Below are 72089 nucleotides of genomic sequence, written 5' to 3'. Positions count from 1 at the left end.
ACGAAGTGAATGAGCTATATGTATACATATATCCCCTCCCTCTTGGGTCTCCCTCCCAGTCCTTCCCCATCCCACCCATCTAGGTCATCACAGAGCACCGAGCTGAGCTCCCTGTGCTATACAGCAGGTTCCCACCAGCTATCTATTTTACAGATGGTGGTGCACATACCACATTTTGACCCCTTCCAATACATTCCCAATCCACAGACTCATCTTTTGCAAATACAGCTCCCATTATGTCGGCCTTCTATTAAACCATCAATCTTCCCTTAGACATTGGGGCCAAGTCCTTCAAGCGGTCTCCAAGTACCTCTTTCTCTACACACATCTTTATCTTCCTGTCTCTCCTAAGCTCCAGCTGTACTGGATTCCTCTAGGATCTTAAAACAGGCTCTCCCACTCCCGGGCTTCCGAACATTATTTTCTTTGGCTGGGACGTTTCTTCCTTTGACCTCCCCTTATTTGTCCTTCAGGTCTCAATTTCCTCTAGGTATCTCTGGCCAAATGCCTCACCCAATAGAACCGTATGCTCTTCCATAGCATTTATTACACATCCATAAGCATTTATTTAATCGTGTGGAAAGGGAGGTATCCATCCTTTCCATGGATGGGTCTCCAGCAACTCACAGAATGCCTGGAAGGTAATAAGCCACTTAAAATTGTATTTGGTGTGTTACGATTGTCTGAAATTGTCACCATTTTCCTCGGGTTTCATTATAAGTATCTCTTTTCAGGAAGGCTTTGTAAAAATATGATTAGATGAGGGTATGGCAAGGGTGGGAAGGAAAAGTAGAGGGCCAGGGGATTTGTGGTAATAAGGGTCTAGAGAAAGAACATGACAAAGTCCAGTGAAAGATGCACTCAGGATAAGTAAACCTCAAAGAAAGAGGAGAAAATGCAAGAAAGGGATATTGACCCAGCAAGAGGGGGGTGACAGGAGGAATCTAAAGAACAAGATAAACCCTTGACAGACAGAGTTAATTGATTTGAGTGGCTGTTGCTTTCTCTAAGAAATCTGACCAATATTCAGAAATGAGTCTACAATGAAATTCAGTGTTTCAGGCCACTCAGTAGAGTTTCCAGGGGTTTATGTGTCTGTTACTTCCCCACATCCCAGGCTGGGAAAACACAGTCAGAGAAGTACAGGCTGCTCTACAGTTCACCGGGCACAAAATGCCTGACAGCTCTTTCGGGAGCTCCATATCGACAAGGAAAGCAAGCCAGCTTGTCAGATATGATCATCTCTCGCTCGTTCGGCACCGTGGCTATCTGGCCCTGGGATATCCCATGGGGTACCACACATCTAGACCGAGGATTTAAGTCTCCACCATGTTGTGACATGATTCCCATGTTTTAACTTTGTGATCTCAAATCTTTCATTAGAGGGGATGTCTCTAGACCGCATTGGAAGATAGAAAATCCTGCTATCTGTAATCTGTACACAGAAAATGTCTAAGAGCTGCCAAAATCTATCTTAGGCTATAGAATATTATCTTGTGTGTGAAAAGAAAGTATACTTAAATGGGAATGCACATTTATTATACACATGTTATATAATTGGTCCTGTGCTGAGCACTTTCCTATTTACAGGGAAAGTACCAAACACTACTTTTGTCCAATGCCAAGGACATACCTTTGACTAGATTCTGATTCCATTTTTAACTCAATACTGGATATTTAAAACAATCTTGAAAAAGAACAAAATGGGTAGACTCACACTCCCGATTTCAAAACTTACTACAAAGCAACAGCAATCAAGATGGTGTAGCACTGACATAAAGTTAGACATGTAGATCGATGGAAGTTACAAGGCCATCCCAGATTCACATGGCTTTTGGTGGGAGTTACTGCAAAATTGCATTGCAGAGGGCCTGAATAGAGGGCAGGGTGAAGAAATGTGGACATTTCATCACCAATATGCAGTAGTCTATATCTTCTGCCATAGCCATTCATATTCCTTCCACCTGCAAAATTTCTTCACCTCCTTACATATCCTCAAAGTGTTATCCAATTACAGCCCGAGGATCAAAATTCAGTATCTTGGGTTCTACATCAGGTCCTGATGTGGCTCCTCTCGATTCAGAGATTTAAGGACCAAAAAGACAAGATATCTGTTTCACATCCCCCAAACATACAAGGGTGGAAAAGGAGTATGGTTCGCTTAATAATCATTCTCATTTGAAAAGGTGAGAAATGAGACATAGCAGTCATTGTTCCATAGCATTTCAAAATCCTGTTGAACAAATATTCCCAGATTCCCTGCTCTGGCAGTGGGGAGTATTTCCACTGGAAAATATGGCCTTCGAGGAACTTTCCCAGTTCTTTATTGCCTTTTTGATTTTCGAATAATTTCATTTTTAGTCTTGCAGCACTTTTGCTTACATAACTCCTTTAAGAACTTTTTAGGTTTTCTGTGAATCTGATTCTATTCAGTTCTAACGGTGAAGACTATACCTACAATTCAAGAGACAAGCCTTTCTCTAGATTTAATTGCAACTATTTAGGGCATATCAAGTTCTTGTGGGATTTCTAGAATCCCTTAAGATTTCGAGAAGTTCTTTTTTTCTAGCGGTTAGAAGGCCCTCTGTGAACGGGAATGCATCGTAGCACAGAGCATAGAAGCATCATAAAAGATTGTATAAGCACCCACTTTACTGGATCTCCTCCTCGAGCTGTATTTTACGAATGTTTTGCTGGCTAGAGAGGCTAGGGATAAAAAAATAGTTTTATTTTCTAACCCAACAAGGTTTTTCTCTTTGCTATTTCCTCTAAATTCTTCTTACAAATTGCTCAGTTCTTTCTTTAGCCCATCTATTTCTATATCTTATCACGCACAGCTAGAAGCAACTTGCTGACACTTTCAGTATCCTCACTGAAGGTCTTCTTAACCAAATCCAAAAGTTCACTAGTCCTTCGTTTTCAATTTCCAAGTGAACACAGTATTTTTCTCCTACTACGTAGCCTGAGTCTCCTCTTTTCCAACCTTAATACTTTTTTTTAAAATCATTTTTTTCAGCCTTTGCTAACAATTTTCTTGCCATTCTGTCAGCTTCCTCCTGCCACCTGGTTCTAAAGCCAACGCCATATGTTTTAAGGTTTTTTTATGATATTATTCTTTCTAGGTATCAATTTCTGTATAAATTATTTATTGACACAATAAGCTACAATAATATCCCAAGCTTAATGGCTTAAGTAGCAAGCACGTATTTAATTCAGAAGTCATTTCTCTGGGCTGGTCTTGTCTGATAACCCACTCATAGGTCTACAGTCAACGGGCTGGTCACCACCTCCCCAGAGGTGGTGTTTATGCCAGATGCACGGATGCCATTCTGCTCCTGTCCCTTCCACATCCAACCTCTAAATCCTCTAACCTGTCAACCTCTCTTGCTCTCTAGAGCCTTAATCCCACCTTTCACCTTTTCTTTTATATTCTCTATATTCTGTGTTATGTTTCCATAAAAGATTACGTATCATAGATGTGATATAATTTTGTAACTTTCTCCTCTTTATAAAATATTTTAAAAAGCAAAGCACACATTATGCTTTTAATTCATCCTTGCAAGATATACACAGGCTCCTGTACATGACCTCTAGCACGGATTATAGTAATACCTACCCGTTAACAGTTCTCATACTGAGTTTTGATTTCTACAAATTCATTCTCCCTTAGGTCGTCGTTTTTGGTTGTTTGTTTAAATGCAAATCTCATTTCACCACTTCTCTATATAATAGCTTCTGATTGCTTCTGGGATAAAACCTAAAATGTTCTCACTCCCCAACTCTGCTCCGCATGTTTTCAGGGATCACCTCTCAAACACTGCCCACATTCAAATCCTTGCTTTAGGGACTTTCTCTGGGCAAACTTAACTGTGACATGTTCTGAATAGGCTTTGAAAGCAGATGATGAATGGATAAGTGTGAAAATGAATCATTAACCACAGCTGAGTACAGTAAATATCAGCTTATGAGAGAGTCAAAAAATAAATACAGATTTTTATCCAAAAAATAATATTTTATTAAGAAATTTAAGGATTCAGTTTTTGAAGTTTGATATTATTGGGGAAGATAATTTCTCAACAATATGCTAATAGATTGTTCCTCTTGTTCGTGAAACTAAAAAGATGCTCATTTCAACTGAACTTGGTAAAAGAGCAACATATTGGGAAGTACCTAATTTATCTTTAATGCTTTTACTATTACTTCATATTCTCTATATCCTGTATTACATTTCAGTAAAGATTATTTATCATAGATGTTATGTCATTTTGGAAATTTTTTTTCTCCTTATGAAGTTTTGTAATAGCAAAACATGCATTCTGCTTTTACTTCATCCTTATGAGATGTATACATTTCCCAAATAGTATTTTCTTTCTTTAAAAGAGTCAGGGCCTGAATTGATTTTTTAAAAAATTAGACAGGGTTCTTGACAGCTTTTTGCTTTATTTTGCTTTATATTGTGAATGCTATTACACCTAGCAATTCTACCATATTTAGAATCGAGTATAATCTGCTTTCTATAATTCTGCTTTGCATCATTATTTTTAAATTTTTACATTTTTGGCTTAAAGGATATAATTCTTTTTTAAAAGTTACTTACTATCAAATGTCCTAAGATTTGTATTAACTGTCTCTATTTATTAAATCGACCCAAAGTTCTTAAATGCTTTTGTACATAAAATTAATAAGTTTAACCATCATTATTAATGTTTAGATCATTTTACTAATCATAATAAGTACATATTTACAGTTTTATTGATCAATAGAATTTCAATATATAAAATGCATAAAAATATTTTTTCATTCAAAATTCTTTATAGGTCTATATTTGAAGGAGAGTATCTGGGTATTAATAACACATCTTAAGGCGTGCCTCGCGGTGTGACTAAGGTGGAGATGCCTGTCAGGTGTGGGGCAGCCTCTGTGTTCTCACGACCCCTGACCACAGGCAAGCACAGCCCTGCCTCAAATAACAGTCCTCTGATTAAGTCCTTCAAAAGCCCAGGCTGAAGCTGAATGGGAGGTTTGAACCCAAATCTCTCTTTTTAACATGTTTTCTAATTTTGCCTCACAGCAACCCTTGAGAACTATTATCTGTCATCTGTCTATCTCTATCATCTATCATTTATTATCTATCTATCTATCTATCATCTGTCTATCATCTATCATTTATTATCTATCTATCTCTCTATCATCTGTCATTTATCATCCATCTATTTATCTATCTCTGTCATTTTTCATCTATCTATTTATCTATTATCTATCATTTATCACCTATCATTTATCTATCATTTATTTATCACCTATCATTTATCTATCTATCTCTATCCTCTGTTATCTATCTCTATCATCTATCATTCATCATCTATCGATCGATCTATCATCTATGTATCCACATCATACACTGACTTAATTCAGTGCCTACTCCAGCTGTTCCCGTACATGAAAACCACACAGAAAGCTCTTCTATGTCAAATCCAAGCACATCTCTGCTCTTTTCAGGTCTAGGTATCCTCTAAGTGGAGGACTGAACCAAGCCTGGTCCTGCTGCCTGGGGGAATGTTTGTTTATCTTAACACATCTAATAGGAGTCTAATAGGAGTATAGAAAGTAGGGCAACCAGCTGATTAATACTCCTAGAACATTTGAAATTAATCCAGAGACCAGAAAGATGGTCTCCACATGTTTTCAATTTCAATTTTCTGTTCTGCCTAATCATTTTATCATGAGGTTAAAATCATCATAATAAGTCTTAATTCATTTTATTATAGTTCTGGCATTATGCCTATGCAAAATGGTGACTTCTTTCAGTAAATAACATATGTTGAGAGGATTAACTTTATTAATGGTTCACAGAGATCTGTAGTAGAAAAATATGTATTTTTTCAGATATATTAAACACTGTTTCCACTGATACCTTCTTTATAAGTCTGATAGGCATGTCAGAACTAATAAATTGCTTCTCTTCACTTCCATTAAGAGTGAAAAGAAAGGTTAATGAGTTAAATAGACAAGAGAGAAGGTTGGAATATTTAGATAATATGTTACATTTGATAAGTAATTTTCAAAATGCTGGTAAAGGATTCACCCAGATTGTCACAAATACATTGACACATGGGCTGAGTCCTGAGAGGAGACTTGAACATGTGTCTACTCTAATGCCAGAACATTTTGGGAAATCAGCAAAAGGCTGAAAATAAGGATTTGGGCTTCAGGTGAAGAAAAACAAAACGTGGGTAAGATATTTGGAAATTCCTTTTTTTTAACAAAGAATGACTAAAAGGCATGTGTTAGTGTCTCGTGTTCTTGTGAATTTCTTCAACAAAAGGGAACCTGTTGAAGATTCAAACTCTCTTATGTGGTGAGAATAAATGACTTCCGGTTATTATGCATAGGGGTTATTATGCATAAAACAGAAAGCTTTCCTGGGGAGGTTTGGGGTGGTGGTGGGTGTTGTCTAATCAGCACTTAAAAACTTGTCAAAATGATGTCTTGCTTATTTATTTTTTTCTTTATAATTGACCTCACGTTATTTGAGAAGGCCCCATATTTTAGTTGTTTATTTATTTTGCCTTTTTAAAAATTGAAGTATAGTTGATTTACAATGTTGTGTTAGTTTCAGGTGTACAGCAAAGTGATATATATGTACATATATTTTCAGATTCTTTTCCCTTATAGGTTATCACAAAATATTGAGTAGAGTTCCCTGTGCTATACAGTAGGCCCTTGTTGGTTATCTATTTTATATATAGTAGTGTGTTTGTGTTCATCCCAAGCTCCTAATTTATCTCTCCCCCCTAATTTATACATATTAGTGTAAAAATGGAGAGAATTAACCTCCTATGCAAGTCAAAAATTTGAAAGTTTAAGATAAATAGAAAATTAAAATTTCGCCTGCAGATGTTCATGAATACTAATCACAAATAGTACAGTTTTCCAGAACCATAGTAGTTAATGGCACTTTTAGGACCGATTTTGCAAAGTGAAGTCTCCAGTTTATGGAATATTTTACTGTGGGTCCTCTTTGGAAGAGGGGAGTGGGGTGCGACCCCTTGGACCAGAGTTGTTCCTCTGATCCTGCTGGGTCTTCTCAGTTGCTATAGATGCAAATCAGAACTAGAAGTTATCCTTTGGTGCTTAACCATCACCCTTTTCCATCAAGGTGTTCCTGAACAGATTGCCCACATTATATACTCTTCCCATTAGGTATTACGTTCCTTGGTTTTTCACTGGTATCATTGCTTTTCAATCCCACTCTGCTTCTTGTGAGGGCAATTTTTTAAATCTTCCCAAATGCAAATCCAATTAAGTCATTCCCCATGGTTCCTTATTGTTCAAATTCCTTAAAAAGGCAGATAAATTTATTTGGGGATATGGGCACCTGTATCACCTAACCTCCCCTCCTGCACACATGCATCTCTTTCTCACATGTATCTTCATTTCATCCAGGTCAACTCATCATTCTCCTTCCAGCCTTCATGCTTTAGTGTTTATTGTTCCCTTAAATGGGAATACATATCCTCCCCGATCTTTCCACTGAACTCAAAATTCAAATCAAACATAAACCCTATATTACTGAAAAGTTTCCTACTGTTGTAACAAATTTCTCCCAAAACTATATCATAAAACAACACAAATGTATTACTTTACGATTCTGGAGGTCAGAAGGTCACAGTACATCTTACTGGGCTAAAATCAAGGTGTCAACAGGCTCCACTTCTTCTGAAGGCCCCAGGGACAATCTGTTTCCTTGATTTTCCCAGCTTCTAGAGGTCACCTGCATTCTTTGGCTCATTGAATGGATGAATTCCTTTCTCCATGTTCAAAGTCAGTAGCAAGGCATCTTCAGTGCTGATGACCTCCTTCTTCTTATAGGGACCCATGAGATTCCATTGGGCCTACCTGGATAATCGTCTCATGTTAACATCCTTAATATAATCACATCTGCAGAGACTCTTTTGCCATGTAAAGTAAGGTATTCATGGGCTGCAGGAATTAAGATGTAGACATCTTTGGGAAGGGACATTATTCTGTTTACCTTAACCCCTCAAGCAAGTCCTCCTCTACCTCTCACACTTCTGACTCCATTTACTTTAATTAGAAAGTTAGCATATTGCACTGGGTATAGAGGCAAAACAAAAATACCTGCTGCAATTCCATGAAGGTGACAATCAATAATGATGAACAGTGTTTTCCACTTCATCGTATTTGTGTTCCCAGTTTTCATGATCAAATACCCCCCAGAAGAAACCTCTAGTTTTATAATTTGATGCATCTTGAGGTATGTCCCACATCCATTGTATATGCAAAATAGGTCTTTTGTAAGATCATTTTAATTGAAATGATGACAAGAGACTCAATCTGTTGTCATTTGTCATAGTGTTCTATGATTTATCCATGATAAAGTTTAGTATTATTTCAAAACTTTGAGGGTAAGAGCTATTTGTTACTAAGGTGAGATTTCAAAAGAGACGGGAAAATATTTACGGCTTACCATGATAAAATTAAGGCATCCTTTGAAGTTTTTCTGTCTCTTAGGGAAGTGAGGTGTACCTCCGATTAAAGGATGGGTTCTGCATTAGCACATTGAACAAGGGCTGAACTGAGGGATGGCAGAGTTCAGAGGGATGGCTGGGTCCCCCAACAAAGTCTCCACTGCCAAAGGCCCAGCCAGCCTTTGCTCTTACCAAACATCGGATGTGAATCCAGGCTCCTGGACTGACTTTCTCAAATAAATTCTCTTCATTTCACTTCAATATAATAAAAAGGACTTTTTTTTTTTAACCATTTCTCTACCTTATCCTATTTAAAATCAATAAAAACAAATATAAATTGCTATGCTTTAATCCAAATAGCCATTATAGAGATACTTTTGTGTGTGTGTGTTTTTAAGAATAGAAGGCATTTTCAAAAGGTATTTCTTTTGTAATGGGAAACCACATTTGTGAATGTCTTTGGGAATTGCTCACAGATGACAGGGCTTACTTTGTGTTGTGTTTTTGCACAGATGGTGGGTCTGTGCATGGGGGAAAGACTCACTTACTGTTAGGGTTCACTTTTGTCTACGGATGTTATTTCACCGAAAAATTGGGTATGGCCTTATATAACAGAAATCCAAATATTGAATTTAATAAAAATTGAAATTCATTCATTTCCTTACTTATATATTAATTATTTCACTTATTTATTCATTCATTTTGTGATAAGAAGAAATTGAAAGGTAGGCGATTCAAGGCTGGTGCAGGGGCTCAACTGTATCCTGGCTGAAGACCCCTGGATTTTCTGAACTGTTCCCTCATTTCTGTTACACCTCGTCATCCTGTCAGCATTTCAGACAGACAGAAGGAGAAAGCACAGGTGCAAGTTGGTTCTCTTTTAAAAGGTTTCTTGATAAATTCCACCCCAATTCTTCTGCTTACATCTTATTGGGGAGAATACAATGGTTTCCAAGCTCAAAGGGAAGTGAGGACAGTTGAACAGTTGTGGGTTTTTTGTTTTTGTTATTGTTTGTGGTTGGTCGTGTGTTTGTATACATATATAAATATTTTTTTAAAGCTAAGTATATTGACCTACAACATCTAGGCTCTACAGGAGAATGTAGCAGTCTCTCAAACTAGCCATCTGCCAAAATTGTTCTCCTCTCAAGTATTTTAACTTTTAATTTTGACACTGAATCTTAATGCAAAGGTAAAATATGCAATTGAAGATAACTCTGGAATGATATTGCTTGTGAAGATTCGTTCTAGGCTTCCTTGGTAGGCTTGGTTTCTCCTATGATCTTTAGTCAGTGAGAGAAGGAATTATGAATGATGATTTTGAGGAGAAAAGAACTCTTCTGTAGTTAGTAAATTGGGGTCTTGCTTTTATAATCTACTCTGTGTTTGCTTGAGAGGCTTCTAGAAGCCTTTAACAACAAAGAGAAAAGTTCCAGCACTTTTTTTTTTCCTGGTACTGTTTTAAAGGTGACTCAGTCCTTTCTTCCTCTGTGCTCTTGTCCTCATTAGGGACAACGTTTCACTGGGATGGGTGAAGAGGCGAAAATCCAGTTTTCTGGCAAACAGAACGTTGTTACCTTTCCTCTCTTCTCAGACTGGTCCAGAAAAAGACACAAGAGGCTAAGAATTAGAAGATAGAGCCTCTATACTTCCTTCTGTCCAAACTTCACTTTTAAACTCACTTTCTGCTTTTGTAAATAACGGTGGTAATATTTCCCTTCCAACATTACTGGGTTGTTGTAAATATAAGGTCAGCTATGTAAAAACACATCAAGAAATTTAAAAGTGCTGTATGAATTATAGGAAATGATAGACTTCTCAGAAGAGTTTACAAAATACTCCTTAGAGATAAGCAGAGTGCTCTACATTAACTTACCCATAAATGTTTTATTGTGAGAAATACAAAGTGAGGAGTAATTCTATCTCCTAGGCGAAGTAAATTGCAGGGGAAAAGTAGTGGATTGCTCAGTTCCAATCACGTGTCTTGAAATATAATAATAACTATTAGAAAAGCTTTTTCATCTAATTCATAGTTTCAAGGTTTTAAGGAAATGCTAATAACAATCAAAATAATAACTCTCAAGGAGGATTCAGTTAATCATTATACTGTTCTATGGTGTAAATGCTGTTATTAGCTCCATAGTACACAAGAGGAAATTGAGACACAGAGTTGTTAAGAAACTTGAATAAAGTCACAAAGCTAAAAAGTATTAAAGGCAGGATGACCTGCTAAACTTCTGGCTCTGGAGTTTGAGCTATTGATCAGCGAGAGCTACACAGTTAAAAGTTTTCAGGAATAAAGACGCAGACCTACTAGAGAATGGACTTGAGGACACGGGGAGGGGGAAGGGTAAGCTGGGACGAAGTGAGAGAGTGGCATGGACATATATATGCTACCAAATGTAAAACCGATAGCTAGTGGGAAGCAGCCACATAGCACAGGGAGATCAGCTCGGTGCTGATCACAAAGGTGGTCTTTGTGACCACCTAGAGGTGTGGGATAGGGAGGGTGTGAGGGAGGGAGACGCAAGAGGGAAGAGATATGGGGATATATGTATATGTATAGCTGATTCACTTTGTTATAAAGCAGAAACTAACACACCATTGTAAAGCAATCATACTCCAATAAAGATGTTAAAAAAAAAAGATCTGAAATTAAACAAAAAAAAAGTTTTCCTTCACATCATCGGAAAATAAGGTTTAGTGTTCATCATTGCTTGAGGAAGCATATTATACATGTTCTGTGTCTCTTTGAAGTTTTCTGAATCAGTACTCACAATGTTAGGCTCACTCAAATCTCAGGTCTATTTAGCTGGCTAGGGATCTGGCTTAATTGAATTCCCAAAGTGTCCTGGATATCATGGTCTTTATACTTCAGAGACCACAAGGAACTGCTAACATAGATATGTAAGGACAAATAGGCTTTGAGACTTGGGGAAACAATCTGTACAATTCTATTGAGTTCTCAAGAGCCCAGGGTAGAATCCATTTGTTACTAAATGCCTGACCTTCTGGGTCTCAGCTTCCTTATCCATCAAATAGAGATAATGGTACCCAACTCACAGGATTATTGGCAGTCAGATAAGTTAAAAACATATAGCACAGGTCATGATATATGGACAACTCTTAACAGGTGTTGGATGAATTATAGCAAACTTTTCTGTGGAAATGGGGTAATTCTTATAACTTGTGTTGTCAAATTGATTGGGTTGGAATTGTTTCTTGTTAGCCAACGAAGTAGAAGAAGAACCACTAATGCACAACAGGAGGCTGTCTATAAAATGAAACTCTATTTTCACAATAAATCCCAACAGAGCAAATGTAAGTCAGCCATTAACACTTTTCCAAAACATGTGATACAAAGTAACGTAATCAAATCCTCTTCAGGCATATGTCATTCATGAGTGTTTATGAGTTGATTCTGAAAGGAATTCCCAGCCTGAGTAAGAATCTTAACTTGTCACTCAACATTTACACGTCTGACTAGATACAAGGAAGCTATTTTAAATAATCTGGAATATAATCATGTAATCAACGTTAGGTACCAGTTTAATAGATTATGTCAAGTGTAGAAAGGATATACAGCATTCTCAAAATGCAATAAACAAATTGCACTAGGTTATAGCTATCCTCATATAGTACTGAGTTTTCTCTGTCAGGGGACTTTTCAGTTAAATCAGTTGAAGGCGTCCAAACGTTGGGTCTCTAAACATTAAAACACACACACACACTTATGCACATCCAAACTAAAAATAGCAGCTCTACAATCAGAAAGTAATTTTACATGCAGGTATGTAAGTATGTAGTAGGAGTCTACCGCTGCACTCTCTTTTATTGTTCATTCAAATGTAATTCTCATAATGAAAAATGAGCTCTGATACTGAACCTGAATGAATCTATGGACAGATTGGGAAACTGGGCAAAAGGTTAAGGCAGGCAAAGCTTCTCATCAAAACTTCCCTAATTTGGGGCTTCCCTGGTGGTTCAGTGGTTAAGAATCTGCCTGCCAGTGCAGGGGACACGGGTTCGAGCCCTGGTCTGGGAAGAACCCACATGCCGCAGAGCAACTAAGCCCCGTGCACCACAACCATTGAGTCTGTGCTCTAGAGCCCACGAGCCACAACTACTGAGCCCACGAGCCACAACTACTGAGCCCGCGTGCCACAACTACTGAAGTCTGCGTGACTAGAGCCTGTGTTCCACAACAAGAGAAGCCACGGCCATGAGAAGCCTGTGCACCGCAACGAAGAGTAATCCCCGCTCGCCACAACTAGAGAAAGCCTGTGTGCAGCAACGAAGACCCAACGCAACCAAAAATAAAATAAATAAATTTTTTTTAAAAAACTTCCCTAATTTTTGTTTACAGCACTTCTTCATTTTATAGCACTTGTCTCTAGGTATATAAAGGTTCTGGAGTCAGATGGATCTAGGCACTTACATAACCTCTTTGAGTCTCTATTCAGTATCCTGGAAATTATGACTAGTAATAGCTGCCTCTAAAGGTTGTGAGACTGATCTTACAAAATGTGTCTCAATTACCTGGCTCAATGTAGGCATTCAAAGAATAGTACTTATTATCATTCATGCTGTCACCTGGCTTGCAGGGACTCACAACTTGGTCCTATTCTCATGACACTGGATTTTATTGAATGACACACATGCACATACATGCATATCCACAAAAATACACAGAAACACAAACATATATGTTACTGAAAGTGGGGTCTGCCTTCTTGCCACTTGAAAGCCAATACTTGAGAGGCAAGGTTGGTGGAAAGGAAAGTTTGCTTTGTTTTGGATGCCAGCAGCTGTGGGGAGGGCAGACTCCTGTCCAAAGGCCGACTCCCTCCCTCCCACCCCCATGACAACCGGTGGGCAAGAGCTTTTATAGGCTGAGGAAGGGGGCTACATGCAGAAACAGTACAGTCAGCTCTGACACTCATCTTGAAGTTGGTCATGCAGTGGTCCGACCAGCATCATCTTGATTGTTTTTTAAGAACAGTTAATCTTCAGTTCCAGGGTCTGTTTGTTCCCATTTCTTTGAGGCCAGTTCCTTGGAATTGTGGCAGCTTATGACATGGCTATGGTCTGGTCATCATGTAGTTAATGTCTTCCATCTGGCGGGGGTTTCAGTATCTATAAAACAGTTCACAGGACATGACTCTGAATATTATCTATAGCCCTTGAGGAGGAACTAAAGGTCTTTGTTTAATGACTAAACTATTATTACTTGGTCTTATTTGACTGTTTTCCTTTGCTTCTGCATTTTCTCACTTCTCTGATGAAATTTATTCTTTTACTAAAGTTTTTCTACAGACAAAAGGCAGGCTGAGGACATGGGGGGTGGGTCTATCCTGGGAAGGCCCCAAGAGGGTCCTGCTTCACTTCATACATTTCATGTATACATTTCATACATTTCATACTTCATTTCATACCCCATACCCAGATGCTGGGCAGTGGGTTTCATCAGACATTGCAGAGCCATGACTAAAACATGGTTTCTATCACTGAACCAATTCACAACTAATAGAGAAGATGGCAGATAAACAAATTAATTAATCTGGACATAAGTAACTCCATGAGTAGATTAATGCATTTCTACATGAGCAACGATTAGTCCTGAACCAAGGCGTATGGTCAGAGAGGGGCTAGGAAAGGAGGGGTGGGATGTCAGAACCAGTGACCAAATGCCCGTGAGGAGTGAAATGAGGGAGGGGGAGTCAGAGACCACTGAGAGGTTTCTGTCCTAGGTTCCTGGTGGTGGGGTGCAGCCAGCAGGGTCTAAGTAAGGCAATCGGATTTGGTCGGGGTGTGTTGAGTGTAAGGTGTGTTGAGTGTAAGATGCTCTTGAACCTGAGGATGTACCAAGGAGGTTGCTTAAAGTTTCAGTATTGTTCCCAATTATTTCTGTCTATCACACAGTCTGTAAACAATGGAACATCTCTAAGTCCCATTAAAACAAACATCCTAACCAGCATGATTGTGACAGATAAAGCTTACGATGTCACCTCTTCTATATAATGATTTTATTTCAGCAAGACCCTCAACACCAAAATATAATGTTTAACGATACCCACCATAAAAACATAAATACACACACACATATGCACATACTAACACTGTAAAGTATGCAAAGTGGATAACATAAGAAATTTTCATGTTACACTGGGTCCAAAAGGGACACATTTTGCAACAAGGTGTGACATAGGCTGCCCTTCAAATGACAAGACTGCCTTCTCTACATTAGTGGCACTGGGTTATTCTAAACATGCTCTTCAAGGATGCCACCTGCTATTCAGTAGTTCTTCTCTGTTAGATAGTTATTGCCATCTTGGAAGGTATTTGGATGAAACATTAGCTAGATGTTTCCCAGCCCTGTCGTGTTGAGCCTCTGATGTGACATGATGTAGAGTATTCACTGCCTCAAGAGATAATGGTGCATGTCAACACGTGTCAGACATGAAATAAATGATTGGTTAGTCAGTCCTGTGTGACTCACAGTCTATTGGCTCCTTGGCAGTGCCACATGACTTTGTGCATGTTTTGGAAGCCCAACGAGACCAAGTGGAGAGAAAAATGTGGATAAGTCAGTGCATGTGTAACTCACCCCCTACCAAGTTGGCAAGTCAGCAACAGCAGTAGCTGTATGATAGTTGGACTCACCTACAATAAGCTGTGGGAGGGAGATCTCTCACTATTCCTTTAGAAATGAAGTCTTTTTTTTTTTGGACTTAAAAAAAACATTTATTATCTCACTCAGTTTCTGAAGGTCAGGAAGCAGCTTAGCTTGATGGTGATGACTTGGGATCTAATGAAGTTGGCCATCAAGATGTCAGCTGGAGCTGCTTTCATTTGAGGCTGGAGTGTCCTCTTCCACACCCGCCCACATGACTGTTGACTGGACATCTCACCCCCACACTACGCGGGTCTTTCCACAAGGCTGACCAAGTGCCCAAGTGTTAACTTCAGATTGGCCCCAAATCTATTTTTTATTCTGTATATGAATCAAATAAAAGATCACCTAGAACCATGTTTATGCTACAAAGCTTATCCTAATCTCAGAACTGCATGATGTCTCCATCATTGATTGAAAGTTCCAATTGCCACTGATTGGTAGTGGTTTGTTAGCACTCTATTTTAAGAAAGATCCTTACTGCTCTTTTGAGGTCACCCAAGATCAAGTGTTAGGTTCAATTACCAGGCTTCCTACAGTTGTTAGAGGGAGAAACACAGCTCAGAGATTCTCTGTAAAGAGAGTCTCTCCTTTGGGCTTAGATTTATGCCTATATAGACTCAGCTCAGATCAGAAGCAGCCTTGGGTGGGCTCCATCTAATCACCCCCCATAACCCCCTCCTGTGCATCATTTCCACACAAAATCTGTGAGCTCAACGATCTCCTCCCCATTTCCACTGATCTTTTTGAGGACTTGTTATTATATTACAATAGGCAGGTCCTTTTATGAGTATCAGAGCAGGGCATCCATCCACACGGACCACAACAGCAGAGACTTCCTGGAAAATTACAAAACTTCACAATCACCCTGAAAATTGTGTCCAACTGTGACAAAAGATCTGTCAACACCATGAACCACAGGTGAGTAGTTCCTGGAATTGTTCAAACAGTAAATAAAAACATTTAAAAATACCTGAAACTAACACAACATTGTTAGTCAACCATACTTCAATATAAAATAAAAATTAAAAAAATTAAAATCTCAAAACCTTCCAAAATACCTGAAGGAAGGGACAGAAACCTTTCTAATAACTCTATTACAAGACTGTAAAATGCAAACACATTCAGCTCAAAGTCGATGTGTTTTCATGCTGAGGAAAGAAGTGAAAGGAAAAAGGACTTAAACTTGACAGTTTCCTCTAGAAGAGGAACTACAGCACCTGCTCATTGCTACTGAATACACTGGCTTTTATGCACACACAACAGTGAACCTCATGAAACGATTTTCTCTGTTTTACAATTAAACAATTCTACCCCATGTCTAAGACTATAGAGGGATACTCTTCAGTTGAATTATCGCTCTTGGCTCACCGTAAAAATTGTTAAAATGTGTAGAACTTGCTTTACATTAGGGAACCCCCTTTAGCCTTCTGGTGGCTCTGAGTCATATAAATGTGATCAACTCTCAAATGTCCAGTGTTGATAATCAGTCTGTGAATTATACAGACTCTGGTGGTTTTTCCCCTTCATCTCATCCTTGTCTTTTAGTTTTTTTTTTTGTGATTTTGTTTCTGCTTCTGTTTGCTGGCCTGACTGTGCTTTGGTGTCTCTACGAGAGAATGGAAAATGGAGTGAAAGCAAACAAAACACAAAACAGTCATTTCTTTTAAAGCTTGGGTTAAAACAGTGTCTAGAGCATCTTGACATTTCAAAGGACGTCAGGTATGCAGGTTTTCCTGACTGCCTCCAACTTCCTGGCCTCCAAAACTGACCCCATTGCCAAGAATTAAGGGTTTCCTGAAGAACTGGATACATCAGAAAAACTAGCATTCCCTAAAACACTTGGACTAGAGACCCTTCATCCCATGTATACGGTTCCCCACACGTTTTCATGTGTATCCCCTCTCTTATGTTTCAAAGCGAGGTGCAGCGGTACTGAGCTCCAGAGGATAAGATGAGGGTAAGAGGCAGAGCCGAGGTTTGGACCCAGTTACAAAGGCAACGCTCTTTCCTCACCTCCAAGTCAACTCTTTTTAGTGGTAAATATGAAACCAGGTTTAACAATTTGTTTGAAAGTCTCTGTTTATGTAACATGTGGTTTGTTGATCTCGCAAACCCTGAAGGCTTAGCTTAGCCTCAGGATCAAAGTTTACTTTTCCCCATAGTTATGATGGTGTTTTCATACGTTATTTAAAATATATGATGGTGAAGGCACACTAGAAAACAATCTTGATCGTGAACTTTTGTTCTCCAGATACTGTACTTCCCCTCAGTGGGCTCAGTCAAGTAACGTGCAAAAGAGATTTTGCAAGATGAGGTGTCTTCCAGCTTGGGTTTAAGGGGTGCATCTGGGTCTCTCACAAAAGTGTGTTTTGAGTAGGTCTTTGACTGATTTATAATTCACTAGCTTTGCCAACTGAAGCATATGAAAATCCCCTATTTTGCCTACCATGAATAAAGCTGCTATGAACATTCTTCTAGAAATGTTTTCGTAAACATACATTTTCATTTCTCTTGGGTAAAAATACCTAGGAGTGGAATCTCTGGGTCATAGGTAGATTTACTTCTAAGTAAATAAAAAACTTGAAATCATAATTTAAAAACATCTTCTCGACATCAGTGTTATTTTCACTTCTCTTTCCTCAGGAAGAGGTCATTATAACAAAGTTCTGTGGGAATTCCTTCCCACGTGGCAACTTTTCTCCGTCTCCTGCCCTTTCCTTACTTCCAAGGTGAGATAATCACAACATACTTTACGTACCGGGAGTTTGGGTTGGACATGTACACACTGCTCTATGTAAAACAGATAACCAACAAGGACCTCCTGTATGGCACAGGGAACTCTGCTCGATATTCTGTAGTAACCTATATGTGAAAAGAATTTGAAGAATAGATACTTGTATATGTATAACTGAATCACTTTGCCATACAGCTGAAAGTAACACAACTTTGTTAATCAACTCTACTCCAATATAAAATAAAAATTTTAAAAATGACTTGGTAGACTTAATAAAGATTTAAATTTAAAAATAAAATAAGATAGTCAAACTCAAAAGCAGAGAGTAGAGTGGTGGTTATCAGAGGCTTGTGGGAGGGGGACTTGTTATCTGATGGTTATAAAGTTTCAGTTATACAGATGAGTACATTCTAGAGTTCTTCTGTACAATCTATGATTAACAATACTGTGTTGTACACTTAAACATTTTCCAAAGGGTAAATCTCATGTTAAGTGTTTTACCACAATAAAAAAAGTAAAATAAAAATTAAAAACAAATTAAAAACAAATAAAAACACACTTTACACACCTCCTTCTACTAACTGGCTGCTTCTCTCTTCTTCCTGGCTCATGCTGCCAAGTAGGAGACTCTGACCCTGCACACACCCCAATCGTGTCAGCAACCCCACCCTTGAACTATTGCTATAAAACTCCTCATCAAATCCTCCTGGGTTGGGACACACAATTTTGAGAGGCAGGAGTCAGCTGTGTCCCCCTTTGCCTGGCAAAGCAATAAAGCTATTCTTTTCTACTTCACCCAGATCTCTGAGATTTGCTTTGGCACCGGTGCACAGAGACTGAGATTTCAGCATCATTTCCATCCAACCAGACTAGAGGCTGAGGAAGACCAGGCAAAGGGTCAGTCAGTCACTCTCCCTCCCCTGGGATGTTGTCTTTTTTATCTATTTGGTGTCTAGACCAGAATTACAGCCAGCTGGACTCTAGGCAGGTGAGTCAGCACTCAGTCTCACTCTTTCTCTCTGACCCCTCTTCTGGCACTGGTGGGGATGCTTGATTCAACCTGTCCTCCCATTGTACTGGTAGGCTCTGCTGCTTATTAAAGAAATCAGCACTTTCTCAGCTCAGTCTTCCCAGGTGTGTGGTTTCTACTGTTGTGTAACAAATACCACAACCTTAGCCCCTTAAAGCAACACCCATTCATTATTGCATAGTTTTGTAGGTCAAGTTTACACTGAAAGGTTCCTCTGGTCTTTGGACATTCAGGTCAACATTGGCCCAAGTTAGATCCGGTAAAGGAGCACTTGATGAGCTAATTGATGAGTTTACAACAGCCCTGCCTTAGAACTCAGGACCCAAGCTCTAGTTAGCAACGTAGTATTACTTTGTGTAACTAGCATCGATCTTATACTCATATTGCAACCAGGGATTTCACAGGAGGAAATATAATTCTTCTGTGTTAGTCCAGGTCCTCCAAACGACAAATGCTAAGACAGGGTTAAGCTTTCAAGAATTGTCTTAGGGGAAAAGCCTGTGTGAAGGAAAATGGGGTTGGTTGGGAGGTGGGAAAGGCTGTGAGAGCAGTCAGACCCAGAGAAGAGAGAGGGAAGAAAAGTTAGATAGAAGTGCCTAGACTTTTGTATCATCTAAGGAAGGCTCAGCAAGGCTGTCAAGGACTTTTTAAATTTTTTTATTTTTATTTTTAAATTTTTATTGAAGTATAGTTGATTTACAACGTTTCAGGGGTACAGCAAAATGATTCCGTTATGTATATCGGGTTGGCCCAGAAGTTCATTCGAGTTTTTCCGTTTTCTTATGAAAAACCTGAATGAAATTTTTGGCTAACCCAATACGTATATCTATTCTTTTTCAGATACTTTTCCATTATAGGTTATTACAAGATATTGAATATAGTTCCCTGTGCTATACAGTAGATCCTTGTTGGTTGTCTATTTTATATATAGTAATGTGTATATGTTAATCCCAAACTCCTAATTTATCCCTCCCCTCCCCTTTCCCCTTTGGTAACCATAAATTTGTCTTCTATGTCTTTGAGTCTGTTTCTGTTTTGTAAATAAGTTCATTTGTGTCATTTTTTGTTTTTTAGATTCCACATAGAAGTGATATCATATAATATTTTTCTTTCTCTGATTTACTTCACTTAGTATGATAATCTACATGGATAGACCTAGAGACTGTCATACAGAGTGAAGTAAGTCAGAAAGAGAAAAACAAATATTGTATAATATGACTTATATGTAGAATCGAGAAAAATGATACAGATGAACTTATTTTCAAAGCAGAAATAGAGACACAGACTTAGAGAACTGACATATGGATATCAGTGGGGGGATGAATTGGGAGAATGGGACTGACATATATACACTACTGTGTATAAAATAGATAACTAATGAGAACCTACTGTACAGCAGAGGGAACTCTACTCAGTGCTCTGTGGTGACCTAAATGGGAAGGAAATCCAAAAAAGAGGGGATATATGTATACTTATAGCTGATTCACTTTGCTGTACAGCAGAAACTAACACAACATTGTAAAACAACTATACTCCAATAAAAATTAATTTAAAAGAAAAAAGTACTCTTCAAGCTAAAGTTTGGAGTCCCCTGTCACTCAGGAACTGGTTAATGTGTCTAAGGCAGGGCTTGGTCAACCTTAGGCCCCAGCCTGTACTCAAAGGTTGGCAAGGAGCAGTTCTGCAAAAGACGTAGCCTCAGGGAAAATGCAGCTGGGCCTTTGGTCAACTAAGCTCCCTCTAGTTGAAGGTTGAGAGGCGCACACCCATGACTACCAGACCAGCTGACATGGATTTTGGTATTCCTTGGTCACCTAATCAAAATACCTAATAAATGCTGACCTGAAAACACTCCAGTTTATTGCCTGACACCTGGATAGCCCTGCATCCTCCAGGCCTTAGGCTGCAGTCATGTGTCCATGCCCTTCATTAAAGGAAGCCAGCACTTTCTCACCCCAGTTGTGGCAAGTGTGTTAGTTTTCTACTGCTGTGTAACAAACACCACAACGTTAGCTCTTTAAAGCAACACCCATTGATCACCTCACCGTTACGTAGGTCAGAAGCCTAGGAGGCCTCAACTGGGCTCTCTTTTTGGGTCTCATAAGGCTGAAGTCAAAGTGTTGGCCAGATCAGACTCTTATTTGGAAGCTTTGGGGATGAATTCACTTCTAAGCTCTTTCAAGTTGTTGGTAGAATTTAGTTCCTTGTGGTTGTAGGACTGAGACTCTGGTCTTCTTTCCAACTGTCAGCCAAGGCCACTTTCAGCTCCTGGAAGTCTGCCTTCAGGTCCTTCCACCTGTCCCCTCCAGCTCTGCAAGGATCCTCATATCAAATTCCTGCCCAAACACTTTCTGCTTTTAAAAGGCTCATGTCACTAGATTGGGAACCTGGAGAATCATCTATCTCTAGGTCAACTATTAATAACCTTATATACATCTGCAAAACTACTTTGTCATGTGGTATAACGTAATCACACTAGTGGGATCTCATTACATCCATAGGAAGTGATCTTAAAATGCTGCCTACCATGCAAGATACTCCAAGGAGGCTTCTTCCAGCTCACGTTGCTTGTTTGTTTCTCCTGAGTCCCTCTCCTCCACCATCCTTTTCCTCACATGACTTTATCCTGTACTGAATGCAACACCTTTTCCATAATCCATCAATAGTATAGCAAATAAAAAACTAATATAATGAGCTTTTACTATCTGTTGGAGTACTAGTAGGAGATTATATCATAGCATAATAAATACAAAATATTGAAATAAACATGAGAAAATTTGAAACTTTCTTCCTGGCCAACTCCTAATACTTGTTCATGACTGTCTTGTCAGGGTCAATTTTTCTTTTTAAAGACCTCTTCCTCCTTCTCCTGTGTGCTAATCACCAATGACTTCTTTAGGAGACAATGTCACAGTTCACCACCTACCCCCACATTATCCAAAGCTACTCAAGCACACATTCTGGAGTTTTCTTGAGCAAAAGCATCATCAGCCAGGTCTTCATTCTCAGCCATAGTCTCCATCCATGCCCTCACCTCCACTGGGATATAGAAAGGGGTTTTAGAAAAGATTTATTCTATCCCTGTATACAGCAAATCACTAGGGGTATAGATTTTTTGTTTTGTTTTGTTCTGTTTTGCTTTCTTCCAGGTAAAGAAACTCACCATCAGCCCCACCAGCTCCCAAGGAGAGCAGCACAGCCTGAAGTCCTTGTGTGTTTGTTGGAGGCTAAAAGATTATTTTCTATATCCTAGTGCTCTAGTCATGCATTCCAAAGTAGCGTGGCCTTGTGTCCCACTTAGTATAAAATAGTCCTCTCATCTCTACTCGGAGGACTCTCTCTTCCTAGAACACGTGTGGGTCTTCCAGGCTTTACATGGAAGGAAACCAACAGACATGAGATGCCACCTTCTCCTTACAACAGAGGGACCCTTCCTTACCATGTCTTTCTACCCAATAACTTTCCCCCAGTCCCTCATGCAAACCAGGTCTTGATGAAGAGTCTGCCCATCATTCACCAACGTGTCTGAAACGCTACAAAGAATATGGACTCTACCGGTTCTGGAATCACCTACACAGAAGAATTTGCAAATTGTTCTTTTCCCCATGTACCTAGACAGAGAGTCTTCTAATCCCAGCATGGAAGTGCTTTACCAGTCTTATTGGTCAGATTTGCAATTGCCCCTTTCACTTCTGCTTTATATGGTTGAGGTCAGAGTGTTACGTTTTATGGGTTAAACAGAAAAGACTCACTGTTCCTTCTTGTTTTTCTTGTCATAAAGAGTACAGTACCAGAGTGGCAGAACTTAATGAATCAAGTCTTTAGACTGACACTCCAAGCAGCACCTGCTGGCAGCTGGAGGTGACCTTGCTATAAACCTTCTCCCCCAAGGTCAGGCCACATTCACACTAGGGCCTTGTGAACTCACTACCCTTTAAACTGATGATAAATGTTCTTGTTTAAAAATGAGGTCAAAATTTTGTTTTCCATGTGTTGATTCCTTCCGTGCTATCAGTGCTAAATATCTGTAAAAATAGAAAAGCGATGGTGAGTTGCATTTTTGTGTGTGTGTCTTTTTACTGTCGTTCCAAGATTGTACATCTTTTATATGCTCTGCCTACATTATGTTAATACCTAAAATAAACATGGGAATTCGATTCACGCTTAAAAGTCTTGCATATGCCAGGGATAGTAGCCATGTTTCCAGCTGGGAAACCAAAGTTCTGTAGTTATGATGGGCATGACAATTTCTGTGATCTTTTAAAATTTTTATTTATTTTATTTTTGGCTGTGTTGGGTCTTTGTTGCTGCGCGCGGGCTTTCTCGAGTTGTGGCTAGCGGGGCCTACTCTTCATTGTGGTGCACGGGTTTCTCATTGTGGTGGCTTCTCTTTGTTGCAGAACATGGGCTCTAGGCCCGCAAGCTTCAGTAGTTGTGGTTCGAGGGCTCTAGAGCACAGGCTCCGTAGTTGTGGCGCATCAGCTTAGTTGCTCTGCGGCACGTGGGATCTTCCCGGACCAGGGCTCGAACCCGTGTCCCCTGCATTGGCAGGTGGATTCTTAATCACTGTGCCACCAGGGAAGTCCCAATTTCTGTGATTTGACAAGCAAATCAAGGAAGGGGTACTTAAGGGGTAGTTATGATAATTCCTATGATTTGACAAGCATTGCCCATCACAAGCATTGAGGAACTGAATAGTCGGCTTGACTTTGAAAAGTCTTCTTTTAGCTGCAAAATGTAAAATTATTTTCTTTGTTAGTTCCCTAACGAAATACTGGTAAGAAATGTGTGACAGTTACTTTTTTAAATTTTTCAAAATAAACGTGGTGATTTTTCTAGAGACACTCTTTTAAATAAGTTCGGATAAAGACAGCCTGCAAGACAGCTAAGAAGATGCTCTACTTATCTCTGGGCAGAAAAATTACAGTACGACCAATCTTGCTTTGAGAAAATGCTCATGAAAAACATTTTACAACAAAAATTTTTATTGTCATGCAAACAAGCATGGGATTTGATAAACAAAAAAATGCCTCAAATTAAGTTTTCTTGCTGCTACCCAATCATTTTCAGGATTTGTATAGAACTTTACATAGGAAACTCCATCTGCATGCTAAAAAGAGTGGATTCAGTGATCCAATAACCTCAGAATTTACTCTGAGCAAATTGCCTAAGAACAGCAATATTTGGTTAACGTTTTCTCTGTGTCAGGCACTGTGAGATAGATTATTCTATTGAAGCCTTACAAAACCATTTCAAAATATGTATTTATTTATTCATTCATTTGTTCAGTTAGTCAATCAAAACTTTATTCATCTCCTGCTCTGTACTAAGCACTTTTCTGGGTAGTTAGTAGGTATCAGTGAAGAAGCAAACCCCTCTGCTGTCAAGGAGCTTACATTCCAGTGGCGGAAGAGAGAAAATAGGCAATAAATATATGTAAATTATGTCACCTATTAGAAGGGACTAATTTCATTTTACATTTCAAAAGGATGTCTCTCTTTGCCTTATGAAGGCTATAGGTAGGTAGCCAAAGGAAGCAGAGAGACAGGGAGATGAAGTAAGAGGCTTTCACAACAATTCACACAGAAATGAGGGTGTCCCTGACCCTCATTTCTGGTAGGCTTTTTTAAAAATTTATTTTACTAAAGTATAGTTGAATTAACATGAATGACATTAGCAATGTTGGGTTAATTTCTGCTGTACAGCACAGTGATTCAGATAGATATATATATGTATATATATATATATATATATACATATATATATACACACACATATATTCTTTTTCAGATTCTTTTCCATTATGGCTTATCACAGGATATTGAATATAGTTCCCTGTGCTCTACAGTAGGACCTTGTTGTTTATCCATTGTACATACGTAGTTTGCATCTGTTAATCCCAAACTCCCGATTCTTCCCCCCACCCACCCACCCTTCCCCTTTGGCAACCACAAGTCTGTTCTCTTTTTCTGTGACTCTGTTTCCGTTCAAAGAGTTTATTTCTGTTCATTTGTGTCATATTTTAGATTCCACATGTAAGTGATATCATATGGTATTTGTCTTTCTCTGACTTACTTCACTTAGTATGATAATCTCTAGGTCCATCCAAGTTGCTGCAAATGGTATTATTCCATTCTTTTCATGGCTGAGTAGTATTCCATTGCATATATGTACCACATCATCTTTATCCATTCATCTCCTGATGGACATTTAGGTTGTTTTCATGTCTTGGCTGTCGTAAGTAGTGCTGCTATGAACATTGGGGTGCATGTATCTTTTTGAATTATAGTTTTGTCCAGATATACGCCCAGGAGTGGGATTGCTGGATCATATGGTAGTTCTATTTTTAGTTTTTTTGAGGAACCTCTATACTCTTTTCCACAGTGGCTGCACCAATTTACGTTCCCACCAACAGTGTAGGAGGGTTCCCTTTTCTCCACACCCTCTTCAGCATTTGTTATTTGTAGACTTATTAATGGTGGCTATTCTGACCGGTGTGAGGTAATACCTCATTGCAGTTTTGATTTGCGTTTCTGTAATAATTAGCAATGTTGAGCATCTTTCCATGTGCCTATTGGCCCAGAGCGATACCCTTTATAAGGAACAGCCAATAGAGTGGCCTGACTGAGTTGATTTCAGGGCTGACTATAATGTTTTGGCCTAAACCACTATTAGGATGTAGTTGTATTAATTGAGATGGGAAGGGTTGCATGGGGAGCAGGTTTGGGGTGAAGATCAAGGATTTTGGTTTGGGACGTGTAGAAAGTATGATGTCTCTTGGACATTCCACTGGCAATGTCATGTATGCAGTTGGATATAGAAGTCTGCATTGAGGAATGAGGGCTGGGTTAGAGATTAACTTTCAGAATCACTAGGATACAGATATTATTCAAATACATTGGGCTGGTTGAGATCAACAAGACAATCCTATAAATAGATAAGATGACCAAGATCTGGGCCTGGTAGGGGAAGGTGTAAGGATAAGAGGTGAGGACGAAGAAGAAACACCATCAAAAAGGGCTGGAAGGAAGGACGAAGGAGGTAGAGGATAAACCAGAAGGATGATCAAGAAAGTATGGTGGTTGGAAAGTCAATTGAATACCATGAAGAATATTATTTATCTATACATGTAGCTCAAAAAGTTTAACAATTTGATTAAATTTCATAGAACTAGCAGGTGGTAGAAATTGGACTTAAAACCAGCTCTTTTGACCTCAAATCCAGGTTGTTTTCTCCAAACATTGAAAGCTTAGAATAAGAGATATAGTTGTCATAACTGTAATAAGAATGACAAACATGAATACAAGAGAGTAGCGCTTTCTTGTCTGCAACAAGAAATGTAGACCAAGTTTAACCCAGAAAAGTGAGTGCAATCCATTGATTTTTGAGTGACCCGTAGATGGTTGCTTGATATGAACATATTTGTGCTCTTATTTTACTTTAAAATGGTTTCTTGATAGTGGTTTACTGGAGATTCTATTCCCATTTAATTAAGATATTTTTAAGAGTATATTTTAAGAAGACTTAATGTAAAGAAGGCAAAACATACAGAAGAGAACAGAAGAGGCAAAAAGGTGTAGTAAACACTTTCTGTGGTACATTGATTGTGCTCAGCTCTGGGGAGGTAGGCACTCAGCTGAAATATGTGTCTAAAAACAGAAAGGGCCTAGAGAGTACTTCTGTCCAGAAGTTATGTAACTGCCCTGGGGAACCACTCAGCTACCAAAGAGAGGAGATCTGAATTTTCAGGATTCCACAGTCTTCTCTCCATTTTAATCAAAGAAGCATCCCTCATATCTGTTTCATACACAAGGCTTCCTAGTAAGATTTTCTTTGACTAAATGGTCTCACAAACAATTGATGCTAATCCAATTTTTATTTTATCTGTAAGAAAACTGAGGACCCAAGAGGTCTGTGACTGGTACAGGATCACAGCTATCAAGGCTTAAGCTAAACTCAGATCTTAAACTTACGACCCCAAATCTAATGTGTGTGCATGTGTGTATTTCTCTACACAATAGTCCCATCCTATGATGGAGGAGTGAGGGAATCCCACACTTTTTTTTTCTTTTAAAAGATGAATACGAAATTCTCACAGATTGGCTAAGTAACAGCTATGTTTAGAGTTTAGTTCAAAGTAGTTATTGAGTAAACTCAGGGGAGAAAGTATCCAAATGATGCAAGGCTGACTTCTGCTCTGTGCAGTCTAATAAGGCATCACACCTGTAGCAGGACAAAACCCTCAAAATTCCATCTCAAAATCTATATGTGAAGCTTTGGACATTGTAGGACCTAAACAAACCCCGTCACCAGGGTCGCCACAGTGATGGAATACCATGCTTAAACATGCCAATTGGTGTCTCTCAGACTCTTGAATGACCTCACCTCCCTTTACGTTTCTCTATTGCGTCTAGAAACTCAATGTTTCTGAGTGCCTAAGATTCCTGCTAATTGTAATCGCTAATACTTTTCAAGTCTTATATGCTCGGCACCGCTCTGTGTTTTATATAATTCTTTATTTAAATTCACCACAACTTCATGAGGTTTCTAAAACCACTTGTAGCTTAGAAGTGAAGAAAGTTGGAGCAGTGAAGTAACTTGCCCAAACTCACTAGAATTCAAATCTGATACTCTGACTTGAAAGCTTGACATTGAACCACCAGGTGTGTGTGGGAACATAAGCAGGTTTGTTCCTCCAGGGTCTTACCATATGCGTCATGTTTCCTGAGTCATTCTTTCTAAGGATAATGGTTTTATTTTTTCATAGGACTGTACACTTTATTTTGTATTTTCCCTAAGCATTGCATCATGAAAGTAGGCATCCAAAATCTCTTGCTGTATAACTCATTCCATCCAAGCCTTTCCTACACAGCAAATCTAAGAAACTAATATGAGGGACGTTATTAATAGTTCATGGTGGGATAACTTGAGTCCCCTACTTTGCACTCATCTTATATTACATTTGAAAAGAGACTTCTCTGAACCAAACACTAAATAGCTGTGGAAAGTTTAGGCTCCATTATAGGATTGAGAATGAATGCAGTTCTGACATTGCTGATCTCAAATTACGCCACCTGAACAAACATCACTGCCATCTATGAAGTTGGGCACATCCTAAAAGCACTCGATTTGTAAACCACTCAGCTTATATCCACTAAGAGTCTATTCCACGACCCTGCAACTGGGATGTTTTCTGTGCTTAGATGTTCTTCTGTGCTGAGTACTAACACCACACCTTCCCCCAACATTCTGGAAAATGATCCTTCCTACACTCCTTTTTGTTTGTTTGTTTGTTTTTTAAAATTTACTGAAGTATAGTTTATCCACAATGTTGTGTTTAATTTCTGCTGTACAGCAAAGTGACTCAGTGATATACTTTCTTTTTCATCCTTCCTACACTCCTAATTACAGGATTTCAGTTGGAGCAGTCATGGGTTTACAGCACTCAGCCTCCTTAGCCAATCAGATTGTGATTGTTGATTGGTCGACATTGCCTGAATCAACCAGAATCCTGTCCTAAGGTTTTGGAATGTGAGTATATTATGAATCCCTCTTGGTCCGCTTCTGTTTGCTGAGCTGGGGTGAGGGGGATGTGTTTTGGTAGCTGTGAGGTCATAATACCTACTGTACAGGAACTCGTGTCTCAAAATATAAAGCAAATCTGAAAAGAGAATCCAACACGAGGGAACTGGTAGATTCTGGCAGCTTTCGAATGCCTGGGTCCAGCCGTGCCCTTGTCACCCTGCAAATTGGAAGCAAGATGTAGGTCTGCCAGAGCAATGCCTGCTCAGAAGAGTTCCCTGCTAGACCCCTTAGATCTCTCCCTGAGCTTTGTAAGAGAAAAGGCAGCAGGCAGAAACTGAAGGCATTTTCTTTTTACAAGAAAACCTCTGAAACCTTGAGTTATGACTGTGACAGTGTGGGAAAGAGGAGCAGCCACCCCACTAACTCCTGAGAACCATGTGGCTTCCATTTAGCACCAATTCGTCAAGTCAGAGTCAAGTCATGTGTATTTGGCAATAGATCTATTGGAAAGGACACCAGAACTTCCATGGTGGTTATTGACACCAAGGGGCAGAGAAAATGTCATTGTCATTGGAATTGTGTAAAATACCTCAGAGACTCCCAGAAATCCTTTTGTGAACTTTTGGAATAAAGGGTAATTGGGGCTGGAAAAGCTGTTCTAGTTAATGTGAAAAATGTCATAAAAACATGAGTTATTAAAACTATTACACATTAGTTTCCATTGAGAATCAGTAAAATATAGAATATACTAGTGCCATTTTACTTTATATTTTTAAAATATTTCTTCTTAAAATTACATGAATCGTAGTTTTAAAAGATTGAATTATATAGTGGTGTTCATAAATAAAAGAGTAATCTCCTCCAGTTTTACTTAGAAATAATTACTTAAATTTTTTGTCTTATCTATATTCTTAAAAGTACATTTATGCAGCTACTTATTGATTTATCCACTTTGCATAATTTATTGATTTTTTCCTATGATTCTCCCTACCTCCTCTACACCCTTTTAGTATATGGCTCTTCTGTTGGTAATGTTTTAGCGTTAAATAATATATTGACTCTACTATTTCTTCTTCCATCATTATTGGCAGTTTATTATCACTCTCCACTTCTTCAAATGAGGGTACAAAAACCTCTAACCTTCTACTCTCTAACTTCTCTTCCACTTCCCATATGCTGGCAGATTTATTGCTGCTTTCAAATCAAGAATGGTAACATATACCTTTTGTCTGGAAGCCCAAGTGAATCTTACATGCATTGTCCAATAAGTGAAAATAATTTTGCATTACTATGACTCTATTACTGTTATTTGTGTCGTAACCCAACAGTGTAATATAATAGGTTGCAATGCTCCTGTGTCCTTCCTTCTTGCTCCAATGTGTTCTCTAAGGAAAACAATCATATAGATTCTCCTTTTTTACATTCTACCAGTTGCTCAAAATCATGACAAGTGTGTAACTTTTTAACATATCTCTCTTTTATGGGTCTTGTAATATCTACAAAATCTGATGACTATCCTTCTTCGTCCTTGTTCTTCTTTGTTCTTAGGCTGGAAGCCGTGTGTGTGTAAACATATACATTTAACCACATCCATATTATTTTCTAGTATCATTAATTCTGTCTACTTAATGGAGTGATTTCCATTTTTATTCTGAAGACTTCAGAATGCTTGTTTTATTCTAAACTGGTTAGATCACATTTTTTTTTCATGGAAATTTAGATTTTACTCTGTTTTTTATTAATTAATTTTTATTGGAGTATAATTGCTTTACAATGTTGTGTTAGCTTCTACTGCACAGCAAAATGAATCAGCCATACATAAACATATATCCCCTCCCTTGTGGATTTCCCTCCCTTTTAGGACACCACAGTGCATTAAGTAGAGTTCCCTGTGCAGAGCATTAAAAAAAAAAACTCACTAGAGTTTTTCCTTTATATTTTCTTTCTTTACTGTATTCTGTGCCTCTATAAATTCAGAATTTCAATGAGAGATTATATATATATATATATATATATATATATATATATATATATACAATAAAAAATTATATATATAAACACATATATGTATATTCAGAATTCTCTCCCATGACATTTTTTGTTGTTGTTATTCAGACCTTTCTTCTCCCAGAGTCTCTGTCTTCTCTATCTAGAGTAACTGTTTCTGTGTTGAATTCAGTGATTCCTATAACAAACTGAAATAACATCATTTTAAAAAAGTATGTGCGATGAGCCCCCCCCTTCCTGGGCAGCTACTACAGCCCTATCAAACCTGGTGGCACACGCAGCCCATGAGAGGGACACTCACAGAGTGACAGGCTCTGGTGGCCAGGGGAGATGGCACTTCTGGGCCACACAGGACAGCTCCTACACAAGACCACTCCTGCAGGACTGAGGGAGGTCTCCGTTTCCCCTAATACATATAGACAAACACAGAGCAACAGAAAAAATGCAGACACAGAGGAATATGTTCCAAGGCAAAGAACAAGGCAAATCCCCAGAAAAAGACCTTAGTGAAACAGAGGTAAGCGACACACATGATAAAGAGTTCAAGGTAATGGTCATAAAGATACTCACTGGTGTCAGGAGAGACATGGATGAACACAGCCACAACCTCAACAGAGAGATAGAAAAGTACCAAACAGAAGTTATAATTGAACTTGAAAATACACTGGAGGGGTCCAACAGCAGATTGGATGAGGTAGAAGCATGAATTAGTGAGCTGGAAGACAAAGCAAAGGAAAACATCCAGACGGAGCAGCAAAATAATAAAAGAATTAAAGGAAATGATGATACCTTAAGGGACCTTGGGGACAACAACAAACAAAATAAATTCACATTATAGGGGTCCTAGAAGGAGAAGAGAAATAAAGGGCCAGAAAAATTATTTAAAGAAATAATGACTGAAAACTTTCCTAACCCAGGCAGGGAAACGGACATCCAGGTGCAGGAATCCCAGAGAGTTCCAAATAAGATGAACACAAGAGAAACACACTGAGACACGTTATAATGAAAGTGGTAAAATTTAAGGATAAAAAGAGAATCTTAAAAACAAGAGAAGAGTGACTCATTACATACAAGGGAAACCCCATAAAGCTATCAGCAAATTTTCCAGCAAAAACTTTACAGGCCAGAAAGGAGTGGCATGACATATTCAAAATGCTGAAAGGAAAAAACTGCCAACCAAGAATTCTCTACCTAGCAAGGTTATCATTCAGAATTGAAGGAGAGGTTAAGAGTTTTACAGAGAAGCAAAAGCTAAAGGAGTTTATTACCACTAAAACGGCCTTACAAGAAATGGTAAAGGAATTTCTCTAAGCTATAAAGAAAAGGCACTGACTAATAATAAGAAAACTTATGAAAGTAATAATCTCACTGGAAAAGTAAATAATTAAGAAAGGTAGGGGATAATTTATAAAGCAAGGACAAAAGGGGAAAAAAGAAAAGAAGTAAAACTAATTAAAAATGTAATGATTAGTCAAAAGATACACAAGATAAAAAGATGTAAAATGTGTCATCAAAAATATAAAATGTGGGGGGTGTTAAAAATATAAAACTTTGGGCTCTTTATTCTGTGTTCTGATGACTCTTTAGATGACTTATTTTGTTTTTCTATTGTCTGGAATTATTTAATGTCCCTTTATCCTTGGTGCACAGAAACTTCCTTTTTCTCTTATGTGCTTTTCTGGCACCTTAAATATTAGACCTTCAGAGATGATCCACTTTCTTCAACCTTTCTTTCAAAGTCTTACTTACTTGGGATTTTACCTACTAGGAGATGACTTAATTTTACATTTTAAAATTCCTATTAATTTTTTTGGCAATCACACATTTAATTACCAAGATAACCATTGTGTTCTCTCTGTTAATTCATTTTCATTATCATCTGTTGCTATTTTATAAATATATTTCTTCCCAATTGTCTCTTAGTTACAAATTAAAATTTAAGCAAAGTTCTCTTTTTTCTGAATTACCTCTATTTTCTCTGGAGTCAGCTTTTCTTTTTATGTTGGTCGTGATCAGTCATGATAACTTACCTGAGTAGTTAGTGATTCCTGCTGTCTCCTAATATTTGTGAGTGAGGAAATAGAGTGACTAAGCTCTTCGGGTGAACATGTGCAGTAGGAACAATACTCTAGGGCCCCCAACGCCAAATTCAGAGGGGTTGGTTCTAGTTAATTCACAATATTTAGCCAATGTTATTCCAGAAGAAACCTGTTTTTTTTTTGTTTGATTTTGCTGGTCAGTCAACACTTGGCCATCAGGCGATACTTAATGTTGTGGTAGAGGAGCTGACTGAAGCTCAACTGCTCTGTGTAGACATTTAGGGTCCACTCCCTGCTTAGCCCCTTCCCTTCCTTCTGCCTGCCCTCTCCAGTGTGCGTACCCCTCTGGACTCTGGAGACCCCATCAGTCCTCAGCTAGGACAGATCTTGACTGGAGTCTCCCCCAATCCACTTCTCCAGTTATACCCTGTTCTACTCACATACGTGCTTCCCGACATGTTTTAAAATGTCTCACCCACAATGGTTCTTCTTTCATTTTGTGTTTCTGTGGAATTACACCCTTTAATTCCCTTGCTGTTATTGTAGTGTTGTCTCAGCAGGGAAAGGAGATAAAGCCTGTACTCAGTCTATTATCTTGAAATCCTATCCTAAGTAAAATATTAAATGCTTTAAGATAATTTAAGAATAATTACCAAGTAGGCCTTGTCTCCCTTCAAGGTTTTACTATAATCCTTTTTTAGACTGAAAATTGTGAAGTTTAAAATATGACACGTGTGAAGGTGTCAGGCTGGCATCTGGTGGGACCCAGAGTCCACCTGAGAAAGGAGACAGTGCATTAGAGACACTTCCCAAACTTGACTCACAGAACATGTGTCCTAGGATTTTAATGTGCTGTGTGAAAATATATAATGTGATGTTTAAAAATAAATCACATAATTCTAGTAGATAATTACATTTTAGTCACTTTTTTAAAGTTTATATATTTAAGGTAGTCCAAACACATTTTGAGGAATGTTCCATTGACAAAAAAGGGGCTCAGGATCAACCTATATCGGGGATGCATTTCTGACTTCAGCAAAGTAACTAAATCTCTGATTAAATTAATTTATCTTTTTTATAGCCAAGAAATGAAAGTACAACAATATGTGCAAAATCATCTTCTCTCACTAATTTATTCTTTTTCTCCTCCATCCTCATCAAAGGAATCTCACGTCAAGTGCCCATGTGAATTTTAGTTTCTTCTTTAACAGATGCATCTACACTTACCTTCCACCAGGATAGACGTTCTTCCTTCTGTGTCTTCAGGACTCTCAGGAATCCCTTGAGCCTCAGTAGAGCACAGGGAACCCATTCCACCTACCCAACATTTAGACAGCACAGTCAAATCCACGGAACCAAGAAGACATGGCAGCGATTTAAAATTTAACTACCAATTCACTCAGTCGTATTTATCAATCAAAAATGATATTCCCAGAGCCCAGTACACAATACCCAGTATATAATTTAAAACAATCTAAATTTAGCCATAGTCCCAGCAGAGAATTAGTGTTGTGTGCTACTATATATAAGATAGATAACCAACAAGGACCTACTGTATAGCACAGGGAACTCTACTCAATACTCTGTAATAACCTATATGGAAAAAGAATCCGAAAAAAAAATGGATATATGTATATGCATAACTGAAACACTTTGCTGTACACCTGAAACTAATACATCGTATATATGCAACTATACTCCAATATAAAATAAAAAATTTTAAAAAAGAAATGGAAGAGAAGGAGAATTCAAAAGAGAGACAGTGTCATTTAATGAGAGTTTGCCAACTGTGATCGTAAAGCTCAACTGCGAGAACCCTCAGCAAGGGTTAATGATGGCGCCATCTTTCCTGCACCCTGAGAGCAAACCCTCCCTATCCACACACTCCGTCCTCAGATGATAATTGGAAAAAGATCATTTTTTCCTTGCAAAATTTAGAACTGTCTTTCCCAGTTCTTCTTCTCTCCTCCTTTGTGTATTTGAACCTCAAACTATCCCTTCACGTTTAAATTAGGCCCCTGAATTGTTGGACAGTCTACTGACATGGCCTCCTCCCTTTGAGCTGAATACCTTGCACGTTATACAGGCATTTTTCCAAGCTGTGAGCCTGCTCTTCCTCCTGTATAGGAAGTGGCACTTGAGAGGGAAATGGGTCCAGGAGAAAGGGACAGAGAATGGTTTGAACAAATAATGCAATTTACCAAGACAGTCATTGCTTCTAGGCTTTTGCTGTGGACAAAATTTGGACATACATAATTGTTTTTTAAAGATGTGTTTATACTATTTCCAGTTAAACTATAGCATTACATGGTTTTTAATTAAATTATTTGATTTCATATTTGTCTCTCTTTTCACTTATACTGAAATCTTGGCTTTTATAATATTAACATTATTATGTATTATTGTAAATTATTTATATTATTCTATAATTTATATAAAATAATTTCATAATACCAGAATTACTGAAGAATTAAACCATTAAATGAAATTTAAGACTTATTTATAGCTTTATGTATCCCTAATATATATTCTGCAAAGTTGGCACTGTCATAATAATATTATATATCATATAAACTCACTTAAAATAATTATTTTTTCTACCAACTGGATAGGCAGTTAGCTTCATCTATTTCAGTTCATTTTTAATTTTATGAATGTCAATATTTTTAATTTAATTTAATTTTTTGAATATGTAAAACATATGCAACATATATATTTACAAGCTTGCACGTATATATAAAAGACCTATTCAGAGAAGTCTAACTTCCATCCCTACTGCCTTCCACCTATGGGTAGCCATTCTAGCTTTTGGTTTATCTTTCTAGTGCTTCTTTTTGCAAATACGTTTTAATACATAACGTGCCTAATATTTTCTAACACAAAAGGTAGCATAAAATATATAATGTTCTTCATCTAGTTTTTTTCACTGAACAAAACATCCAGGAGATTTCACCTTTTCAGTGGCTACTGACTTTCCCTCTTTCTTTTTACACATCCTGCTATTTCATTATGAGGAGCTGGCATCATTTATTCATTGTGTCCCCCTTGTTGAGGGTCATTTTATTGTAAATATTTTAGTATTCAATGAGCTTACAACAAATAACTTTACATAAGTCATCTCATTTTTTTCAGTAGATCTTTGGAATAGATTCCTAGAAGTGAGGTTACTAAATCAAAGATCTAATGGATGTATCATTCTGTTAGATGTTGTCAAACTCCCTTTCATTGGGGTGGTACTAGCTGCATTCCCATCTGCAATATCTGAGGGTACCAGTCCTTCCCTCAATCTAGGCTCACCTGCCTATATTTAGTGAAGGAATTCTTCAAAGTTTTCGGAATGTGTAGAGCACCATTCCTTACGTTCTCAATTTTTCTCTACTGTTGCTTTCTTTTGCAATTTCAGTGAAGATTTGCAAAGGGAAGCAGGTTCTTCTCGTGGAATCAGATTGCCATTTTGTTCCCGATGGCTGACATTCCCTTCTGACAGCATTGAGTCAAATAAAATAGAAGACACATAATATTTCTATTACCCAGGGGCAGCTTGTGTATCCGAGCAGATATTATACAAAGTCAAATAAATCTAGCAATGAAATCGGACTTCTTTATAGTTTACATGTATACTTATTTGACATGTTTTATTTGTGTTGTGGCACTCTTGGTACAAGATAAGTTGGTAACACAAGCATTGGGTCCAGCTTGGTGCCAGGGCTCAGAGTCAGGTGTCTGAGTCAGTCCCTTCTTTTTTGATCGACTCATGATGTGATTTCCACCTCATTGAGAATTGCTAGTGTGAAGGAAAACAGCAAAAACTATAACCTGGTGCTGACTTCCTCAGAGTGGAAATGAGATGAAACCAAAAATGGAAACATCAGGATGACCCTTCCTCTCATTCCCCGTATTGTCATTCCTTTCACACCTCCTTGTACTTGTCCTGCTTTAATATGTATTTTCTGTTTAATTGTCTTTCAAGTTTTCTTTTCTCATCTCATCTACATATTTTTAATTGGTCAATCTGATTATTAACACAAACTAACATATGCTTTTCCCTCTATTTATATTTCAGTTGAATAAATGGAAAAAGTGAGTAAAAATTGATAAGCATTTTTAAAAACCCAATTATCAATAAATACATGTGTAAAACAAAGTTTCTAACTAAGTCGTATAATACTTTTGCTAAATACTTTGGCCAAATTTCCTTTTTCTTCTTAATTCAATTGTAGAGATTTAAAGTTGCAAAAGACTTTAGGAGATCAACTCTTCCAGAAACTTTATTTAGAGATGAGGAAATCATTCCGTCTGGAAAACTCTGGGAGAATATTCAGTCTGACTTGCATCAAAGAAGCAGTGTGTGTTAGAGCTAGCCTGAAACACAGATCTCCCAATTTTTAAATTCAGTGCTTTTACCATGAAATCTTGAGACATTTATTCATTTTTTGTTTTTGCCATTGTTGCTGTTGCTGTTAACAGAAGGACATGAAAGGGGTAGAGGATGACTTTCCTTTGATGGTGGGTGGAATTCGTTTGAGGTCAAGTAGTTTCCTTTGCTGTGATTCAGATGATTCTGGCCATGCCTTCCCTAGAATCTACGGTATGAAAAATTGAGAAGCTTTCTTACAGACAGCTTCATTCTAAGAAGAAGAAGAAAGAAGGATTTTAATTTGAGCCCAATCTTTTTTTTTTTTTTTCATAAGCATGTTTATGCATGCGTGATGAGGTAGTGTCCTTTTTTTATAAATTTATTTATTTATTTATTTTTGCCGCGTTGGGTCTTCGTTTCTGCGCGAGGGCTTTCTCCAGTTGCGGCAAGCGGGGGCCACTCTTCATCGTGGTGCGCGGGCCTCTCACTATCACGGCCTCTCCTGTTGCGGAGCACAGGCTCCAGACACGCAGGCTCAGTAGTTGTGGCTCACGGGCCCAGTTGCTCCGCGGCATGTGGGATCCTCCCAGACCAGGGCTCGAACCCGTGTCCCCTGCATTGGCAGGCAGATTCTCAACCGCTGCGCCACCAGGGAAGCCCGAGCCCAATCTTAAAACCTTAGCCTTAACACGCGGGGCAGTTCGGAATTTAGCAAGGTGCTTGACATGGAGATGAGTCTGCTGGCTCCACTTACGGATTTATGCTTGGTTCTCTGAATAAACAGGAAGAACTGCTCCATTAAGGCTTTATATGATATTGGAAAAAATGCAGTTCTTCGGTACCATTTTACGAGAGCGTTACACCGAAAGATGAAAGAAGGTCCCTTCGAGTCCCCCATACTGGCAGCTCTGGAAGTTTGAGTCAGCACTCCAGGGGGGTCGCGCTTCCCAGAAGCAGCAAAGCTTGGCGGCCAGATTGCTGTTACCCAATGAGATTGTCAGCAGGGGGAAGCAGTCCCTGCTGAGGGTGACTGCAAACAGCCAAGAGAACAGTGATGCTAATGGGAGTGGTTATAATTCAATGGAAAGCAGAAGTAGGGAAAAAGAGGCTGGTGCAGTGTCAAGTTTGATTGGGTTTGTAAAATCTCCTGGAAACTCTCAGAAATACTTCGAGATTGGAGGAAAGATAGGAAGGGAATTACTGAAGACTAAAGCCCTGTAGTATCCGGTGGACAAGATTTTCATGGAAATAAGTTAATTTCATAATCTATATATGCCCAAAGTTCATTTTATTTTGTAGTAGCCAAAAATCATCAATGAGATACCAAGAGGTCTTTCTTTAATTATTACTTAATTACATCAAAAATCTGAAGACTGTTATTTTTACTTAATAAGTACAACCATAGTTTTTACCAAAATTATTAAAATTAACAAAGCAGAGAAGATAAAAGTACTTTAGTACTTTGAGCTCATCTATTCTTTGAAAGTGTGAAATTTACCAAAGCAAAATACCTCCTAACTTTATAATAGAGTTGGACTTACTATTCATTTTGCTTTTATCAACCTCTGAACTATTAAAACTTAAAAAGCCATTTAAACTTTCTATTATGTCTATCTGTCGCTGACTGCTGTAAAACATAACATTTTAAGAAAAGATTTAGTAAGAAAAGTGACAAGGCATAAAATAGTGAAGAAGTATAAAGAAGTGCATCAGGAGATTTAAAAAAAAATCAGTAGAAGTGACAGAGGAAGGGCAAACTGCTTGCTTAACCAGCAAGCTTTCTACGTTAGTTATCCATTGCTGTGTAAAAAATCACCTCAACACTTAGCAGCTTAAAAGAATGAAGACTTGTTATCTCACAGTTTCTGGGGTCAGGAATCTTGAGGTTTGGTTGGGTTCCTCTTGGCTCAGCATCTCCATAGGCTGCAATCAAGGTGTTGGTCCAGCTTCAGTCACATCTAGATTGGACTACAGTGGGATCCACCTGCCAGCTCACTCAAGCAGCTGTGGCCTCAGTCCCTCATCACGAGTCACTTTCCACCAAGACTGTCTCAGGATATAGCAGGTGGTTCTCCCCATAGAGAGTGAACTGGGAGAAAGCAAAAGAGAACCACCAAACGAGAAAACACATTTGTTGGTACCCTAATCTTGGAACTGATTCCCTCACCTCCACCACATTCAACTGGTTAGAATTAAGTTTCTAGGTCCAGCCCACACTCAAGAGATTGTGGCTATACAAAAGTATAAATATCTGTCAAAGAGGATCATTGGGGCCCATTTTAGAGACTGCCAACCACACTGTCTAAGATGGAAAACGTTGGATAAAGGGTTAAGTGCTATATTCATGAATTATTGGGCAGTTTGCGTTTCGGGTGCCCTAATTCAGGGGTCCCCAACTCTCGGGCCACAGACCGGGACCGGTCCCCCCAAGCCCCCTGCCGTCTGTGGAAACTGGTCCCTGGTGCCAGAAATGTTGGGGACTGCTGCCCCTAATTATTTCTTCTCACACTATCACTCTTTTTCATTGTGAAAATCATCCAGATTTATTGGAAACTTCTCTGTTTAGAATTCCTTCATCTTTCTTCTGGATAATGATCATTTCCTCCTAAATGGTGTATCAGCAGCTCCACTAGCAAACCCATCAGGTCATCCTTCACACGATAACCAGAGTGATTTTTTTTTCTTTTGTTTTGAAACTCAATTGGATCATTCACTACCCTCCAACTCCCACCTTCACCCTTTGTTTTAAAATTCTTCGGTGGATTCTTATTGCACTTTGGACACTAGACCAACATGTTTAACATGGCTTATATATTCTTATATGGCCTGGCCATAGGCCACCTTCTCAGCCTCAAGTGACAACAGTTCCGCAGACTTTGTTTCACCCATACCATGCTGGCCTCTATCCTATCCTTAAACTGCCTTTCCAACCCCACTGCTGGTGTCCACATTTGTTATTCTCTCTGCCTGGGGTGCTTTGTCTCCTTCCCTTGACCCCTTATCCTCAACTCCTTTACCACTTACCTCTACATCTGCAAATGGAAATTTTTTCCACTTCAGCAGAACTTGCCTGGAAGATATCAAAACTAAATTTCATGACAACTCTAACTGGATGTTAATTTCAGCTCTAACCGGATGAAACTTGTAGAAGACCATGAACTTTGAGTGACCTTGGTATACCAAACCATTACTGGATCTAACTGAAGACCCTTCACTGGTCAATAAACTATGAGGTTTTTTTTTACCCAACCGTAGATAGACCTTGAATTCATTCATCATCTGATTCAGAGAGCTAGTTTTTAATTCTGACTTATCATATGTTCAAGAATACCCTTGTCTAGCACTCAGAAACCATAACTTTCCCCTGTCCCTGAATTACCTAGTGAAGTTCTTCATTGGTTTGCATTCCCTTGCTTTGCAAGTTAGGAAGACACAGCCTTGACCTTTTTTCTCTTTTTTATAAGTGCTGGTGGTCTACCTTTTACTCTCTAGGCCTTGACTTTAGGGCTCTCTATTAGCAAACTTTGTGATGAGTATCTTTCAGTGCCACTCTACTTCAAGTACCCAGGAGGTGGGACCACTTACCATGATACCACTCAGCACTCAGCAAAATGCCAGGAAATAAATAGGCTGCCAACACATACCTGTTGAATGGAAGAGTTCACAACTTGGCATTTTATGACCTTGCATTCTAAACCAAGAAACTACATACCGTGAACTTATTCATTTCCTTTTCCACTGGTTTAGGTCTTCATTTTCAGGCAACAGCTGTCATTTTTCTGTTTAATCAAGATTCATCTATCTTAACTGCTGTGTTAGTTTGTGTTTACCAGTTGCAAAAGGCATTTAATGGTTTGGAGAAGGTGGTCTCTCCTCCCCTTCCTTCTGACATGCCAGTAATGTGCTTGGCCAGCTGTGCAGTGCTGTCTGTGTACACAGAAATCCTTTTCTGAAAAACACAGGTGATCAGGTTACACCCTGAAGCCTGAGATCTGATTACTCTTATTATAGTAGCTTGAAAAGTAACACATGTCATTAGGAGTCCTTAAATTACTCTCTTTGGCTCTCTAAAAGGAGCTCTGGTATTTGACTCAGCGATCTCACATGGCTGTAAATTCCACATTTTAAACACGCATTTTCATGGGACTTCATATTCTTTGACAGATTCTATGTGTTACTGCTTTGAAAGTGACTCTCAGTAATGAAAGTAGAACCTGAGCCCAAGTATTCTAATGGAAATTTATGGAAATCCAAGTCTTGGAATTAAGTGTGTGTGAGTGCTGGCCTGACCAAATTGTCTTCTCCACCCTTTCGACTACCCTCTTCTTTTTTGCTGTGTTCAAGCAATTTAATTCTGCGTCTAATTTTAATCTGTAAACCATATCCTCTCCTGCAGTTGTAAAGCATGTGTTAGCACTTAACCAGCAGGAGGGGTTTGTCTAAGTTAAGAGGACTGATAGCACAGAACAGGCATCTAGAAATGGCTTTGTGTGATTTGGCCCTACTAGCGAAGGCTTATGTGCCTGGGTCCAAGCTGTCTGTCCAGGGCTTAGAGAGATTCAGGCAGGGAATATAGTGGAATCTTTTATTCTTATTATTTGGTGTTGATTTTCCAGAAAACTTTGCATGGGGACGGGTGGTTTAAAGGACTCTGAAGGTATTCACAGAGGGAGCAGGAAGAATGAGTGAATTTGTCTGAAGAGGAAGGGGGACTGACTTGGAAAATGTGATTAAGACCTGTTAAAATTATATTGAATTGTGATGGTGTCGTGGAAGGTAAAAGAAAGGATTTGTAAAAATACAAATTTAGCTGCTAGATAAATGCTAACTCTTCTTACTACCTATAATTTATAGTCTTAGAAATTAGGAAAAATCTGTTTATACCTGGGAGTTATTCTTACCTTAAGGTCAAGGGGAAAGTTAGATTTTTAAGGCAGCATGTAGGATAAACATCATGTAGAGCTCAAACAACCCTTAGAAATTCTTAAAAACACTTGTAAACTTCAAACCGTGCGTTTCACTTGTGGTCAATGGTGGGGAAAAATTAAACCCATTCCCAAAATCTTTCCATCATTTTTTTCTTACTTGCATTACCTTTTCAGGTTTAATTGTGTCTATTGATTAATAGAAGGAATGCAACCCGGTGGATTTCTGGGAATAAATATTCTATTTCATTGATTCTAGATGCATCTGTTTTATATTTTAACATCTCTTAAATTGAGATGAGTCTTATAATTGATGGCATTTTAAAATCATAATGGTCAGAGTTCTTTTTCTTTCTTTCTTTCTTTCTTTTTCTTTCTTTCTTTCTACTTTCTCTTACTACTTTATACAGTGACGGTTTGTCTTGCCATTATTGGTCTATTAGTTGGAAGAAATATTGTAGTTAAATTCATATATGGTAAATATATAAGAGAATGTTAGGAATCCACTCTGGAGGCTAGAAATAAATGCCACTGTTGTACATGTAGTTTTCTGAAAAAATTACAGTCTTTTAGCCAAGTCTCAACTTTGACTCATAGTATCTGGCGTAAAGCATCGTATCATATGAGTCAGTCATTGAGGGCTTGGCTTGCTATGTAGCCATGTTTATGACTCATTCATTCACATAATGTTTGTTGAACTCTTATCATGTCTTTGACATTGCTCTTGGTGCCAGTTTGAAGCAGCAACCAGGACAAGTAATTTTCACTGATGAACAAGAAAAACCAGGTCTCAAATCACTTAAATTATAGTGCCATCCTTCCAAATATGGAGTCTGAGAGGACACATCTTGTTCTCAGACTATATCTTTATATTTCACTTAAATCCCAGGGATACTTAATTTGGGCTGAATTATTGTCTTGAAAGGAATATACTATTCTTTCTTTTCTTAGAAGTTGTTATTCATTAACGGCTAGATTCTCAAAATATGAATATAAATGAAATGGTAGAGTTTAGTGCTATCACTCCACCAGATATGACAACAGATATATGACTTATTGTCTTGTCCCCATCTTCAAAATTGTATTTCCTTCCTCAAATGGTTCCTATGAGGATTAAAGGAGACAGTATACCTAGATCACTGTGTGAATTTAGTAAAGTAAATGATAATTCTATTTAATTTTATTTCTTTTTGCAGTTGACTAAAAGTTAAGCATAATTTGTGGTGTGACTTTTTTTGAAACAAGACCTAGAGTCTTTTAGGATAGTAAAGAGGTAAATGTTGTCAGCTTGAACAAATCAAAGAAAAACAAAGCAAACAAAAAAAGAAAAATTAAAAAAAAGCTGTCATACATATGAGAAGTAAAAGGACCACAATTTCAGCACTAAGAGTTAAATAAAAAGAATAAATTTTACATAATGGGATCCTATCATACATAGGATAGAGTTTACTACCACTACTACTACTGAATATTTATTGTGTCAGGTATTGAGCTAAAGTCATTACATAAATTATTTTGTTTATCCTCAGAAAACATTATCAGATAGAAAATATTATACCAATTATATAGTTAAGAAAATTGAGTCTTAAGAAGCTTAATTAATTTTGCCAAAGCTGCTTCTTTAGTAAGTTGGGATTTAATCCTCAGTTTGAGTTTTACTTAATTATAAGCAGGCTCTTCAGTCATGAAAATATTCTTGGGTTATTATTATTTTCTATCATATTCCTGTTATAATTAATTGCCCCATTCCCCATTGTTGGACATGTAGCTTGCTGCCATCATTAAAATTTTGAAAATAATGTTGCTTTGAACGTCTTCATACATACATACATTAAAGAGAATCCTAGAATAAGAATGAAAGAGTCAAAGTTTACAAACATTTAAAATTTTTTAATAAATAGTGCCAAATTGTTTCCATAAAGTTTACATGAGTTCATATTCTCATGAACACTGTATGGTTTTGAAGGCAAAGAATAGATACCAGTGTTAGCTAACAAATAAACTACGGTTAATTTCAAGGCTTCAATCAACTTGTAGATATCTAAAAGCCATCCAAAAGCATAGCAAAGACAGCTGGGAAAATGACTGTTGGACTTGGAAATTTGTGGACGAAAGCTGCCCTGTCCATCTTTCAGGGAACTGCTGTTCTTCACTAATCACCCTCTGCTTCTGACTTACTGACACATAAGTAAAGTAAAATGAAATCTACCCCGCATCTTCACGACATTATAGATCTCTTACACACCTACTACCTCCTGACTGATGTAATGGGTTTTAGCTCAAGTTCCCAAGGGGAAAAGTTATGAAAGTCTCTGCCAAGCTTATGGATTAGCTCCCCTTGGGACAGATGTGTGCCCTTGGTCTAATCAGCCATCACCGTGGAGGTCACATTTTCAAAAAAGGTAGATCAAGCATAAAAGTGAGTATTAGCAAAAACCAAAGATAATCATACATTGTACAGTGTGAGTACATTTCTTTCAGCGTTAGTGGCTTCTGCGTTCTTTTGTTCATCAATTAACTTTACTAAAGACAAATTACATCTCATTGTTTTAAACTTGAATTTTCATGAGTGAAGCAGAATTTTACGTCATATATGTAAAATTTACCTCTCTCATTTGCATTTCTTTTGTGACTTCTCTGTTCAGATCCACTGTTCATTTCTCTCTTGAGGTGTTAATGTCTCCTTATTGAATTTTCTATATTAAGAACATATATTTTTAAATTTTACATATTAAGCATATTAATAATTTGTCTTATTTATTTCTCATATTCTTTTTCATTTGGCAACTGCCTTTTCATTGTATGTTTTTTTGACATGCTAAAGATCGAAGTTCAAGCAGTCAAATCTTCTCATTATTTTGTTTTCCTTTTTCTTCTTTCTTTGTCGTTAATATTTTTAAAGTTCTTCACCATTTTAAGATTAGTAACTCTTCAACCTCACTTACTTTAGAAAAAATTTTTAAATTGCCATTAGCTCCTTAATGTACTGAAATAAAACTTGAGAGCTTCTGTGAAGTTTCAGGTAAAATTTCATTTTTTCCCACTTAGCTAATTTTCACATTTCCCACCAGAACAATCCATCTATTAAATATATTAGGACATTTTATTCAGAGTGCATTAAAGGATTCTGTAACACAATTAAGTTTTTTAAAAGATTTTTTTTTCAAATGCTATGGGGAAAGTATATTGACCAGATGGCTGATTGTAGACAGAAAGTTAGTTAGGTGACTATTGGAATAGTCCAAGTAAGAAGTGTGAGTTTCTCAATGACACAGGAGAAGTACATAGAAAAATTGGACTCTTAGCAGGATAGCGAGAAGTGGACATCTTTAGAACTTCGTGATTATATGTGCAGGAAAAAACAGAAAGGAAGAGTCAGGAGCATGTGATGGTGTCCAGATTTCTGGCTTTGGTTGCTCAGGAGATGACGGTTGTTATCCCTTGGGGAAAAGACGATGGGTTTGCTGTGGTCATGGATGGACAAGGGTCTATGGGAAGAGCAGAAGACAGAGCTGCAGATATGGGATATGTTGACTGGAGATAAACACTAGAGTATCAGCAACATCTAAGCAGATATAAACATCGTACAGGTGACTGAGATCCCTTGAGAGATTGTAAAGCATGGGAAGAGAAGCAGCTTTGAAAACCAATGATGTGTCTCACAAAGAAACTAGTCATGCTAGGTTAGGCAGATTAAGATGGGCCTCTAAACAGTAAGACTTCACTGTAATAAAGACAGAAAGAAATTCCAATGAGAATAGGCTCACGTCAATGGAGACTAGAGTTTAAAAAAGGAACGAATGTCAGACAAGAAGGGGTGTTCAAGTGGGATCCCTGACAGAAAAGTGTGGTTTGTAGTATTCGGCTCTATGGAGCTTGCTGGTGATTTGGTCAAGAGCAGCTTCAATAGAATAATGTTATGCATGAGTGAGAGTAATGTTAGATGCAGCCAAATTACAGACAATTAAGGTGAAATAGAAAGTCATCAAGTACAGAAAGTGCTGTAGCTCCCACATCCTATGTCCAAAGACCTAGCTTGAAACAGCAGGAAAGAAATGGGATGATTATTTGGAGGATGCAACAGGACAGAGATTTTTTTCTTAACTTTGTTTCTGTTTGAAAAAGGAGAAAACTGAACTTTGTTGCGCGTTAAATGAAAAGATCCAATATGGTGACAAAGGAGAGAGATATTAGGGAGGAAGACCTGTCCTGAGGAAGGAGAAGGCAGTAAGAAAACCACAGGGCAGAAGCCTGGGCATTCAGAGACCATGAATGAGGAATTGGGGGAACAGTCAGATGCACTAAAGCTTCTCGGTGAAAACCAGAGGTCACTACCTCTGCTGCAAACACAATGGTGGAGAGGAGCAGTTGAGGAACAAGGAGAAGGTTTCGGCTAATTCCTGGGGAGCAGGCTGGGAGAATGCAAGGTCGGAGTTGAGAGATCAAGGGACTTGGAAGCCCATGAATACATCCAAACACAAAATCATAGGATTGTGTGATTGTTTTCAGCAACGCTGCAGCTGAAAGGACAGTTGTTTTGGGGATAAGAGAATGAGAAACTAGAATAGTAGGAGGTGATAGGCTGAGCGTGGACTCCCACAGTTTAGGTACTGGATGTGGTGAAATATGTGACGGTCATGATGAGATCTAGAGCAGAATCTCAGGAATGGGCCTTCTGCAGTGGGAGTCGAAGGTAAATGGAACTGAAAAGGGCAAGAAATGGGAAGAATAATGTATGTGACAGATTTTTAAAAATAAACATTGAAGCCGTCCAGATATTCCTAATATGGACACTCTATAAGTATTTGTATTGTGAGTATTTAACAAGAATATAATGGTTATTATCATGACAAATGATAAGCTTAAAACCGCTGTGATCAAATTCAAAGACAGTTGTGCTATATAAAAACATAGAGCCAAACTAGTTAAGAGAACCAAACCAGGCTGTATTATAAGCCCCACAGACTTATGAGGCTGTGGTCCTAAGTCTAATGATATAGATAAGGTTCTTGGAAGGGAAAAACACAAAGAAGGTGGATAAAATTTCATCTTCAAGTTGGATTTAATTATGGAAATTAATCTGCTCTCTGACTCTTAGAAGTGTTCTGACAGATAAATAGTTATATATATTTTCTTCCCTCCTTAGCAAATTCCATGACAAGAGGAAGTATTCTTTGAGTCAGTCCCCACCCAGAGCAGCAGAAATAAAATTATGTGGTGATTATGTCCCAATTTATCAGGAAATCTAACAAAAGATGCAGAGAATGGATACTGTTAAGTGTTGTTGCTGTTTTAAGGGCATCGGTACCAATGACAAAGATGCTGATGGACTTCTCATGCTTTCTTTTTCACCCCCGTAGGAAGATGTGCAAACTTAGATGGTTATGTTATAGATTCCATGAGCCAAATAGTTTACCTTTTTAAAAAAGTGCTCTATTTATAACTTACAGAAGTGTAGAAAAGTGTTATTCTTGTTTAAACTAGTGCCTTTTTCATCGAAATCTGATCGTATGGTATACATTGAATAAATAAACCTGAAGACTGTGCAGATTGGAAAAGTTGAAGTAAACCGTATTACTACTTTCAATGCATCTTTCAAGGACGGACTAGCTCTTGACTGCAAAATGCGGGGCCACAGTTGCATTCATCGTTCAGTGAGCTTGTCCACACAGCTCAGCCCACCGACAGCAATGAATGTTGATTGTGACCTTTTAAGAAATAACCTCTGCCAGGGGAAGAGAAGGTCGTGGTGTGTCCTGCTTTGGTTTCCTGTCTTCAGCAAATTCTGAAGCCACGGTGGAGATGGTGGTTGGCCATAGGGTACAATCAACGGTCGATGGTTTTGATTTTAATTCCAAACTCACCGACAGCGTTGAATGTTCACTGAAGCAACCTCTAAACTCAGAATTCTGCTGACTTTACAGGATCTGTGAGTATCTGGAGAGGGTAGGAGGGGAGACAGAAACAACAGAGTAGCTGTAGTCATACATTTGATGCATTTTAACCCATTTCTAAAGAATCAGAAAGAAGCAGCGTGATTTCTCCAATGGAGACTTTGGCAGGTCTCCACGTCACATTGTGTGTGAGAGAATGATCTGTTTTATTGAGCTAAAAAAATGCTTATCTTGGATTAGTTCCAGGGATGAAATTATCTCACTATTGATGACATGGGGAATTTGTTATTCAAAGTAGCTTGAGGTATCAAATCAAAACAATATCTTCTAATTTAAATATGGTTATTCTTATAGTAGGTAAACATGATGTATTTAGATTATACAAATTAAACAGAATTTCTTACATTTCCTAAAATCATATTAATGTTAGTCAGTGTTATCCTTTTATATTTAATGTATTTTTTTCTAAAATAGGGTTGTAAAATTAGTATCATTTAGAAACTACTGAACAAATAATAAATGAAGAAACCAACTCAACACATTTTTCTTAGCTTATGACACAAAGATTTCACTAATACTATGAAAGGTACAATCTAGGTATGCTACAAAACCATTCATTTCCAAGGTTTTGGATATGAAAATCTTGTTTTTGTTTATTTTTGTTCTTTTCATATCTCCTTTCTCCAAGAGTGCTTTGTGATTTATACTTATTTTTAAAATATTGTGAACTCCAGTGAATGTATTTTTAGGACCACTTTCAATCATTTTCTATCATCAATTCAAAAAAAGTCACTTTGCATGTATCAGAACCAGGGTAGAAAGTCACTATTTCATGCATTAAATTGGCATCCAATGTGGTTATAATTATCTGTGGGTGAGACAACCCACAACAATTTGGGCTACTACTTTGAAGGTGACCATAGTCTATTCAATTAAGACAATTGTTCTTGAAATATAAGTGAAACAGGTCCTCTAAATTTTTATACATTCCAATATTCACTCAGTTAAAATATTTTAAAGCCACTAATTGTTTAATACCTTCTAGACAATTTTTTTTAGGGGCAGAGGGTTTAGTGATCTATTGGGAGTTCATACTGAGGTGACAAAATCTTAGAATATAAAAACAGTGACTAATCTGAATTTTGTGGTGTTTATTTCTTTTGAAATAAGCAAATTTTTCCTACGGAATAACACTCCTTAGGAAGATGTGCTTTATCAGTAGGTATTTCTGTATTTGCTGGAAAGAATATTATCATGGGACTTTGGACTCACTTGTTTGCATTATCAATTACAAATGAAAGCCTATCACTCCTGCTCTGTTGCCTGTCCATTGCAATATTAGTGTCAGGTCAACATACAACCATTTTCAATCATGCCTATTCATCTCTTGGTACATCTGCTAACATTTGTATAATAGGGGTGCTATGAAAAAAGGCTCTAAATTGTGTATTTCGCATTAACACAAAATATGCATTGGCCTACTAATAAGCAAATCTCTAGGGCAGTTGGAATGAATTGCAACGCACAAACTTGTTTTTCTTTGTATTCCAACATATTTTCCTAGAAGTCCTTAGCAGAATATAATTAACTTAAAATTCTTAAATATAAAAATGATTCACTTATAGCAATAAGAAATTCCATTAAATGTCATATACACATAAAATAACAGTAGTAAATTCAGTAATGAATTCTTTCTTCTTTCCTTGGACTAAACCAGATGTTTCACATAGTTATAGTTTGTTGAAGATAATACCTCATCTCTGAGTAGTTTAAATTTTCCACAACTGGAAAGTAGGATCTTGTTCTTGCTTGCAGGTACCTAGTGCCAGAAAAGAGAGTAAACTTTAGGGCCCTATATTCTCCAATATTTTTGTTCTGTCCTTGGCTTTACTTGCTGGTTCAACTTAGTCTTTCACTAATTCAAGCGTGGCTTTCAATCACTACTTTACATCTTCCTATGGCTTCCACATCTTTACTTTCAAGACTTAATCCTTGGTTGTCAAATATTTATATTTAAAACATTGAGATTCAACAGTACCGAGGTTTTACATTTTCTGTAAGGAACTGTGTAGTGTCATTTTGGGGAGAACACACCGTCATAATTCCAGAATTCTAAGTGGATGGCAGCAATCTGAATTCTTGCATAGTTTTCCTTGAATGAAAAGAGCCACAAGCAATAGGTCACTTACGGACAAATATCTTCCTTTCCACTTTCTCATAACTTTGGAGGGTCGTGTGGGCAGAATAAGACCAACTTGTATCAAGGCCAGATTTATTTTAGCTTTTATTTCTCCATCCCTAAGCTTGTGAGAACATTAAGTATTTCAGTTTTCCTTAAGGTTAGTAGGTCATAAATAAACAAAAGCAATTTCTTTGCTTTGAGCAAGAGGGTCACAGAATACATGAAATACCACTTTTAAACACAGCCAGCCCTAATGTGAATTGACAGAGGAACACCAGGAGGCAGTGTGATGTGCCCCGGTAAAAGGCCATAGGGATTTGGGATGCTCGAGTTGTCTGTTTTAGGAATAGATTATATATCTTGCCTGATGACCTGTGTTTAATTTAAGTGACTGCTTTTGCCAGCCCTTCCAGAGGGCAAGTGTGTGAAATAGAGCATCTCAATGTCAGTCTGCAGTCCTTCCCTCTGCCTGACGCCTTGACCTACATCGAGCGCCCGTGCTCTGAGCTGGACAAACGAAAGGGAAGGAGACTTTCCTACCGCACGAGTCTTATCCTTCATTCTACTTTGTTTGAACGCTTTAGGGGCAGCTCATATTCATGAATATTTATAGTTTAATCAGCTTTACTTTCTGTTCATGGAAATGAATATTTTCAAAATAGAAAGAGTGAGGAATGTTGCTTCAGAAAAACAGCCATCGCTGTTCCCCCTCCCCTCCCCTTCCCCTCAAAGGACATAACGCTCTCTCTGAAACCTATAAGACATTGAGAGGCCGCTTAACTGTTATTTGGGGGCCCCCCACCCCTTTCTTAAGTCGATTTCTGCTTTCTTAGAGGATTTCTTCCTCTTTTTCGGATATGAAATCTTATGAAATGTTTCAGCACTGGCGTTTTCACCTTACCAATTATACAGTTAAAGTGAAATATAGATAAATGGAACAGTATAGAAAGCCCAGAGATAAACCCACGCAGATATGGTCACCTTATCTTTGATAAAGGAGGCAAGAATATACAATGGAGAAAAGACAGCCTCTTCAATAAGTGGTGCTGGGAAAACTGGACAGCTACATGTAAAAGAATGAAATTAGAACACTCCCTAACACCATACACAAAAATAAACTCAAAATGGATTAAAGATCTAAGTGTAAGGCCAGACACTATAAAACTCCTAGAGGAAAACATAAGCAGAACAGTCTATGACATAAATCACAGCAAGATCCTTTTTGACCCACCTCCTAGAGAAATGGAAATCAAAACAAAAATAAACAAATGGGACCTAATGAAACTTAAAAGCTTTTGCACAACAAAGGAAACCATAAACAAGAGGAAAAGACAACCCTCAGAATGGGAGAAAATATTTGCAAACGAAGCAACTGACAAAGGATTAATCTCCAAAATTTACGAGCAGCTCATGCAGCTCAATATCAAAAAAACAAACAACCCAATCCAAAAATGGGCAGAAGACCTAAATAGACATTTCTCCAAAGAAGATATACAGATTGCCAGCAGACACATGAAAGAATGCTCAACATCATTAATCATTAGAGAAATGCAAATCAAAACTACAATGAGGTATCACCTCACACTGGTCAAAATGGCCATGATCAAAAATTTACGAACAATAAATGCTGGAGAGGGTGTGGAGAAAAGGGAACCCTCCTGCACTGTTGGTGGGAATGTAAATTGATAGAGCCACTATGGAGAACAGTATGGAGGTTCCTTAAAAAACTAAAAATAGAACTACCATACGGTCCAGCAATCCCACTACTGGGCATATACCCTGAGAAAACCATAACTCAAAAATTGTCATGTATCACAATGTTCATTGCAGCACTATTTACAATAGCCAGGACATGGAAGCAACCTAAGTGTCCATTGACAGATTAATGGATAAAGAAGATGTGGCACATACACACAATGGAATATTACTCCGCCATAAAAAGAAACGAAATTGTGTTATTTGTAGTGAGGTGAATGGACCTAGAGACTGTCATACAGAGTGAAGTAAGTCAGAAAGAGAAAAACAAATACCGTATGCTAACACATATATATGGAATCTAAAAAAAAAAAAAATAGTTCTGAAGAACTTAAGGGCAGGACAGGAATAAAGACGCAGACGTAGAGAATGGACTTGAGAACACGTGGAGGGGGAAGGGTAAGCTGGGACGAAGTGAGAGAGTGGCGTGGACATATATACACTACCAAATGTAAACTAGATAGCTAGTGGGAAGCAGCTGCATAGCACAGGGAGATCAGCTCGGTGCTTTGTGACCACCTAGAGGGGTGGGGTAGGGAGGGTGGGAGGGAGGGAGACGCAAGAGGGAAGAGATATGGGGATATATGTTTATGTATAGCTGATTCACTGTGTTATACAGCAGAAACTAACACAACATTGTAAAGCAATTATACTCCAATAAAGATGTTAAAAAAATTAAAAAAATAAAAAAATAAAATGCCTATTACAGATGCTCATTCTGGGTAATTATCATTGTAATTATTGGGACTTCTGGCTACTTCAATAGAAAAAGTAGAAGCATTAAAGCATCAGAGTCTGAGTCAATGCAGAGAGAGCCAAGTTGAATACTTGGACATGGTTCTTTACCGAGAAAGCAGAAAAAGCGGGGCAAGTCATGCCAAAGCTTGGCTTGGATTAGACAGCTTTTACTACTGAAACACTGACACCCCAGAGGGGCTATAATTTTGTTTTCCAACAGACTCATAATTACTGATAGCCCTTACTCCTGTTGACGGCAAAGGGCCTGAAATGTTTCTCGTTTTCCTTCCCCTATAAACTGTGGAAATAATTCCACACTACTCACTTTGTAAAATGTCTTTATGAATTTTTTTTGGAGAAGAGATGCATTTCTAGAACAACCTTTGTACTATTTGGCAAAGTTACTAGTAATGAGGAAAAAAGTGTTTGATGTTTAATATATATATTAACTGGATATATACATATGAAACCCATACTGTATTTATGTTCCAAAATACACTGTAAGTCATTGAAAAATATTTTTTTACAGGTAAATCAGTCTAATTGACATTTATGGAGCCCTTATAATTTTTTTTAAAAATTGTATTTTCTGGAAAGATTTGGAAATCTACTGATGTGATGTTTGTTTTTGGAAGTATTCACAAACATATTTATGTCTTTCGTATAAAAACCATATACTACCTCAAATATTTACAGTTTCATTTAGTAGAGAAGGTTAACAAAGAAAGAGCCAAATCGAATGTTTTAATAAAAGCCTAGAATTATTGATATTTTGTGCTTATCTTACTTTCCTTATATTAACCATTTATTATTACAAGTTGGATTAAAACTGTGTTTTTATACAAACTATGTGTGTATGTCTAAAGGTTTTCTCTGCATGAGAATTGCAGCAATTTAAAACATGTACCTTACTGGGAAACACAATACAATAATTTAAAAAAGAGAGCAAAAGAATTGCGTCATTGTTCTGGGGTCTGCCACTCACCGGCGTGGTTACTTAACCTCCCCGAGCTTTCATTTCCTAGATCAAACCTGGATAATGAAATCATCCTCATGTACACTAGTTCACTTTATTTCTAAACAATCCTTTATAATAGATATTCTGCAGGGGATAGTGTGATACTCATTATATAAGGGGAAAGGTTTAAATCTAGGTCTCGTAAGATTTTAATGCTTCTTCCCTTCACAAACTGCTGCTTTCCCACTTCTAACATTTAAAAAAAAGAGAAATATTAGATTTATTTTCTAAATAGCTTCCTAATATATCATTTTTTGAAGACCAACACAGTAACATTCCCAGTAAGATCAGCCCTTTGCTCTGTCGCCCTCTTACCTGGTAGGTGGTACTGCCTGACAGGTAGGGAGAGCCCTTCCAGGACACGTAGTTCTCAAGAGAATCGATGTTGACCTAAAAGTTATAATTCATCTCAAACTCTCCTAAAGAACCCTTGATTAACCTAATGCGTCTTTGTCTTCATCACCAACGTTAACACAGAGAGTGGGGACCAGAGCACAGTCAAGATGGCTTTTCCTGATCACCTTTCAAATAGTTTCTTGTCCTTGAGCTTCTGTCATAAATCATTTTCAATCGAATAAGTATGTCATGGGCTCTACATAGAATTAGACCAGTGTTTCCATATTATTGTTTATTTAAACAGTCATCAAATCTTCATATTTTTTAATGTTTCAAAGTTTGTCTACTGGAAAAATATGTCAGTGTTTCTTTGCTCTGAAATTTAGACTTCTTCCGAAGCAGAAAAAGGAAAGAAATATATACATTACTACATTTTTCCAAAAACCGTGAGCTTATTTTGTAGTTATACTGAGCTATCAAAACTTTTCCTTTATGAACAATTAATCATTTAAAGAACCAATTAACAAGAACATTTTTTAAAATAGAATAAACCTTCTTTATAGAAAAAGGAACAAGGATGGTGTTCAGTTTGGAGTGAACTGAATATAGTGAAAAATTCAAATCACAGTTGAAGCTAGATTGTTGTTTGTTTGTTTTTTCAGAGTGAAGAACCATTATGTCAATAGTACAGCCATCGTGACTTCAACAAATGTGCCAATGTCATGTTCAGCATGTTTATTTTTAGCAAAGAAATATAATGTCTGTGATCTCAGACTTTGCAGGAATGTTTGATGCATCCTTCAGTTTGGAAAGGAGATATATGTTGACTGATATTCAAAATAATTAAAAAATTAACTCCCAGGGAACACTATCATGGTAGTAACTCAACTTGTCTTATCCTGGTTTATTATTAATCATGTGAATTAATCTTGGAAAATTAAGAGCAATATGTGTGTTACAGAAATTAAGTACTTTTCTAGGAAACATGCTAGTTTTTGAAAAGAGGTAGACCTCTTGCTTACACAGATTGTTTAAAATTTGTCAGCGGAAGAGATCAGATATGCATAATCAAAAAAAAAAAACACATGCTAGATTTTTATTTTTCATGTAAAACAATCAAATACTACTTTATGAGTATATCGTTACATTATAAATTGAGTGATTACAACCATAGATTATTGATAACATCTTTTGAATTGTCTATGCTCCATTCAAAATAAGGTCTACGACCTCGAGTCTCCCAAGATTTTTGACTTCATTCCCCACGAACTGTGTTATTAGAATATCTTACTATTTTTGGAAGATATTGTGAATGTATTTCTGGCTTCATAAATTATGCAAGCATCTGTTCTGTTCTTTCAATCAACAGGATACCAAATGTTTTTTACATCAACCTGTGTGAAACAATGTATATAATACAGTTTTATTTCCCATGAGTTTTTAGTAAGCACTGAATTGGTAGCAAAAAAGAAAAAAATCTTTGAATGATTAGGAAGGTGAAAGGGAGGTGAAAAACAGTAAACAAAATATGTATTATAAAGTAGGATCCATGGGAATTATAAAAAAGAATTTATGATATAAAAGTGGTTTATAATAGTTTTCTAGGGGTCCATTCTACATAGAAATTTTAAAATAAATGAGATCAGCAGAACTCGATAATTTTTAAGTACAAGCTGTATCTCTATCAAAAGATTATTTCTTGTCTCTTTAGTATTATATAGAACTCTTTATTTGGAAAATATGGGAATTTATAAAGATTTTTTTATATGATATGCAGAACTTGATATAAAAAGTTTGGTTACTCCATCAAAATCACTTTTAATTTTTTCTTTTTGGCCACACCTCGTGGCTTGTGGGATCTTAGTTCCCCTACCAGGGATCTAACCCAGGCCCTGGCAGTGAAAGCGCCAAGTACTAACCACTGGACCACCAGGGAATTCTCCAAAATCACTTTTATTAGAATTTACCCTTAAGAATGAATAATCTAAAGGAGACTTGGACATGCAAGAACATTACCTAACTTGTGGCTGAGAAAGGATTCCAACCAAAAGTCAAGAGTCCATTAAAGTTAACTAACACATTGCTCAATAAATCTTATGAAAATGAAATACCTTAGCACAGTTATTCATCAGATATATGCCATATGATATGTTTGGATTAATTGTCTAAGGAATTTATGCACTGATTTTGAATGCTGATTAATGACCTCTTCTAGACATGAGATTCTATTCTAAAATTCCACATTTTAAAAGAGCAAACAGGCAAAAACCCAGTATTCAGTTAACAACTCACAGTACTTTTTTTTAAGAAATATTAATATTAATCAGCTTGTTCCTTGAACAATAGGACCATGTGGCAACTCAATTTGTTGAAATCATAATTGAAGAGAGAAAAGACAAAAGCCTTCATTCAGAGATTACTTTATGTTTGTACCATTGTAAGAATGTTCCTTATTAAATGTGTAGCAATAATCCAGATATTTTAACAATTTTTAAACTACTCATTGTATTCTTTATAACAGTTTCTCCTCCAAAAAAAGTTACACAGACATTATTATCTATTAAAGTACATCTCCAGAAAGAGAGACAGAGACAGAGAGAGAAAGAGAGAGAGAGATAAGAAAGTAAGAAAGAAAGTTTCCTTCTATCCAAATTTTCAAATCTTCACTGTTGGGTTGCTTTCCTTTCATATTGACATATTCACAGAAAATCAAATGGCCTAAATTTTCAAAAAGGACCATATGATAAATGAAAGCCTATGAGAGATGGAGTTAAACCATCTTTGATGTTACTAGGTAATAGTGGAAAATTATGATTTGATTTAAGCAATCTTTATGAAATTACTATTCACAACCCTGTAAGGACATCTCACCACCACTAATCCAGGGAGAAACACCTAGCTTCTGGCAAAGATATGTGATAACTGTACCATATTTTTCAGAATTATTCCTTTTGGACTTAATTCACAAGCAGCCTCTCTCCCGTATTCATCATAAATGGTTATTGGAGACTAATGCAGAGGGAAACTGACACAATGACACATTTGTAGAACTGTTTTTAACAACCTTTATTTACCATGTATAATAGAGTGGCTCTAGAGCTTACAATTTTTTAATCAGTGAGGGTATTAAACAGATAATCTCTGAGCAAAGTCAATGTAGGTGCTTTTTTAAATGTCCTCTCTGAAACTCCAATTAAATACACTACTCTTCCCAGTTTCCTGTCTTAAAACTAGTTTTTAGTGCTGCCTGGAGGCTGGTGAACAGCTGCAACATTCCAGCCATGAAGCTAATGCTTTTTAGTGATGAGAGAATTACACAAATGCAAATACTGTTACGTATCTTCTGGAAAAGGATTTACAAATACATAGATTTGGGGGAAAAAAATAACTTAGATATCAAAGGATTTCAGGCATAAGAGTATACATATGCCCATATGTACCTTAACTGCTTTATGGAAAAGATGGTGATCATTGTACAAATAAACACATCATATAGCCATAGGATGGAGACAAAGTTATTCTTTAAAAACATGAAATGTTATACTCAATTGACATAGAGACTCAGATACACTGAATAATTGGGGACAAGCTATCGGACAGTGACAGAATTCTACTCCCTACCCCATCCCCTTTTCATCATCCTATGTATACAACGTATTAGCTTCTATTTTTAACACCTTTTCATTACCCAATTATTAGCTACGGATGTTTTAAATCAAAATTGTACAAGAAGACAATATAAATGATTCTGTATATATACTTTGAGACTTAAAGGCCATTTGCTATTTCCCACTGAACTTGAAAATGAGAGGAGAATAAGGAAGGGTAGTAAGTTAAGGACAAGTACACCAAGAGATGTAGAATTCTAGTTTCTATACTGAATCTTTTTCTATGCGACATGACTTTCAAAAATAAAAAATAGGTACACCCATCATTGCATGAAGGTACGTTGATAATGCTACTCTTCCTTTGCCTGTTCTCCCACTAGACGGTGAGACCCTTGAGGTCAGAAACTGTTTCTCAATCATCCATGGACTCTGGGGACCTAACACATCTCCTTGAATACAGTAGGCGTTCAATGTTTGCTTGTGTCTTCTTTAATTTTAGAGCACAGTTCTATGTCCAGCTGCTCCACCAGACACAGTCTACACCCCATCCATCCCTCATTTACCTGACGATGAAAAACGGGTGCGAGCCGCTAACTTCCACGTTAGGGCCCCATGCATCTGGATGATCTAGAACCTAAAGTCGGTCACGGACGCTAATCATCCTCCAAAATTTTAACACAGAAACATTCAAACAGGTTAGTGCCCATCAGAGATCTTGGCCACCACCAGAATCACTGATACCAAGCAATGCCAAGGGCCAAATTTCAGACAAATAATTCTTTTTGGTTCTTAAATAAGGCGTTTCATTAAGTTAGGAATTCTACTCTCCTATGCAACAGACCATATACTTTCTTCTAACAATATAAAAAAAGATGACACTTTTTAAAAACTTACAATCATGAACATGTTTCTAGACCTTAATATACTTTTTGAGCAACTGTATACTTCTTCCAGTAATATTCTCATTTTAGAAAACGTTTCCGTTGTCTCTATTGATCCAGACTAGGGTACTATGGAAAGTATACTAATTTGGGGCCTATTCCTTAACTTTTCCAAGTTTTATTTAGTGAAAGCCTACATAATGTGCTCTGGGTAGACCAAAGTCCTCCGTAGAAATGAGCTTTTCTACTTCTGTTCTTACCAAAACATACCTCTGGTTGTGAGTTTTGTGCTCCGTCCCCTCTTGTATCTAAATATTTTAACCACATACTGTTTCCCCATTGAGGAAAGGTCCAGTAAAAAAAAAAAAAAAAAAAAAAAAAGATAATCTGATTCTGTCCATCAAAATGACCTTCAGAGTTACTTCATAAACACAGGTGAAAATTAGTCTTAGTTTTTTCATTCCAGTCCTTGTGAATCAATCTGATCAACTATTATATGCACCAAACTTCGTAACGTTAAGGATATTTCGGCTCTTCTGAAAATTGAATCGTTAGAGGAAAGTTGTCATCTTTCAGAATCTTTAAAAAGTAGGGTTAAAAAATAAGTGGGGCTGGATTTAAAGACAATTCCAAAAAGTGATTGGGGGCAGATTTCCTGGCTTATGTTTCCACCATCTAAGGCGATTAATTCTGAAGGCCCAGTGGAGTTTGGATTATATACTGGGATACGTTTATCCAAAAATCAGTCACATTAGCATAAACTTGACATTTATAAAAAGTCTCAGCAAATGAAAAATTTGCTCCACGGTCAATTTAAAGAAACACAAAGGTTTACTTACTAATGGTTAAGATGCTATCAATAACAATGTTCTTAAGGGAAAATGTTCCACCCTTCTCGGATTTTTTTTTTTTGCTTTGTTAAAATCATGTTAGCTAGAAGATAGTTTGCCCAAAAGATACCATTAGAAAGACCTTTAAAAATATCATAATTTATTCTAGAGTCTTCTTTTTCCAACACTTCTTTTGCTGTTATTAAATTCAGCTTCTATCAGTGTCTAAAAAGTTGATAATCACTCCATTGTCATGTTATTACTCTTATTTTATTTTTCAGTACAACTTTCTCAGTGAGATGCCTGTTTACATTGTGATCATCATATTATACCTGAAGTTGCATTTCTTCATGTAACTTTGGATTTCTGCTTATTGCTCAAAAGAAGAAATTCTGAACAGAAATCAACAAATTATATTACATAGTTACCTAAAAGGCTAAGGATTCCCCAAATAGTTTCAAACATGTTGACTAATTTGAGCATTCCAATTAGTTTCTCCCCATACCTCATACTTTTCCACAGGGAAGGCATATTTTACATAATGATATTTACAGAAAAAAATCTGTCATTTGGAAAGAGAGCTATAAAATATAGCATGTTTCAGTCTACTTTCAGCTTTTATCTTATGGTGAAAACGAAAAATAATTTTGGCAATTACTTGTCAAAAAATCCTCTCAATGATTTTCGCTGTTTTAAGATAACAAAAATAGTTTACTAAATGGGTTTTTTGACCTAAATGTTAATTTAAAAATAGTTTCGTTCACATTTTCAATTCTACACTCTCCCCAGTTATGTTAAGATCACCTGAATGATACAAAATGTTGCTAACTTATGCTGACTTAAAAGAAACCATAAAAGCACAATTCTATGGACCGAAACTACACGACTGTAATTCTAATTAACAAGATTAAGTCCATGAGATATCTTTCAATGAGCACCTTTAAGTTACCACAGTTTTCCCACACTTTACTGAAAACATCTGAGGGCACTGTAGAGAAATATTATCGTTTCTTTGGGATAAAAAATTAGTATCAAAAAGCTAAAAATGTCCTTTGGAGGCAAAAGATATGAACAAGCTTTCCTTTCTATTATGGGAAATAGCTTGACGTATATGGTAGAAGGAATGGCAAAGGGCTCAGTTTTCCTAATGCCTTTAAATATAACTTTTTACTTTAGCTAAAGCCAATCTTACATTGAAAGTACAATTTTTGTAAACCTCTGTGGTTACTAAACATACATTACTGAAATGGACAGTAAAATTTCAAAATGAGCTGTACATCCATTATCACAAATCTGGAATACTTTGGGAGAAATAGTGGAATAAAAATATACACAGCACACTGAGAAATCCAAAACAGATGTCTCCTAAAATTCAGTATATTTACATACTTGTAAATAGTATATCTTTCCAAAACATGACATTTCTGCTTTAGGATAGTTTGTGTGTGTCCATGGGATAGTGGGGGTGGGGGAGGGAGAATACATTTAATTCAAAGTTATAAGCTTGATGAAACGAAGACTGAGTCCTTAGAGTTATTCCAAGAACAACAGAACATTTCTATTTGAAGAAACACTTGAGTGAATAAAGATTGGTGATTTGATTTAAGTCGATTTATTTTCACACTTCTGCACGCATCCTGTGGAATATTTGCTCAATACTCACTCCATGGTTTTTATATTTTTATAGATTTCAGAGATTGATACATAAAAATACAAGCCAGGGCTGTTTTCAAATATCTTTCTGCAGGAAGATGGCTGAATTTGGAGGCTGCATCCCTTCTCTTATGGCTTCCTAGCTTGCTTTGGAATTCTCAGCAGAGTATCGTCAGGTAGTAGTTACAAAACCTTAGAAACATAGGGAAAGTCTTCAGGAATCTGAAGTTAATATTTCCAAACAGGATCAACCCATTTTTTTTTTTCCTTAGATTTAGAAGCTGACATGAAAACCAAATGATAACTTCTATTGCTATTTTAGCAACTGCACATCGAAGCCCCAAATACAAATTGATGAAATATTTTTCCATCTAAAGCTACCCTTGCATAAATTGTTTTCTTAGTAAAATAACATAATAAAGAAAGGAAAGAAGGGATGGAGGGAGGGAGGGAGGGAAAGGGGAAGATTTCTAAATGGGCATGTTACCATCCTAACAGCAATTTCATCTTAAAAAAAAGGGAAAACAAACCAACAAACAAACTAAAAAAACTCTTTAACATTGCTTCATCTTTGTTTTTCTTTGTGAAATTTAAAGTTATGAAAGCCTATGGTTTAGTTACAGGGAATATCAATGTGAGAGGTTGATACCAAATAGAGCACACATTATACTTTAAGTAAATAGTTCTGCAATACTTCTTTGATTACAGATTATTAACTGAAAGTGATCATAAATTTGGATTATTTCCAGTTTAGCTAAAACACAAGCATACGCTCTCTCATAAGAAGAAATCTTAAAAAGTAACTCTAAAATTAATGATGATTTCATGAAGTAGCATTGACAAATGATTCGAGCTCATTCTTTTGATATTTCTTTTATTATAAAGAATATTCTAGGATTATGTTTCCTATCAAAATAAATTAGTACTTAAACTCCAATTCTTTTGATTTTTTTCTTCACCTAGTCTAATCAAATCAATTATCTCATAAAAGAGGAAATGGATGCTTAGAAAATTTAAGTGACTTTGCCTGAAACCCAATAAAAATATAGAGTTAGAGCCCGGAGTCAATTCACAGTCACTATTGGGGACCAGTTTCAATCATCATTTCCTCTTCTTTCAGGTGCTCCGAGAAGCTCATGAGCCTACAATTCTTTCTTCCAACTTTCAGGACTGTCATTATTGCTCCAGCCCTTTTTCTATTTTTTGGTTCATCATATGAATTTATTTTTATTTTGTTTTAGCCAAAAGATAACACCTAGAGTTTTATAATCTTTAATTATAAGATCATGTATGTCTTAATTGTTTTTAATCTCCTTTACCTTTTGTTTTTAAAAAATGCATTTAAGGGACTTCCCTGGTGGTCCAGCGGTTAAGACTCCATACTTCCACTGCCGGGGGCGCGGGTTCAATCCCCACCCCTCAAAATGCATTTAAGAATCTAGAACTTCCCAGTTCCTTCGGATCAATGTCATCACACTGGTGCCACAGAGACAGTGAATCTCCTGTCCAGCCCTCCCTGCGCATCCACCCCAAAGCCACTGGCAAGTACATTTGATCTCAAAATGTCATAAAACATCAACCTCCATTCATTTGTATTTGGAAGGGCAAGGATGCTTAATGAATTTTTTCTTTCCTATTTTTTTCTGGGACTAGGAGTGAAATGACTTCTGTTTTGTAATAAATAAAAACTTTTAATCCTTAAACCCCTGGATACATTTTCTTCCTTCCTTCTCTCCCTCCCCTGACCCTCCCCCTCCCCCTCCCCGACCCTCCCCCTCCTCCTTCTTCTTCTCCAAAAATAGCTACCTTATTTTTCATTATTTGGAAGGAAGAAGGGGAAATATAACTTGGAAACGGAAGAAAGCATTACCTGCAGAACTATACATTGGACCTTAAAATTGTGTTTTCTCAATATATCTTCCCATTATTGAACTGATATTCAAAAAAATCAAAAACTCGAGTTCCATTTGATCCACGTGAGAGATATGTAACAATATATTGTGCGAGATGTTTACCAACATGTGTTATTAATATAGACATTTAGGTTATGGGGTAACTATGACACAAGTTCGGATTTTGCTATTTATGGCTTTCCCTCTTGCCTTTCACCTCCAACCAAATCTGTATACACCGTGTAGATCATTGGATTCTTAAAATATAAAACTATTCTAAATATCTAGAAGAGTGGAATATGAGAAGTCCATAAAAATGAAAAAACAAATTTTCTGAAGTCTTTTCAGACCAGCAACAAAGCTCATCACAGAGGTCTGCGACTCTCAATAGAGTCTGTGCTTCGTCAGACATCAGAAGCTGTCCTTGGCCCCTGTCCTCTCCTGTGACAGAGTTGTGGCCCCATTTTTGCCTCTACAACTACGAGAAGAATCCATAAACAAAACGGTGTGTTAGTTTTTTTTATCTGTGATCCTTGATAAGAAGATTGAGGGAGTAGATTTCCCAGAAATAAAAGAAGTACTAGATGACAGTTAAGATGGGTTGTTTGAATGCATAATTCATTGAAAGCGATTTTCCTGCATCATTTTATTAAGTGAAAGGAAGATACTTAGAAAAGGTCAGATAGAATACTTTTTTTTTATTCTAAATGAGGAATAACCAAATTAAAAATCATTTTCCCTCCATTTGAAACAGAGCAGTCACGTAGTAGGGTGACTCTGAGAGCCAGTTGCAAGGTGACAGCTGCTGACCCTTTGTGCTGTCAAGGCCGGAGCTGGCTGTGCTCACCTAACGATGTCCCTTCACTTCAGGCTCCTGTGAGGAAGCAGCATCAGGACCCCGATGCTTGGTTTGAAAGAGCAGATGTAACCTAAAGGGGCTGATTTTGGGGTGGGTTCATTTCTGTTTCTTTTTTCCCTTATGTATTTATTTTTTTTAATTGAAGTATAGTTGATTCACAATGTTGTGTTAGTTTCAGGTGTACAGCACGGTGTTTCAGATATATATGTATATATAAATTTTTTCAGATTCTTTTCCATTGTAGGTATTACAAGCTACTGGATATAGTTCATTTCTTCTAAGGAATATTCCAAGGGACCTCTTAGCGCTCTTCCAGGGCTCAAGTGACAGCTTTCAGGTATAGGGCCAAGGGCCAGAGCAAGTCCTCTGACCTAGGGAGGTGCCTGGTCCCTGGCCAGGCATTCGTCTCAAGGAGAACTCAGCACATCCATTAGAAACAGAAAGTCTGTCTCCAAGGAAGCCGAGGGGCAGCTGAGCACGCGAAGGAGGCCTTGTCTGCAGCTCCTGGCTGTCTGCTGAAGGTATAATTACAGGCTGGAAAAATGCAGCCCCACAGAGGTACATGGGCCTGAGTTACAACATAGCAATTAATTAGAGCAGCCCATATTCAAAGTCCTGAAATATGAACACGTTTTCAGGACAAATGGAATTAATTTATAATGTATAGTAGGCAGTGTGCCCATTGCTGTGCCTTTTGGACAAGCAAAATAATTAAAAGCCTACATATTCTACCAACTCTATGTGAATTTTTGGACCAATTTCTAGAACTCTGGAATTAAATATAGCACATGCTTTTAAACTTGACAAGTAAAATCTGTATAGCACAGGGAAATATGCTAGATATCTTGTAATAACCTATAATGGAAAAGAATCTGAAAAAGAATGTATCTATCTATCTATATATATGTATACATATATATGTATGTATGTATAACTGAATCACTTTGCTGTACACTTGAAACTAACACAACATTGTAAATTAATTATACTTCATTTTTTAAAAATCTGCTAAATAGATTAGATTCTTGCTATCTTACATAGAATTAGACTAAATAATGAAGTATAAGAAAGGCCCAAGACTCCTATTTGGAGTCTTTTGAAAAAGCAGCTTCCTTTCTCTGGTGAGGCTGAAAGGGCATGCTCTGGTGTTACACTGAATCTGTGGCCACCTTGACAATGAATTATTAGGTGATTTGAAAATGTTCTTTTCAGAAATGTCATCATATTTATTGAAAATTCCAGAGAATATGCTGAATGTAGAAAATTATTAATAGAAAATATTGATCAATAAGGTATATAATAAAGCACAGTCTTTAATGCTACCATGCACCCTCTTGCTGAGGATGATTATAAACATACCCAGAATTTGGGTTGAGATTATCAATAGTGATAAATCATTTCCTCCAAAGGTGGATAGTTTATAGAGGTTACATGATCTGCCTGGTAATGTTTTGGTGTGTTTGTGAGACCAAACAGTAGTTTGGAGTAAACAAATTCTGTGACAGGAAACTATTGTCATTTCATTGATTGATTATTTGATAAAATACTGCTATATATTATGAGCATAAGTGCAGAAAAATCCATAACACAGACTAGGACTAAAATGTTTCTGGTTCTGTTATCTACAAAAGAGAAACAGACTCACAGACAAAGAGAAGAGACTGTGGTTGCCAAGGGGGAGGGGTGGTTGGGAGGGATGGAGTGGGAGTTTGGGATTAGCAGAGGCAAACTATTACACATAGAATGGGTAAACAACTAGGTCCTACTGTAGAGCACAGGGAAATATAGTCAATATCCTGTGATAAACCATAATGGAAAAGAATATGAAAAAGAATGTGTATATGTGTGTGTGTGTGTGTATAACTGAATCACTGTGCTGTACAGCAGAAATTAACACAACATTTTAAATCAACTATACTTCAATAAAATAAATTCCAAAAACTGTTTCAGGTTCTATGAGTGGGACGGCTATGCATGATATGCCTTTTAAAAAATAAGACTAGGACTTCTATTTTATTATTCTTTATGTATTTTCTTATGTAAAACTTTCCTCGTGTCCCTTTCTATCCTAAGTTGCCTTCTGGGTGTTGAGTTGTTGTTGTCATAAGGGCTATAGATTGGGAAGAAAATTGAGCATTCATTCATTTTGTTGTTTTTCTTTTCTTTGACCTATAACCATGAATCTCTCCATGGCATACAGTAAGTAACTTGTACTGAATACTGCGTATACGTCAGATATTCAGCTATGTGTGTTAATTCTCTCAACATCTCTCAACACCTGAATTTGGCGGGCTCTCTTATTATCAAATCCACATCCTCATCAGGGTTTACATCAACAGTCTGGATAATTCCTCTCACTTTGTCCCCTAGCTCTCTTCTCCTAATTCACTCTGCTCCAGTCACACGCGTCTTCCTGCTGTTAATAGAATGTGCCAAATACGAATGACCTCACAGCCTTTGCACATGTGGTTTCTTCTGTCTAGAATATTTAGCCATCAGTTACCGCATGGCTCATTTTTCTCACTTCATTCATGTCTCTTGTCAAAGATGGCCTTCTGAGAGAGGTCTTCCCTCACCACTCTATCAAAATTAGTACCCAAGTTTGCAGGACTAGTCAGGAGCTAAGCTGGGATTCAGTCTTGGCCAGTCTGATGCCACAATCTGTGCTAAACAGGGGTCAGGAAACTACAGCCCACTGGCCAAGTCCAGCCCAATGTTTGCTTTTGTAAATAAAGTTTTATTGGAACACACACATACAAAAAATAAAATAAAATAGTACCCTGGTTACTCTCTCTATCTACTTACTCTATTTTGCTTAATTGCAAATATCACCATAGGACATTATGTTAGATTTGAATGCAGTCATTTAATAAATAGATCACAAACCCCTGATAGATACCAGCTGCATTCTAGGGCCTTGGGACAGAGTAGAGGATAAAACAGACAAATGTCCCTCCCCTCCTGAAGTTTATCCTTTAGTGAGGAAGATGTAACATAAACAAGACAAATAAGTAAAGATAGGGTATGTTAGTACTAAGGACCAAAGATTTTTTAAAAATAAGGCAGAAAAGCGAATAAAGATGTGACAATGGTGGAACTGAAATTTAAAGTTGGTATCCAGTAAAGGTGACTTTTAAATAAGAATCTTAAATCCTGGGAAGGGGCTAGCCCTTTGTCCATCTATAGGAAGAAAATTCCAGGAAGAAGGAAGACCTCACTATGGGTGGAGGAAGCAGAGGGCCCATGTCACTTATCAGCTGATTGTCTGTCCCCTAGCACGAGAATTCACCACCAAGAGAGCAGGATTTTTCGTTGTCTGGTTCACTGATAAATCCCCAGAGCCTAGAACTGAAAGCTCCCACTAAGCATGTTTGAATGAATTAAATACGGTAATTATGCACAGTGTACAAATGAAGAAGTTGAGGCACAGCAGTTGAGTAACCTGCCCAAAGTATCCAGTTGGACATAAGTACCCAGTTGGACATAAGTGATGAAATACACTTTGAACAACACCAAAAATCTAAGCCACAGCCTGAGTTCTCACTACTGTCTTCAGATGTTCTAGGAGCCCTCAGTTCTCTCTGAAGGTAAGAACACAAGGTATGGATACTAAGTGCTGAACTGGGAATCAGAAAAGATGACAAAAAGAAGAAAAGAAAGGAACTATCCTGGATTATCCATTTCATTCCCAGTTTTAAATTTAGACTCAGAAAGGCTAACACATGTCCAAAGTTTAATTCGAGAATTATCTGAATTGAAGACTGATGTGAGCACCGCTGGAGAGACTGGCAAGAGATGGGTAATTGGTTTTGGGCCCTCCATATCACTGTATGACTTTGGGCAATATTTTCTCTCCATGCCTCAGTTTCTTTGGCTGCAAAATGAAAAGACTGGACTGGATAATCCCTACATCTTTTTCCATTTTAATAGTCTCTTTTCTCTAAATATTAAGTCCCTGAAAATACTCTGGAAAGTTTTGAACAATTCTTGTCCATTAAAGAGATAAACAACCTGATTAAAAAATGGGCAGTAGAATTGAATAGACATTTTTCCAAAGAGGAAATGCAGATGGTCAACAGACACATGAAAAGATGCTCAACGTTGTAAATCATCAGGGAAATGCAAATCAAACCACAATGAGATATCATAACACACCTGCCAGAATGGCTATCATCAAAAAGAACACAAACAACAAATGTTAGCAAAGATGTGGATAAAAGGGAACACCCGTACACTGCTGGTGGGAATGTAAATTGGTGCAGCCACTATGGAAAACAGTGTGGAAGTTTCTCAAAAAACTAAAAATAAAACTACCACATGACCCAACTACTACACTGCTGGGTAAATATCCAAAAAACAAAAACAAAAAAACCCAAAACACTAATTTGTAAAGACACATGCACCTCAATGTTCATTGCAGCACTGTTTACAATAGCCAAGACATGGAAACAACCTAAGTGTCCATCAACAGAGGAATGGATAAAGAAGATGTGGTACATATATACAATGGAATACTACTCAGCCATAAAAAAAAATGAATGAAATTCTGCCATTTGCAGCAACATAGATGGACTTGAAGGGCATTATGCTAAGTGAAATAAGTCAGACAGAGAAAGACAAATACAGTATATTACTCATATGTGGAATCAAAAAAATACAACAAGCTAGTGAATATAACAAAAGACAAGCAGACTCACAGATAAAGAGAACAAACTAGTGGTTATCCGTGGGGAGAAGGAAGGGAGGAGGGACAATACAGAGGTAGGGGATTATACATACAAACTATTAGGTATAAAATAAGCTACAAAGATATATTGTAGAAGACAAGGAATATAGCAAATATTTTATAATAACAATAAATGAAATATAACCTTTAAAAATTTGGAATCACTATATTGTACACCTGTAAGTTATATAATATTGTACATCAACTCTACTTCACTTAAAAATAAATAAAGAAAATAAAAATGAATAAATAAATAAACAGATGAGTAGAAATTATCCATAAACAGAAATGGACAGAGGCGTTCCAAGGAGAAAGGGTTTTTTTTTGAAATACATTTTATTTTTATTTTTAAATTTTATATTGGAGTATAGTTGATTAACAATGTTGTGTTAGTTTCAGGTGTACAGCAAGGTGATTCAGTTATACATATACATGTATCTATTGTTTTTCAAATTCTTTTCCCATTTAGCTTATTATAGAATTTTGAGCAGAGTTCCCTGTGCTATACAGTAGGTCCTTGTTGGTTATCTATTTTAAATACAGTAGTGTGTACATGTCCATCCCAAATTCCCAATCTATCCCTCCCCCCGAGAAAGGGATTTTAAGAGAAGGCAACAGGGCATAACAATTCACGTGTTAGGGAAATGGTACCCAAGTATTAGATGGGTAGGGCTGGAATATAAGGTGGGGAGAGAGGCAAAGAGGATGTTTGAAGATGCTAAGTTCCTGAGCTCAGAAAATAAAGAGTTTTCCACACCGTGGTAGGAAGTTTGGACCCTGTTTGCTAGGTAGCAGAAGTATGGACACTTTCTACAAAGAGTTCACGAGGAGTTGTTGTATATATTTCATGTGGTCACTGTGCGCTACAGCAACAATTGATCGGTTTCTTGTCCTAAAATGCTTTCTTTGACATGAATTGTTTCAATGAGAAAGAAGAAAGAAGAGACAGAGCTTTAAAGACTGATTGGAAGAATTATACAGATGTAAAAAATAACATCAGAAGACCACTCTATCTCCCTTCCACTCTCTGTCCCACGCGAGGTCCTTGTAGACTGTGAGTCACGTGGTCCACACTCTCACACAGCTCATAGCCAAGTGGAAGACAGTGTTAAACAAACACAGAAACTTGTTCTCCAAGTCACCTAACAGTATATAATGTCTAGGACTTAAGAGAGCAATTCTAAATTGAATATGAAATTCTAGAATGTTCAAAAGGCCACTGGTACATGAGAAAGGTAATTGTTAAAAAGAGTTGCATTTATATGTGGAATCTAAAATAAGACACAAAAGAACCTATCTACGAAGCAGAAACAGACTTGCAGAACCGACTTGTGGTTGCCAAGGGGGAGGTGGGGAGAGGGATGGAGTAGGAGTTTGGGGTTAGTAGATGCAAACTATTACATTTAGGATGGATAAACAACAAGGTCCTACTGTATAGCACAGGGAACTATATTCAATGTCCTGGGATAAACCATAATGGGAGAATATGGAGAAGAATGTATATATATATGTATAACTGTGTCGCTTTGCTGTACAGCAGAAATTAAAACAATATTGTAAATCAACTATACTTCAATAAAAAAAAATATTGTAAAAAAAAGAATTGCAGGTCTCCTTTAAATGGTTGGTTCAATGGTCAAGAAATTAAGGAACAAGAAAAGCTGCTTATAGAGAGTCCCCCTGCCTACCTCCACCCCCAAACATCATTTATTTTTCCCATCCCTGTCTCTCCCCTCCTCCCCTTCATTCCTTGTCAGGCTTTGCTGCAGCCAGCTGCATGAAAAGCTCAAAAAGCTTTCTTTACAGACTGAGATTCACCAGTCTTTTCACAGTATTGCATTTCTTGAAGACTTACATGTCAAATAACCCATGTGTGCCCTTCATTTTTAACTGGAAATTGTGCTCTTCCCCCAGAATTATATGTAATTCACTTGGTTGGTAACACATTAGTACCTCTATAATATAGGCCAATAAAAAAATTAAAATACAGTTTCTAGTAATAGCTTGTAAAATGCACTAAGAGAATTTTGTAGAAATCCATATCTGAACAGATAAGTCAAAAAGAAAAGAAAATACTCTGGGCTTGGACCATATTCGAAAATTCCAGCTACTTTCAAATCTAAATATTGAACTCATAGTGGATCAATACATTTGACTTAGGCCAAACCAAGTTACCACTGTAAAGAAGAGTGACCAAATTCTGGAAATTACTACAATGTCTACCAGAACATTGAATTCAAAAAATGAAATTTATTGTGTGTAATAGTGATTGTTTCAAAGAAGCAAAGGGATTATTGCATTGATGGTTTTGATGTGTGTGTGTATCACATACATCAATATTTTGGTAACATACCTGTATATATATTTTAAAAATAATATCATTGCCTTGCTGTAAGCAGTGAATTCTTTTCAGAAGTAAATTAATGTCATGTATAAGCTTTATCTTCCCCTTCCCATTAGATCCTCGTATTTCCTAAGTGATGACAGTCATAGAACCCGCTTATTTTCCAATATTGTTCTTTCCCTTTCTCTGCCTTCGTGACTACCATTCATATTTTTTTAATTAAAGCCTTCTTTTACTCACCTACCCTCATATATTTTTTTAGAATATATGTCTTACCTTCAAATTGTTCAAAGTTTTTAAGAACATTCTGGGTCTCACTTTTTGTGTACCTTTGTACAATGAATATTTGGAAGTGACAAGAAGAGTATCACTATAAAAGAAGAGCCACTTCACAAACTTGAAAACAGGCTCTGGAGAAATGTCTTCTAAGAATCAGAATGTAACCCTTCCAAACATGAATGACTATATCAGCAGTAAATGGCAGATTTTTTTTGCAAAGTGGATGACTGAGAGATAACTAGTTCAACCTTGTGTGGAAAAAGACTATGCAATTAGTTAATCCATCATAACAAAATCAAATTTTATTATTTTAAATGGGAAAGTGAGGATAAATAACCGTTCTCCTTTGGAAAAAGACTATGCAATTAGTTAATCCATCATAACAAAATCAAATTTTATTATTTTAAATGGAGAAAGTGAGGACAAATAACCATTCTCCTTTGGAAATGAAATTATCCTAATATTTCCGAATGTTTGAATTTTTAAAGTGTATACATGCTAAAACTATAAACATAGGTATGTTTCTATTTTTCTCTAGTGAGCTCTATTTTGCTTGCATCTGAAAATATTTCAATATTATTATCAACTGTTTTTACCAACAAAATAATTTTTTAATTCCTTTATTTTAGGTTTAAGTAATGATTAAGCTTTGCTCTGTTTTATGCTAATAAAACTGAAATGTGGAGTGAGTGAAATCAATTGGATAAAAGTAAAGCTTACTTAATAATTCATACTCCAGGAAAGAAGGACCATGGGGGCGTGGATGAGCGCTTGTTCGGGCACAGGCATTAGTGGGGGATTAGTATACAGGAGTCTCTAGGCTGAAATGAAGCCCCATGGTGGGAGAGGTGATAACAAATACACTTGTAATAAGAGGATATGATATCCATTTTCTTAGCAGAAAGCTAGGAATGTATGGGTCTGGATTTTTTAAAAGCACCTCGTTTATACAATTATGTATTTTAACATTTACAGTGCATTTCTCCCCTTTCTTTTTGGAAAGACATTGCACTAAAAGGGGCAAAGATATTTTGATGAAGTGACTACAGGGTGAAATTTTTAGGCCAGACAAAATGAAAGTTCAATTAATCACATTTGTACCTGTTCATTTGCATACGAGTGTATGGAAACTGCTGTCCAGTTCTTTGACACAAACTGGATTAATCCAAAAGATAGTGAGCAGTTACCTTTAGGGGATTTCCCCCTGTGTTGCACAAATGACATTTTTATTCACTAAAATTCAAAGTTGGCTAAATTACAAATATATCTAGTGATAAGCACTGAATTTTTCTGTGGATAGATGATTAGC

At 37.2% G+C, this 72089-nt stretch overlaps 1 long non-coding RNA gene across 1 annotated transcript; it reads right to left on the bottom strand.

Moving 5' to 3' along the window:
- Nucleotides 1-38754: 38754 nt before the first annotated feature.
- Nucleotides 38755-49500, bottom strand: LOC133087686 (uncharacterized). Its single transcript, XR_009700433.1, has 3 exons — nt 49433-49500; nt 40573-40809; nt 38755-38949 (listed from the first exon to the last, which is right to left on the bottom strand). It is a non-coding gene; the product is annotated as an uncharacterized LOC133087686 (long non-coding RNA).
- Between the last annotated feature and the right edge of the window lie 22589 nt (nt 49501-72089).

The sequence above is a fragment of the Eubalaena glacialis genome, chromosome 3, assembly GCF_028564815.1.
Source record: "Eubalaena glacialis isolate mEubGla1 chromosome 3, mEubGla1.1.hap2.+ XY, whole genome shotgun sequence".
NCBI classification, from domain to species: domain Eukaryota; kingdom Metazoa; phylum Chordata; class Mammalia; order Artiodactyla; family Balaenidae; genus Eubalaena; species Eubalaena glacialis.
This window is presented reverse-complemented; position numbering and strand designations above follow the sequence as displayed.